The sequence below is a fragment of the Zingiber officinale genome, chromosome 11A (assembly GCF_018446385.1).
Source record: "Zingiber officinale cultivar Zhangliang chromosome 11A, Zo_v1.1, whole genome shotgun sequence".
NCBI classification, from domain to species: Eukaryota; Viridiplantae; Streptophyta; class Magnoliopsida; order Zingiberales; family Zingiberaceae; genus Zingiber; species Zingiber officinale.
In genome coordinates this window covers 45,018,321-45,090,409 of record NC_056006.1, presented here as the reverse complement: position 1 = coordinate 45,090,409, position 72,089 = coordinate 45,018,321, and the positions used below count along the sequence as shown (strand labels likewise).

General features: G+C 37.8%; 2 protein-coding genes across 2 annotated transcripts; one reads left to right on the top strand and one right to left on the bottom strand.

The window, feature by feature from the left end:
- The first annotated feature begins 18,781 nt into the window (after positions 1-18,781).
- LOC122031374 lies at positions 18,782-19,475 on the top strand. Its single transcript, XM_042590491.1, has 2 exons — positions 18,782-18,826; positions 18,945-19,475. Exons 1-2 carry the CDS (start codon positions 18,782-18,784, stop codon positions 19,473-19,475), a joined length of 576 nt encoding a protein of 191 aa, XP_042446425.1.
- Positions 19,476-37,024: 17,549 nt separating this feature from the next.
- On the bottom strand, positions 37,025-38,719 carry LOC122031371 (NAD(P)H-quinone oxidoreductase subunit S, chloroplastic-like). The gene is made up of 2 exons (XM_042590490.1): positions 38,712-38,719; positions 37,025-37,541 (listed from the first exon to the last, which is right to left on the bottom strand). Exons 1-2 carry the CDS (start codon positions 38,717-38,719, stop codon positions 37,025-37,027), a joined length of 525 nt encoding a protein of 174 aa, XP_042446424.1.
- Between the last annotated feature and the right edge of the window lie 33,370 nt (positions 38,720-72,089).

Below are 72,089 nucleotides of genomic sequence, written 5' to 3'. Positions count from 1 at the left end.
ATTAGATAAAAAAATAGAAATTAATTCCATAAGTTTGCCTAAACATAATGCTAGAGCACCGAGAAATGCACTTCCTAAATGTTGTTAAATTGTAAAATGAGTGATTTTAGCAAATAAACCTACTCCTGACAAACTATATGTATTATCACACATTTTCAGTAAAAATCTTACAACAACTAGCACATTTAATTGCTCTGCTTGCACTATTGTACAGTCACAAAGAATATTCTTCATCAGGCTGAAATCTAACTTTAGAATATCTTAATCATTTTAGTAAGGACTGAAGAGTGAAGAGCATTAGTTGATCATTAGTTGTTTTTGTTGTGTCCAAAAATAATTGGACCAATCACACTGCAAAAATTGTTGTAGAATTTAATATTCATTGGCGTGCTTAGCCATTCAAGGACTTTAATGTTCCATGTTCATACAATAAAAACTTCTGGCATGATGAAATCAAATGTAAAGCAACAATATCTTTATGCCCTTCACAAGCCTAAAGCAACAAACAAGCAAACATATCATCCTTTGGCGCATACTCCATCTTACATTTTATAAGTATAAAGTTGGCAAATTAAGATATGACATACAACGATTGTACACACCAGAAGCTCTACTGATCTGACTAATCATGTCCACTTTATCAGCATCTCTACATGATGATGCATTTAATTAAATTCCAGATTCCACCCTAGTTCAGTAAATATTCTGAAACTTCCTACGTCCACATTATAAATTTTTCTTTCAACATTATAAGAACACTTTATAAATCTGACAACAGATACTTGGAGTAACTTGCACCAAAATACCACTGATTTTGATCAACAAGAATTCTGACAATAGCAGAAGCTTCAACAAATAAATGTTTATATGAGTTAGAAAATACTAGCGCCCTGCTGGATAAAAGTTTCAACAAGGAAAAGGGACATGGAAACACTAGACAGTGGATGCTATTATAAACACAATGTTCCAGATTGGGCCAATAGAAATTATATTAAGAAGATGGCAGTAACTTACATAATGTCTGTCTTCTGAATGTTGAGAATTCAGAGGTTCACAAAACTAGTAATCGTATTAGATAGCTCTCCTTGACATGGCAATGAAATAAGGAAACATTGGTGTATCAATTTACAAGGGAATATTAATGAAGATAATCTAAAATTTCCTTCATTCACATCTAAAACTAGTCTGCTATTGTTATGAATTCAAATAGCATTAAATGTCATCACTCTGAGAGAAATAGCATAACATATCAAACCACGCAAAATTCCTTCTGTCAAACAACCAAACAATATTAAGATGCAATATTAAATGAACCAGGTTTGTACCAAATTCTAACTCAATGTATGAAATTGAACTCACAGTAACTTGCAGCTCACGACTTACCTTCATTTAATACCTGAGCTTGATAATAAATAGATTAATAGCATTCAGCTGAATACATTGCAACATATCAAGTTTCTTTCGTGGAAAATGTTGAGTAAGGATGGAATATGTTGAACTGATGCCAATTTACGAGTTATGTCCTTTTTATAAAATTAAAAAAAATGGAAAATATTCAACTGAACCTCATTGAGTTATGTCCTTTCATGAAAACATTAATTATCCACCCAAATCAAGATAAAAATCCTGTAGAAACAAGTGCAAAAATGCGAAAAGATCAAACCTTTTTGCAAATCCACGATCTGCAACATTGCGATTACAAAGTGGGCAAGTGATGCTTGATTTAAACCAGTGGCTTCCACCAGTAGTCTACGAATCCCTAACACAGAAGAAGTCAAAGAGGGATAGTAGTTCAACTTCAAAGTAAAATGTGTAGAATTCTTCTACCAATTTAATAGAGCTAGCCATAACCAAAGACTTCGTTGCCATTGTAAATAGTCTCCGACGCTGTGAAATGTATTATGTTGATTTAAATGACACCGACTGCTTGCTCCCCGTCATTCCCCGCTGTTGGAGCGACGACTTCCGCATAGTCTAGGAAGTCCGAAGTGAATCTGAAAAGATGACTGCTTTTAACAACGCTAGAATCATCAATAAGAAACAACTTAAACAAATAATCAAACTCCAGATGGTTCGGAGATGCCAATTCCATCGTAGTGAATGATTCAAAAAACCCTAACAAACGAGATTTTAACCCCAAAAACAAAGACATTAGAGAATAGGGAGAAATCAGGATCAAATGAGACATCAATCCACTGCAAGAAAAGCTTCATCCAAACCTTAAAAGTACATAATCGGGAGGAGGAACTTGATATCTCGGGCTTCCCTCTTCCTTGCTTGCTGTAGAGAGAGAAGAAACCTTACTGGTATAGAGAGGAAAGAAAGAAGGTGGTGCTGTGGAGAGGGAAGAACCCTTGCTGCCGTGGATAGGAAAGAAAGAAGGCGGCGTTATAGAGAGGGAAGATGGCTGAAAGTAGAGGCCGCGAGGAGGAGGTGGCGAGGCCGAAAGTTGAGGCGACGAAGAGGGCGGCGAGGAAGGAGGCAGCGAAGAGGGTGGTGAGGAGGGAGGAGGCGAAGAGGGCGGTGAGGAGGGAGGCGGCGAAGAAGGCGATGAAGAGGGTGGTGAGGAGGGAGGCGACGAAGAGGGCAGTGAGGAGGAGTCGGCGAAGAGTAGGGTTTTGGGAAAGAGACAAAAAAAAACAAGGCGTAAAATAGACAAATGACGAAGGAGAAAAAGTGGCGAAAGAAAAAACAATTGCATTTAACAACACTTAATAGACAACGATTTTTAAAAACCGTTGTCGTAATCCTAAAAAAGCGCACATAGACAACAGTTTTAAAAAACTGCTGTCGTACCCTTTAAAAATCATTGTTGTATCCCCAAAAAAACATAAATAGACAACAGTTTTTAAAAACCGTTGTCATAGGCCAAAAAAATTACTAAAAGACAATAGTTTTTGTTAAAACCGTTGTTAAAAGGCAAAAAGACAACGGTTTGGTATAAAACCGTTGTCGTTTGAGTGTTGTTGAATGACGTTTTTCTTGTAGTGTGTGTTTGTTATTATATTAGGATTAAGAGCACACACTTCCATAATAACTGAGATATATGTTCCTTTATAAAGTCAGTATAAAAGAAACGACCTCTAATGGTCCTACTCAATACACTCTTAGTGAACTAGTGTAATTATATAGTTAAGATAAACTAACACCTAATTACACTACGACCTTCCAATGGTTTGTTCCTTTCCATCATGGTCGTGAGCTACTGTTTATAATTTATAAGGTACTGATAACATGATCTTCTGTGTGTGACACCACACACCATGTTATCTACAATATAAATTAATTGAACAACTACATTTATCACAAATGTAGACATTTGACCATTGTGATTCTTATTTCTAGATAAATGTTTTATACCAAAAGCTAGGCTTTTAGTATACATTCTAACAATCCCCCACTTATACTAAAAGACTAAGCTGCCATATCTGCTGCCATACATCTGATTCTCATGCCTTTCAAAAAGCTTTTGCCTTAAGGACCTTAGGTTATCATCTGATGCAATCTAGGCGACAACAACTTCTCCTCGTTATACAATTTCTCGTATTGGGTAGTACTTGCGCTCTATTGTGTTTATTTGCCTTATAGACTCATGGTTTCTTCGAGTTTGCTACTGCACCATTATTATTACAATAAATTGTAATAATCTTTGGACAAACTAGAAATCATATCTAAGTGTATCTTGAGGTTATTTAAGTCATTCAGCTTTTATGGCTACCTCAGAGGCTTGCCATATACTCAGCTTCTATGGTGGAGTCCAGAAAAACACCTATGCTTATCACTCTTCCATAGTTATGACTTTTCCTCCTAAAGTAAACACAAAACCCCAAGGTCGACTTATTATTGTCCCTATCCGATTGGAAGTCAAAATCCGTGCAACCTACAGGAACCAAATTAACTGCCTTGTAAGTTAGCATATAATCTCTAGTGCCTCTAAGGTACTTTTAACATATGCTTTACTGCAGTCTAATGTCCTTGTCTAGGGTTACTTTGATATCTGCTAACTATGCCCTTGGCAAAACAGATTTCTGATCTCGTGCATAGCATATATTAGGTTGTCTAACTGCCGAAGTATAAAGAACTGCCTACATGTCCTCAATCTCCTTTGATGTCATCGGAGACATCTCTTTAGATAAAGACACTCCATTCTTAAAAGGTAAGAAACCTTTCTAGGAGTTTTGCATGCTAAAAACGAGCAAGGATTTTTCCGATGTATTAAGCTTGGGATAAGTAAAATATATATTTTTCTTGCTATCCCTTATTACTTTGATCTCAAAAATATATACATTCTCCCAATCCTTTATATCGAATTATTTGGACAACCATACCCTTACTTCTGACAACATTTTGATATTGCTTCCAACTACCAAAAATGTTATCTACGTATAGTACAAGAAATACCACCATGTTTCCATCACACCTTTTGTATACACAAGACTTATCCGTTTACTCAATAAATCCATAGGTCTAGATTACTTTGATAAACTGGATGTTCCAAGATCTTAAAGCTTTGCCTCAGTCCATAGACTGATTGAGCTTGCACACAAGATGCTCTTAGCCCTTTACAATGAACCCTTCTCGTTGCTTTATATGGATGCTTTCTTCAAGACTTCCATTAAGGAATGCTGTCTTGACATCCACTTGCCAAATAGATAAAAGAATCCGAATAGACTTAAGCACAGCTACCAGTGAAAAAGTTTCCTTTTTCATCTAGCCTTGCTTTTTAAAGTTTCTACCTTCCTGTCTATCCCTCTTTTCCTATTATAGACCTTTTTACACCCAAAGGTTTTTACACCATTTGGTGTTTCTACAAGCTTCCAGATTTTATTAGAATACATATATTCTAATTCTATTATTCATTACTCTTTGCCAAGATGTTGCATCTTTATCTTGGAGTGCTTCGTCATATGTCCGGAGATCAGGTTCATGTCCTCTAGGGATCGAGTCCAAAAACTCTCCCAAAACATGAATCCTTTTAGGTTGCCTAACAACCCTCCCACTACGACAAGGCACTTTCTGCAATTGTGTATCATTTGTGATACGTGTTGCAGTTTCCTTGTGGTATCTCATCTTGTACAGTTGGTACTAGATTAGACATGTCATTTATTATTTCGTTAAGAACAAATTTTTTTATGGGCACGTGATTTATTACATAGTCCTTTTCTAAAAATCAGTCATTGATGCTAACAATGACCTTCTGATTTTTAAGACTATAATCCTACTTTCATTTCTCTAGGATAACCCACAAACAAGAGAATTCCTGTCCAACTTATCATTATCTCTCTTCAGCATATGTGCTGGACTACCCGAATCCGAATATGCTTCAAAATAGGCTTACGCTTATTCAGCAATTCTATATGAGTAGAGAGTTCTGACTTTGGAAGGTACTATATTCACTTCCGTTTCCAGAGTATATCCTTAAAATGAATTTGGTAATAACTCATCATCAATCTACTTATTTCTATAAGAGTCCTATACCTTCCTTTTTCTACACCATTCTGTTGGGGTGTACCAGGTGCAGTTAGTTGGAATTGAATCCTTACTTCTGATAAGTGACTCCTAAATTCTCCCAAAGAGGTACTTGCCACTACGATCTCACCGTAGTGTCTTGATACTTTTACTTTGACTTTTCTCCACATCAGCCTTGTACTTTTTGAACTAATCAAAAACACTTAGTCTTGCGGCACATCAAGTAAATATATTTGTATCTTGAATAGTTGTCTATAAAATAAACGAAATATTTGATACTACCTCTTGTCTGGATAGCCATAGGATCACACAAATCAGAATGAACCAATTTCAACATATCTTTGACTCCATACCCCTTAGACTTAAAAGCTTCTTGGTTATTTTTCCTTCCACGTAAGACTCGCAGGTTGGAAAGATTTCCACTACTAATGAACCCAAAAGTTCATCAGCTACCAATGAATCCTACTCAAGTTAATATAACCTAGCCTTAGATTCCAAAGATATAATTGGTTTATTTCCGAAGGTTACTTTCTCTTAAAGTTAGAAGATGTGTTACTAATTTTCATTTGTTGCATCATGAGAGTTATTGGATTTATAAATTGCCAACCAACGTACCAGAACAGATAACTTCCCTCTTTTTCTTAATAACAATTTTGTTATTAAAAGAGACAGAATATCAAGTTCTTTGAATAGTTTAGAAACTGAAAACTAGTTCTTTCTGAACTTGGTGCGTAAAGACAATTACTCAAAAATTCATGTTTTATTCTTATCAAAAGATAAACATCTCCCACTGCAACAGCTACCATTTTTACAGTAGTGCCCATGTGGATGGTGTTTTAATTTTCATTTAGTTGTCAGGTTTCCTGGAACCCTGCAATGAATTGCGGACATGATTAATGGCATCTGTATCTACACTCCAGGTTCTGGTAGATAACACCACTAAACATGTTTCAACTAATGAATTAAATACACCTATATTGTTCTTAATTCTAAGAAGACAGTCTACCTTAATATCCAAGTCCTATTTCCAATCATTACAATTTGGACTACTAAGTCTTTTCTATAGTATGACTACTAGGGAATTGACAAACATTTTAAATCCTAAGAATCACAAAAATATTTGGTCAAGATCAACTCCTTAAAATCCCCATGAATTTTGTATGCCACGAAAGTGTGAACGTATACAAAACCGAAGAGGAGATTTTATTCATTAATTTTATTATCTCGTCAACTTTACTTTATGATGAATAAAATTAATAGTTGATCTGTCTTTGATCAAATATTTGGTCAAAACTTTTTGAATTTAAAATAACATTGATTCCTCAAACAATATTATTTAAATTCACCAACACCTCAAACACCGTGAATTTTGCATGCCACGATAGTGTGGACGTATACAAAATTAAACATTTGTAAGAGGAGGAGTTTACCCATTAATTACCTTGTCAATAAATCTTTATGACAAATAAAATTACCTCAAACACCGTGAATTTTGTAAGCCACGATAGTGTGGACGTATACAAAATCAAACATTCGTAAGAGGGGTTTTTAATTTTATTATCTTGTCAACCTATTTATTTGACAAATTAATAGTTGGTTTTCTTCGGTCACACAAATAATAGCAGTGACCCCGATGGGGAGGATACTATTAGACGTGCCTAAGTGTATACCATTACTTGACACTAAGTCCATTAATAAGATTATGCCCCTTCCGAAGGGGAAGATAACACGCTCTTAATTAACTTCCTATAGTCATCCAAAATGGAAGTTTAATCTAGTGATCTGCAAACAAGCTCATCCGATATGGAGGATGGCACTCAGAGCCAACGCGCATGCTTGTTGCATCACTTATAAACCAGTAATGGAGACCGTGAAATTTATTTAAAAATAAATCCCTCTCCCACTTAGTTATTTAAACTGAGGAATTTTGCCTATGCTAGCCTACTTAACATGCATACTAACAAGCACACACAACATAGCATAAAAAGCAATAAATAGAAAAACTAATTTTCAACTATTATGGCTTTTATCTATTGCTGTCCTCCGTGTGTCGCCAACCCAAGCTGTCGGGTCTAGTTGTTGCATCCATCTTGCTCCTTTTTCTGCTGTGCCTCTGATCCTCAAAAGGTTCCACGCCTTGCAAGATTCGATCCGCGACATAAATGGAATTTTACATTTTTCGATCCTATATTCCTCGAAGGAATGTACATGTAAACTAGATCGAACATAAAATAAAAAATTTACTGCCATCGATCCTATATTCTAAAAAAGGAATGTACATGTAATTAGATCAAAAATAAAATCCTAATAAAACTAAATACAGCTCCTGCTGTATTTTATAATACAATCATGCACACACATATAATTGCCCTTGACATGTCCAAGGGTCCAATCACACACATAAAAACTATAAGCCATAATAGTTGGATCATGCATCCACAAAGTTAGCACATCCTACTATTAACCTGCCTAAATTATGTATGACATGTGCATAATTTAAACTAATACCAAATACACAGAGGCAAAACCCTAGCTCTGATACCAATTGTTGGTTGCTACTCGGAAAACCTAGAGGTTCCACTGTACAAAAATTTTGTATAAAGGTCTGAACCTTTTCCTAGCTACCATGTGTTCTTTTAAATTAAATTTTGGATCGCCTGCGGAACTTAACACGTTTGATCCAAAACTTAATCTATTTGTTCTTTAAGGTTTTGACTTGGATCTCCTGCGGAACTTAACACGTTCGACCCAAGTCACCTTAAGTTATTAATTTCATTAAATATTAATTTCCATAATTGGTTCCCAGTACTGACGTGGCGAGGCACATGGCCTTCTTGGATATGGGAGCAACCACCACCGACTAGACAAAACCTTTTATAGAAATCTAATATTTAATTTCCTAAAATAACTTTAGGTTAACCAAAAAGAACAATCAAATCACAAGGAAAAAAAAAGAACACAACATCGAAAAACATATTAGAAATACTAGAACGTAAGCCTTTTGTATTTGGTATTATTTCCATAAATAACTAGCATGATGCGGAAAGGAAAAATTACTAGTTATACCTTCTAGAAAGACCTCTTGATCTTCTACCGTATTCCTCTTCTAACTTCGGACGTTATGTGGGCAACGATCTTCCGAGATGAGAAACCACCATCCACCTTCTTCTCCTCCTAGCTAGGTTCGACCACAACAAGGAAGCTTCACCAAGGAAGAAGATCAAAACACCAACCAAGCTCCAAGAGATGCTAGCTTTCTCTCCTTCTTCTTCTTCTTCTCCAAGTAGTATCCGACCACCACAAGAGCTCCAAGGGGAGAGAGAGGTTCGGCCACCACAAGAGGAAGAGAGGGAAAGGATGATGATGGCCGGCCACACCAAGGAACAAAAGAGGGAGAGAAATAATAGAGGTTCTTTCTCATGATGGCACCCCCACCCCTTCTTTTATATTCCTTAGCCTTGGTAAATTAGGAAATTTATTTACAATAAAATTTCCTTAATTTCCTTGACATGATTTAATTGAGAAAAATAAAATAAAATTTCCCAATTAAACTATAATGGTCGGCCACATCATGGAGGAATAAATTAGACAAGTTTTAATCAACAAATTAAAACTTCCTAATTTGTTTCCGAAATTTTTTAAAAAAAAATTCTCTTCCAAAATCTCTTCAAGGTTGATAAAAAGAAATTTCTATAATTTTAATATTTCAACATGTGAATAATTTTTTTTAAAGAGAAAATAAAATATCTCACCAATCTACAAATAAGGAAAAAGATTTAATCTCTTTCTTTAATCTTTTGTAGATCCTTTACAAGAGAGATATTTTAATTTTAATTCTCTTTAATAAATTATATCTTCCACATAATAAAAATTAAAATTAAAATTCTTTTAAATTTAATATGGCCGGCCCCCTCTAGCTTGGGTTCAAGCAAGGGCCGGCCACCTTAAACCATGCTTAGGCCGGTCCTAGCTTGATTCCAAGCAAGCTTGGCCGACCCCCTTTAGGTGGGTATAGAAGGTGGGTATAGGTGGGTATAGTACTCTATAAATAAGAGGCTACGATAGGGACCGAGAGGAGGAATTGGTTTTGGTCTCCCGATAAAATTAAGCATCGCCCCGAACACACAACTTAATTTTATCAATAATAATTCATTCCACTAGAGAACTATTATTGAACTACCGCACCAATCCCAAATTACATTTTTGGGCTCCTTCTTATTATGAGTGTGTTAGTCTCCCTGTGTTTAAGATATCGAATGTCCACTAATTAAGTGAGTTACTGACAACTCATTTAATTAATATCTTAGTCCAAGAGTAGTACCACTCAACCTTATCGTCATGTCGGACTAAGTCTACCTGCAGGGTTTAACATGACAATCCTTATGAGCTCCTCTTGGGGACATTATCAACCTAGTATCTCTAGGACACAGTTTCCTTCTATAATCAACAACAAACACTATAAGTGATATCATTTCCCAACTTATCGGGTTTATTGATTCATCGAACTAAATCTCACCCATTGATAAATTAAAGAAATAAATATCAAATATATGTGCTTGTTATTATATTAGGATTAAGAGCACACACTTTCATAATAACTGAGATATATGTTCCTTTATAAAGTCAGTATAAAAGAAACAACCTTTAATGGTCCTACTCAATACACTCTTAGTGTACTAGTGTAATTATATAGTTAAGATAAACTAACACCTAATTACACTACGACCTTCCAATGGTTTGTTCCTTTCCATCATGGTCGTGAGCTATTGTTTATAATTTATAAGGTACTGATAACATGATCTTCTGTGTGTGACACCACACACCATGTTATCTACAATATAAATTAATTGAACAACTACATTTATCGCAAATGTAGACATTTGACCAAAAGCTAGGCTTTTAGTATACATTCTAACACCTCCCACTACGACGAGGCACTGCCTGTAATTGTGTATCATTTGTGATACGTGTTGTAGTTTTTTGTGATATTTCATCTTATACAGTTGGTACTAGATTAGACATGTCCTTTATTATTTTCTTAAGAACAAATTTACGCATGGGCTTGTGGTTATAGTATAGTCCTCTTAAAATCGGGCATTGGTGCCAACAATGACCTTCCGATTTTAAGGACTAAAAACCTCTTTTCATTTTTCTAGGATAACTCACAAACTAGTGAACTCATGTTCAATATTATCAATGTCTCTCATGTGCTAGACCACCCAAATCTAAATATGCCTCAGACTAGGCTTATGCCCAATCTGTAATTCTATGGAGTAGAGAGTTCTGACTTAGAAGGTACTATGTTCACTTCCGTTTCCAGTGTATATCCTTAAAATGAAATTTGATAATTTTTTGAATAACTCATCATCGATCTAATTATTCCATATGAGCCTTATACCTTCTTTCTACTACATCATTCTGTTGGGGTGTACCAGGTGCAGTTAGTTGGGATTGAATCCTGACTTCTGATAAGTGACTCCTAAACTCTCCTAAGAGGTACTTGTTACTACGATTTCACCGTAGTATTTTGATACTTTTACTTTGACGTTACTACACATTAGCCTAGTATTCTTTGAACTAATCAAAGCACTTAAACTTGTGGTGAGTCAAGTAAATGTATCCTTATCTCGAATAGTCGTCTATAAAAGAGACGAAATATTCGAAACAACCTCTTGCCTGTATAGTCAAAGGTCTACACACATCAGAATGAACCAATTCCAACATATCTTTGGCTCTATACCCCTTTAAAAGCTTCTTGGTTATTTTTCCTTCCAAGTAAGACTCGCAGGTTGGAAAGATTTTCACTACCAATGAATCCAAGAGTTCATTGGTTATTATCCTTTGAATCCTACTCAAGTTAATATAACCTAACCTTGGATGCCAAAAATATGATTGGTTCATTTCCGAAGGTTACTTTCTCTTAAAGTTAGAAAATGTGTTATTAATTTCCATTTATTGCATCGTGGGAGTTATTGAATTATAAATTGTCAACCAACGTATCAGAACAGATAACTTCCCTATTTTTCTTGATAACAATTTTGTTATCAAAATAGAAAGAATATCTATTCTTTAATAGTTTAGAAACTGAAATCAGGTTCTTTCTAAACTTAGTACGTAAAGATAATTTCTAATAATCCATATTTTATTCCTATCAAATGATAAACATCTCCCACTGCAACAGCTGCTACTTTTACTGCAGTGCCCATGTGGACGGTGATTTATATAGTTGTCGGATTTTCTGGAACACCTGTAATGAATTGCAGACATAATTAGTGGTTCCTGTATCTACACACCAGGTACCGGTAGATAACACCACTAAATATGTTTCAACAAGTAATACACCGTTATTGTTCTCAGTTTTGAGAGGACAGTCTACCTTAATGTCCAAGTTTTTCAATCATTACAATTGGGACTACTAAGTCTATTCTATAGTATAACAACTAGGGGATTGACAAACATTTAAAATCCTAAGAATCACAAAAATATTTGGTCAAGACCAACACTTTAAAATCCCAGTAAATTTTGTATACCACGATAATGTGGATGTATACAAAAAGAGATTTTGTCTATTAATTTTATTATCTCGTCATTCTAACTTCATGACAAATAAAATTAATAGTTGGTCTATCTTTGATCAAATATTTTGGTCAAAACTTTGAATTTAAAATAACATTGATTCCTCGAACAATATTATTTAAATTTACCAACACCTAAAACACCGGGAATTTTGCATGCCACGATAGTGTGGACGTATACAAATTTGAACATTTGTAGGAGGAGGGTTTTACCCATTAATTATCTTGTCAATAAATTTTTATGACAAATAAAATTACCTCAAACACCGTGAATTTTGTATGCCACGATAGTGTGGACGTATACAAAACCAAACATTTGTAAGAGGAGTTTTTCCCATTAATTTTATTTCCTTGTCATCCTGACAAATAAAATTACCTCATACACCGTGAATTCTGTATTCCACGATAGTGTGGACGTATACAAAAACTCGACATTTGTAAGAGGGGGTTTTAATTTTATTATCTTGTCAACTTATCTTTTTGACAAATTAATAGTTGGTTTTCCTTTGGTCACACAAATAATAACAGTGACTCCGATGGGGAGGATACTATTAGACGTGCCTAAATGTATACCATTACTTGACACTAAGTCCATTAAAAAGATTGTGCCTCTTCTGATGGGGAAGATCACATGCTCTTAATTAATTTCCTATAGTCATCCTAAATGGAAGTTTGATCTAGTGATCCGCTAACAAACTCATCCGATATGGAGGAAGGTGCTCAAAGCCAACGCGCAAGTTTGTTTGCATCACTTACAAACCAGTAATGGAGACCGTGGAATTTATTAAAATAAGTCCCTCTCCCACTTAGTTATTTAAAGTGAGGAATTTTAAACTATCCTAGCATACATCACATGCATACACACACATTACAGTAAATAAAAGCAATAAATATGGAAATTATTTTCCAACTATTATGGCATTTTTCCATCACTGTCCTCCGTGTGCTCCAACCCTAGCTGCTATCATCTTTAGCCACTGCCATTGGGTCAAATCGTCGCATCCATCTTGCTTCTTATTCTGCTGCGCCTCTGGTGCTCCAAAAGTACCATGCCTCGTAAGCATCCGATCCGTGACAAAATTAGAATTTTACAAATACGATCCTATATTCCATAAATGGAATGTACATGTAATCTAGATTGAAAAATAAAATTCTAAAACCTAGGGCTAATATAGCTCCTGCTATATTAGTTACATATAATCATGCACACACAAAATAATGCCCTTCACATGTCCAAGGGTCCAATCACACACAACATCTATAAGCCATAATAGTTGGAGTCTGCAATCACAAAATTAGCACATCCTACTATTATCCTGCCTAAATTATGTATGACTTGTGCATAACCTAATTTGAAAACCAAACACACAGAGGCAAACCCTAGCTCTGATACTAATTGTTGGTTAGTCCTAAGAAAACGTACCGGTTCCACTGTACAAAATTTTTTTGTACAAGTGTCAGACCTTTCCTTAAATAACCTATTGTGTTCTTTAGAAGTTAAATTAGGAATCACACACGGAACTTGACATCATTGATACCAAATTTAACTTATCTGTTCTTAATGGTTTAGATTTGAATCGCAAGCAGAACTTAACACTATTGATTCAAATCTACCTAAGTTATTAATTCCATAAATATTAATTTTCAAAATTGACTTCCAGGACTGCATGGAGAGGCACATGGCCTTCTTGGATACGGGAGCAACCACCACCGCCTAGACAAAGCCTTTTAAGGAAAGCTAATATTTATTTCCTTAAATAACTCTAGGTTAACCAAAAAGAACAATCGAATCACAAATTTGAAAAATAAAAGAAAAGAAACACAACCTCGAAACAAATCTAAAAACTCTAGAATCATATGCCTCTTGTATTTGGTATTTCCAAAAATAACTATACAAAGAAAACTAGTATGATGCGGAAAACAATTACTAGTTATACCTTTCTTTGTAAGCAAATAACCTCTTGATCTTCTACCGTATTCTTCTTTTAACCTCGGACATTGTGTGGGCAACGATCTTCCGAGATGAGAACCACCAAGCACCTTCTTCTTCCTTCTAGGTTTCGGCCACCACAATTCTCCAAGAGAAGTAGAGGTCCAGCCACAACCACCAAGCTCCAAGGGATGCATGAAACAAAACCTCCTTTCTCTCCTTCTTCTCCTAGCTAGAACCGACCACCATCAAGAGCTCCAAGAGGGGTTGCCGCCGGCCACAAGAAGAAGAGAAGAGGAAGAAGCTAGGGCCAGCCACCAAGGAGGAAAAGAGAGGAGAAGAATAATAGAGTCGTTCTCCATGAAGGCACCTCTACCCCTTCTTTTATAATCCTTGGTCTTGGCAAATAAGGAAATTTAAATAAAAAACTTCCTTAATTCTTTTTCCATGAAAAAGGAAAATTTATTTAATTAAAAATAATTTTCTCTTATCAATATACATGGCCTAACCACTTATTTCCCCAAAACAAGGAGAGTTTTAATTAAAACTTCCTAATTTGTTTCGAGAAATTTATAAAAAATTTCTCCAATAATTTTTCCCTTCATGGTGAATTATAAAAAGGAAATTTATAAATTAAAAACATTCTTTTAAACATGTGGATAATTTCCAAAAAGGAAAGTTATCTTAAAAATTAAAATCTCCTTTTAATCTACAAATAAGGAAAGATATCAAATATTTTCTTAATCGCTTGTAGAAACTTATAAAAGAGATATTTAATTTTTAAACTCTCTTTAAAATCATGAACATGGTTAAAAAGGAAAGTTTTCTTAAAATTAAAATCTACCTTTCAATCTACAAATAAGGAAAGATTTCAAATCTTTTCTTAATCATTTTGTAGAAAGCTATAAAAGGAAAGATTTAAATTTCAAACTCTCTTTTAAAACCATGATATCCACATAAGAAATAATTTTAATAAAAATCCCTTTTAAATATGATGTGGTCGGCCACCTAAGCTTGGGCTCCAAGCTACTTCAAGCTTGGCTTGGCCGGCCCCTATTGGTTGGGTAAGAAGGTGGGTATGTGGTGGATATAAATCTCTATATACAAGAGGCTACGATAGGGACCGAGAGGAGGAATTGGTTTTGGTCTCCCGATGAAATTAAGATTCCCGTGTTCGCCTCGAATACACAACTTAATTCCATCAATAATAATTTATTCCACTAAAGAACTATTATTGAACTATTGCACCAATCCCAAATTACATTTTGGGCTCCTTCTTATTATGAGTGTGTTAGTCTCCCTATGTTTAAGATGTTGAATGCCCACTAATTAATGAGTTACTGACAACTCACTTAATTAATATCTTAGTCCAAGAGTAGTATCACTCAACCTTATCGTCATGTCGGACTAAGTTCATCTGCAGGGTTTAACATGACAATCCTTATGAGCTCCTCTTGGGGACATTATCAACCTAGATCACTAGGACACAGTTTTCTTCTATAATCAACAACACACACTATAAGTGATATCATTTCCCAACTTATCATGCTTATTGATTTATCGAACTAAACCTCACCCATTGATAAATTAAAGAAATAAATATCAAATATATGTGCTTGTTATTATATTAGGATTAAGAGCACACACTTCCATAATAACCGAGGTCTTTATTCCTTTATAAAGTCAGTATAAAAAGAAACGACCTCTAATGGTCCTACTCAATACACTCTAAGTGTACTAGTGTAGTTATATAGTTAAGATAAACTAATACCTAATTACACTACGATCTTCCAATGGTTTGTTCCTTTCCATCTTGGTTGTGAGCTACTGTTTATAATTTTTAAGGTGCTGATAACATGATCCTCTGTGTGTGACACCACACACCATGTTATCTACAATATAAATTAATTGAACAACTACATTTATCATAAATGTAGATATTTGACCAATGTGATTCTTTTTTCTAGATAAATGTTTATACCAAAAGCTAGGCTTTTAATATACACTCTAACAAAATTCAAGCCGAATTTTTATGTTATTGCAAGAGAAGATGTTAGTCTTACTGCCAGTTATCTTCCAGAGCTTATTAGCTAGAAAATTTTGCTGAAATTGTAGCAAGAAAACTGCAAAAATGCAGTAAGGGCAGCAATAAACAAATCAGAATGCAGTTTTAATTGTGTATCAAATGTGTACCAATCTTTCATCATTAGCCCTTAAGATCATTGGAAAATAAAGTGAAGCTCTTGTTCAAGCATTATTATTTGGTGTTTCTATCTCCACAATTCAATTGCTTCCAAGGAGGAATTCAAGAAGCAGAAAGTTGCTGGATTTTATTATACTACTGTATTGATGAACACGAGAGAGAGTTATAGAAAGTGTAAGAATTATCTATAAATGAAGCAGAATGTTGGAGGATGGTATAAAAGCAGTAAACAGAATTTGCAAATGCAGAAATAAAAATCTGCAGAACACAGAAATGCAGAAATAAGGAAGTTGGAACTATTTTGTATCAAATGATGTATCATAATTCAGGAACAGCCTTAAAACCAATGAGAAACTATAAGGTCTCCCTAAGCGTTGGTTAAGAAATTGACTATAGATCATAATAATACCCAATTAGGCACTCGCGAATGATGATAAAAGAAAAAAAAAGGATTTGTTTTTATAAATGTTAAATGGACTGGACTGGTATAGTCTAAGGGGTCAGAATTAAAATAACATAGGGAGAATATACAATGCTTAATTTAAGAGGAGAGTTATTAATTGTAATCACCCTAGATTAGGGTTAATAGTCAAGGGAGCATTGCAACCTAGGTATAAAGGGGTAAATGCCTAGGGTAAGGTTCGCCTCAATAATCCCTCATCGTTATCACTGTGCATCGCCGAAACTTCTCATTTCAACCTCCCGGTTCGTCTCTACGGGTTCCGATCAGACTCATCACCGAGCTGTGGGTCGCGATCTGGAGTCACACCATCTCATCGAGCTTGCAGGGATCGGCGAGCGGGCGGGGAGGTCTTTCATCCAAACCAGCGGTGACTCAGTTGCGACGGGTGAGGGCTTCATCAGAGGAGCGTGAAAGGGCAGGCAAGTGCATCTACCTGTGATAACTCGAAATCCATGTGGTATAGTGGGGTGGAAACCTATAGAAAGTGAGGATTTGGTATAGATTTCGACTGGTTTTCTTCAGGTAAAGGCTTTGATTGTTCTTTCTGGAGATGTTTTGATTTACTTCTTTTGTAGACGCTGTCGATATGTTTTTCTCTTCTGTGGATGTGTTTGATTGGTTTCTCTTTGTATACGATTCGGGTTGGATTCTTCGCGGTGGGATGTGTTCTTTTTGGAGGTTTCGGTTGAAGGTTACTGCTTGGTTTGCGTATGTTACCCAAAATTGTTTGACAGTGATTTCTGATGTGATCACAGTAGGTTTTCTTAGAGATTTTGGCTGGTGTTCGATGATTTGAGGTTGATTTGTGTTGTCTTTTCCATAATGAACAAGTTGTAGAGAGTTGCACGTTACCTGTTTGTTAGAATGGGTCACAGAGAGGTCAGAAGTGATTCGAGCTTTCCTTGAGGTTTTGGTTCCTAATTGGAGGGTTTTGGAATGATTTAGAGTCGAATTTGTGTCTTCGTGAGAAGTTGATTTGAAATCTTTGGGTAATTTCCACTCAATGAATTTTTCCCCTGCAGCATCGTTTACGGATTTCTTTTGAATTGGAAGTTTTCTTTTGTGTAGACCTTGTTGAACAGTGGGTTCATTTGATTATAACGTTGTAGAAAATCTTAGAAGCTGGATTGGTTACTGCCAAGGTAATATTTGTCATGGGTATTAATTACTACTCCTTAAGTCTTTGATTTGTATTATAAGTTTAACTGTTGTTCAATGCTTATCTGCTATTTATCAGCCTTTGTCGCAAGTTAGTATTTGTATTGGTCATAAATTTCTTGCTGATAGTCTTTTCAGTGATACGCCAGTTTGAGTACAAACGGTTATGGTAAAATGACATGCTTACAGTATACAAGGAATTGAATTATTGTTATACTTATGTTATGGGTAAAATAAGTTTTATATAGCTAGATGGTTGAATATGCGCATATGGGGTAGCAGTACGAGATGGGTGATCCGGGCTGAGCTCCGGGGAGGGCCCATCCAAATTTGACTGATACTGGAATTTATCTTAGCTTCGGCTATATGACTGCATGTTCTCTAGGAGGTACCTCTAGGATCATGGGACTGGATTGACTGGCTCTAATTGTGGTTACCGGATATGTGACATATTCATCTTATTTAGCTGTATAAGAACTTTATTTACCGCATCTTCCTTCTCTATTATACAACTTTTTTTTAAATATGTTTTTATCATTTAACTCCTATCTCTACTACTTTTTGGATATCATGTTTCATCACATGAGATTATACTTGCTGGGTTGTAGACTCATGATGCCTACATTATAGGTGATGATGTGTCTCCGGACACGGCGGAGGGTCCACGGACGGAGTAGGCGAGGAGGCGAGATGGACGCATGGCGTTGTCCGGATATTAGGAGTGCTGAGTTTAGGTGCTTCACGGGAAGGGTCTTTGCTTCGGTGAGGTCAATGGTTTTTTATCGGAATTTTATTTCTTATACTTTGTGAGAGATGTTGGTTTTTATTTTCGATAAAACAGAATGTTTGATTTGGTATCGTGTCATAAGTATACGCTTGGTTTGTGTTTGGTGGGTGATGCATTATATATATATAAAAAAAAATTTGAGGGTTGGTTACGGGATGTTTCAGTTGGTATCAGAGCCACACTCCTAAGGGACATCATGCGCCAGCCATCTCGTCAGGAACTCGACTACTTCAGCCAACAAGTTTGTAAGATCTACGTTATTTAAGTTCTGTATTTAATGTGACAACTTAGTCATACTATAATTGATATACTGATATGTAATTATGGGATATAAATGAGATTAAATCGGAAATGTACAGGGTATGGCTGGGAGAAGGAACAACAACAACGGGGAGATGGGTGGTCAGAACAACCAGTTCCTGGAAGGACTTACAACACTCCTAGATGAGCAGAACTGCATTCATGGGGAACGGATTCAACAAATACTGCAGGCTAGGGAGCAGGGGAGCACACCCAGACGTTCTGCACCTAGCACGCAACCGGTCTACAAGCAGTTTCGGGAGCTTGGACCGACGGAGTTTAAAGGCACCACAGACCCGATCGCTGCAGAGGGATGGATTCGGTCTCTAGAGATGATATTTGACTTCATGCAGCTCACAGATGTGGACAAAGTCAGGTGTGCGATATTCATGCTCCTGGATGATGCTCGAGTATGGTGGGAGGGTGCGAGGCTGACCGTAGATCTGGCTACTTTGACTTGGACTGATTTTAAGGAGGTATTCTATGGAAAGTATTTCACAGTTGACAACAGGACACGGCTGGCACGGGAATTCTTGGAGCTTCGCCAGGGAGATTTGTCAGTGGCGGAGTATGTCAGGAGGTTCGAGTGAGGACGCTATTTCGTACCTATTATTACTAGCCAACCAGTCGAGGAGCTGAAGCACTTTACAGAAGGTTTGAGGCCGGCTATTCGCCATGATGTCAGGCTGAGTCGGGTCACCACATTCCGAGAAGTCGTTGACTAGGCACTGATGTCCGAAAGAGACAGAAATGACATGACCAAGGAAGCTCAGAACAAGAGACTGAGTTATCAGGGACGGGATCAGCAGGAGCCAGGGAAGAAGAAGACAATTCCTGGTCAGAATTCAGGAAAACAGCCGTTTAAGCAAGCACAGCCGCGTCAGCAAATTCAGAAGACACAAGCAGCTGAAGGCACTGGTTTCAGGGTCGAAAACAAGGTTCGTTGTTCCGAGTGCGAGAAGATTCATGCTGGGCAGTGCTTAACAGGTACAGATGCGTGCTTTATGTGTAAGAAGTCAGGACACTTCGCGAGGGAATGCCCACTGCTCAGGGAGCCAACCAAAGGGAGAGTATTTGCGATGACTCAAGAGTAGGTGGATCTGGACACAGCTATTATCACAGGTATGATTTATGTTGCCAATATTCCAGCCCATGCATTAATAGATTCCGGAGCTACACATTCCTTTATATCTGAGACCTATCTCACAAAACTGGGCATTATACCTGAACGAATGGTTGTGGGATATAGTGTTTTATTACCATCGGGGGAGGAATTGCATAGCAACAGGATGGTAAAGAACTGTTAGATGATGATGCAAAATCATATGGTGGGCACAAGGTTCATCTTGTTGGAAATGACAGAGTTTGATGTGATCCTTGGCATGGACTGGCTGGTTCAGCATGAGGTAGTCATAGATTGCAAACAACGGACGGTTAAGTTGAAGCTACCAAATGAAAAACTCCTCATTTTTCAAGCAGCTTCACAACTAGCCATTCCCCACATGATCTCCATGTGTAAAGCTCGAAGAATGTTAAGCAAGGGATGTAAGGGTCTTTTAGTCCACATTTCGGTTAAATCGGAGGCACGACGACCGAGTTTGGAGGAAGTGGATATAGCACGAGACTTCCCAGAGGTGTTTCCAGAGGATGTTACAGGACTACCTCCGAATCGGGAGGTGGAGTTCGGAATAGAACTAGTACCGGGGACTATGCTGGTGTCAAAAGCACCATACCGATTGGCGCCTACCGAAATAAAAGAGTTGAAGGAACAGTTGCAGGAATTACTGGACAAGGGTCTCATTCGACCAAGCGTGTCACCATGAGGAGCACCGGTGTTATTCGTACGTAAGAAAGATGGGACTATGCATCTGTGCATTGATTATCGGGAGCTGAATTGAGTGACAATCAAGAACAAGTATCCATTGCCCAGGATCGATGACCTGTTTGACCAGTTACAAGGAGCAACAGTGTTTTCAAAAATTGACTTGCGATCAGGGTATCACCAGATGAAGGTAAAAGAGAAGGATGTGCACAAAACAACATTTAGAACTCGATACGGGCATTATGAGTTCCTAGTTATGCCATTTGGACTTACTAATGGCCCAGCAGCATTTATGGACTTGATGAATCGGGTATTTCACTCTTACTTGGACCAGTTTGTTATCGTCTTCATTGACGATATATTAATTTACTCTCGAAATTACCAAGAACATCGCTTGCATTTGATCACGGTGCTGTAGACATTGAAGGATCATCGGTTGTATGCCAAATTTAGCAAGTGTGACTTTTGGATGAATCAGATTCCATTTCTAGGGCACATCGTCTCAGGGGACGGGATAGAAGTGGATCCTGCCAAGGTTGAGGCAATCCGGAATTGGGATACACCAAAGACTGCTTCCGAGATACGGAGTTTCTTGGGTTTTGGCAGGTTACTATCGGAGGTTCATCCAGAACTTCTCTCGTATTGCTTTGCCGCTGACCTCGCTGACTAAGAAGGGGGTAAGATATGAATGGACAGGTCAGTGCAAGAGAAGCTTTGAGGAGTTGAAAGAAAGATTGACGACGGCACCAGTGCTTGCGTTACCGGACGATTCTGGACGGTTTGTGGTGTACACTGACGCATCCAAAACCAGACTAGGAGCTGTATTGATGCAGAATGGGAAGGTCATTGCGTATGCCTCACGTCAGTTGAAGGTGCACGAGCGAAACTTCCCACCCATGATCTAGAGCTAGCAGCAGTTATATTTGCATTAAAAATTTGGAGGCATTACCTTTATGGAGAACGCTGTGAAATTTTTACAGACCACTAGAGTTTGAAATATTTCTTCACACAGAAGGAATTGAATATGAGACAAAGGCGGTGGCTGGAGCTGGTGAAGGATTATGACTGTAGTATCAGCTATCATTCGGGCAAGGCTAATGTTGTGGCAGACGCACTGAGTCGCAAATCTGCAATGTTGTCGCAACTAACCACCCAGCAGCAATTGATATCGGAATTTCAACGGTTGAGTCTGGAAGTGGTGGCGCCGGAGGAGCACCTTAGATTGTCAGCAATGACCATAAAATCAAACTTACTGGATCAAATTCGAGAAGGACAGATGATGGATCAACAGTTAGCGGAATGGAAGCGGAGGGACGAGGAAAAGGGGCAGGCTGTTTACACAACAATGGGTGGAGTGGTGCGTTACAAGGGCCGCATTTGGGTGCGTGGAACAGGGACTCTTCGAGAGGATCTCATGAAAGAAGCGCACAATACTCCATACTCTATCCATCTCGGAAGCACAAAAATGTACAAGGACATGCAATTACTGTATTGGTGGCCGGGTATGAAAAAAGACATAGTCAATGTAGTGCACGAATGTCTCACCTGTCAGCAAGTAAAGACCGAGCATCAGAGACCGGCAGGATTGTTGGAGCCACTCCCGATCCCTATCTGGAAATGGGAAGAGGTTGCCATGGATTTTGTGGTGGGGTTACCCACCACTCCTAGAGGATCAAATGTTGTGTGGGTGATTGTGGATCGATTGACCAAGTCGGCTCACTTTTTACCAGTAAAAACCACCTTCACAATGACACAGTATGCAGAACTATATATAAGGGAGATAGTACGACTACATGGGGTCCCCGTTCAGATTATGTCAGACAGAGACCCAAAGTTTACCTTTGGATTCTGGGAAAGCTTGCATCGAGGATTGGGTACAAGACTCACTTTTAGCACCGCTTTTCATCCCCAGACAGATGGCCAGTCTGAACGGGTGATCCAAGTTTTGGAAGATCTGTTATGGGCATGTATGATGGACTTTAAAGGGAACTGGGAGGCAAAACTACCTTTAATAGAATTTACCTACAACAATAGTTATCAGGCCACGATCAGAATGGCTCCGTATGAAGCCTTATATGGAAGGAAGTGCCGAACACCCTTGCATTGGGACGAGGTCGGCGAGAGGGCAGTGCTGGGTCCGGATATAGTAAACCATACTGTGGATTTGGTGGTCAAGATCCGAGACAGAATGCAGGCAGCGCAAAGCCGTCAAAAGAGTTATGCTGACCTGAGAAGAAGAGATCTGGAATTTGCAGTGGGGGACCATGTATTTCTCAAGGTGTCTCCACTGAAGGGGGTGCTGAGGTTCGGGAAGAAGGGGAAACTCAGTCCAAGATATATTGGAACATTTGAGGTATTGGATCGGGTTGGGACCCGAGCATACCGACTCGCCCTACCACCTAACCTGTCGGGGGTTCATAATGTGTTCCATGTATCCATGCTTCGAAGGTACCTCTCTAACCCTTCTCATATAATTAGGCATGAGACAGTGCAGTGGACGCCAGATCTATCCTACGAAGAACGACCAAAACAAATCCTGGATCGGCAAGTCCGGAATCTAAGGAACAAGGAGATCAAGATGGTGAAGGTTTTATGGGGAAATCAGACGATAGAGGAGGCCACCTGGGAAACCGAACCAGATATGCGTAATCGCTACCCAGAATTATTTGGTAAGTTAAATTTCGAGGACGAAATTGTTTTATAAGGGAGGGAGAATTGTAAGGTCTCCCTAAGCGTTGGTTAAGAAATTTACTATAGATCATAATAATACCCAATTAGGCACTTGCGAATGATGATAAAAGAAAAAAAAGATTAGTTTTTATAAATATTAAATGGACTGGACTGGTATAGTCTAAGGGGTCAGAATTAAACTACCATAGGGAGAATATACAATGCTTAATTTAAGAGGAGAGTTATTAATTGTAATCACCCTAGATTAGGGTTAATAGTCAAGGGAGCATTGCAACCTAGGTATAAAGGGGTAAATGCCTAGGGTAAGGTTCGCCGCAATAATCCCTCATCGTTATCACTGTGCATCGCCGAAACTTCTCATTTCAACCTCCCGGTTCATCTCTGCGGGTTCCAATCAGACTCATCACCGAGCTGTGGGTCGCGATCTGGAGTCACACCATCTCATCGAGCTTGCAGGGATCGGCGAGCGGGCGGTGAGGTCTTTCATCCAGACCAGCGGTGACTCAGTTGCGACGGGTGAGGGCTTCATCAGAGGAGCGTGAAAGGGCAGGCAAGTGCATCTACCTGTGATAACTCGAAATCCATGAGGTATAGTGGGGTGGAAACCAATAGAAAGTGAGGATTTGGTATAGATTTCGACTGGTTTTCTTCGGGTAAAGGCTTTGATTGTTCTTTCTGGAGATGTTTTGATTTACTTCTTTTGTAGACGCTTTCGATATGTTTTCCTCTTCTGTGGATGTGTTTGATTGGTTTTTCTTTGTATACGATTCGGGTTGGATTCTTCTCGGTGGGATGTGTTCTTGTTGGAGGTTTCGGTTGAAGGTTACTGCTTGGTTTGCGTATGTTACCCAAAATTGTTTGACAGTGATTTCTGATGTGTTCACAGTAGGTTTTCCTAGAGATTTTGGCTGGTGTTCGATGATTTGAGGTTGAGTTGTGTTGTGTTTTCCATGATGAACAAGTTGTAGAGAGTTGCACGTTACCTGTTTGTTAGAATGGGTCACAGAGAGGTCAGAAGTGATTCGAGCTTTCCTTGAAGTTTTGGTTCCTAATTGGAGGGTTTCGGAATGATTTAGAGTCGAATTTGTGTCTTCGTGAGAAGTTGATTTGAAATCTTTGGGTAATTTCCACTCAATGAATTTTCCCCTGCAGCATCGTTTACGGATTTCTTTTGATTTGGTTTCTGGTTTAGCTCACTTAGAATGTGATAGCAGATCATGGTAGTATTTGTCATGGGTATTAATTATTTCTCCTAAATCTTTGTCTTGTAATGTAAGTTTACTGGTTATTTGTCTGTCTCTTGTAAATTAATGTCTAAACCTGCTCATATATTATCCTTTGATGCATTTAGTTTGAATTTGAATTGGTACATAAATTTCTTTGACATGTTTTCAGTATACGAAGAATTGAGTTATGGTAAAATGACATGCTTACAGTATACAAGGAACTGAATTATTGTTATACTTATGTTATGGGTAAAATAAGTTTTATATATCTAGATGGTTGAATATGTGCATATGGGGTAGCAGTACGGAACGGGTGACCCGGGATGAGCTCCGGGGAGGGCCCATCCAAATTTAACTGATACTGGAATTTATGTTAGCTTCGGCTATATGACTGCATGTTCTCTAAGAGGTACCTCTAGGATCATGGGACTGGATTGACTGGCTCTAATTGTGGTTACTGGATATGTGACATATTCATCTTATTTAGCTGTATAGGAACTTTATTTACCGCATCTTCCTTCTCTATTATACAACTTTTTTTTAAATATGTTTTTATCCTTTAACTCCTATCTCTACAACTTTTTGGATATCGTGTTTCATCACATGAGATTATACTTGCTGGGTTGTAGACTCATGATGCCTACATTACAGGTGAGGATGTGTCTCCGGACACGGCGGAGGGTCCACGGACGGAATAGGCGAGTAGGCGAGATGGACGCATGGCGTTGTCCGGATATTAGGAGTGCTGAGTTTAGGTGCTTCACGGGAAGGGTCTTTGCTTCGGAGAGGTCAAGGGTTTTTGACCGGAATTTTATTTGTTATACTTTGTGAGAGATGTTGGTTTTTATTTTCGATAAAACAGAATGTTTGATTTGGTATCGTGTCATAAGTATACGCTTGGTTTGTGTTTGGTGGGTGATGCATTATATATATAAAAAAATAATAATTTGAGGGTTGGTTACGGGATGTTTCAGAAACTCAAGTTAGTGTTTCTATTGTGCTGAAAGAAATGGTATTCTACCTTTTATGGCATCAACAAAATAAAAAAAGAATAAGATGAAAATCAGAAATTTTTTTCTGGACACAGAAATTCAGAAACTGGAGGTTTTTTAGTTACTGAAATTTGACTTAAATGGACCATAATTCAGAATTCAATTGGTGGGTAACATTTAATCAGCGAGCACTTGAGAATTGCATCATTTACTCTGAAAAGTTGAAGAAAAGGGCAGCATTTGACACTCCAAAATAGAGAGGTTAAAAGCTGGAAACGAAATTCAGGAAAGAAATGATATCAAGCTTGAAGTTGGAATCTCCACAAAGCAGGAATGACAGTACAATATCTGCAAATCTACATTAAATTATGGAAGATTATGGAAGTGTAGATGTCAATTCTTGAAACTACCTTGAATCAAATTCTTGAAACTGAAGCTTTGAACTGATTCTCTGAACAACTGTTTGTTTAGAATCTGATTTATGAGACTAGTTTCTGAACCTTATTTTTGAACTGATGAAATGCAAACAAGGATGTCCATCAGAGGAAGCCCTAACTAATGAAAGTATCAAGAGTGAATTTCTGAAGTTGAAGTGGCTAAGAATGGATCAGTTTTCTGAAATTCTACTGCAAGGATGAGAACTGAACTTGGAAATGCAGAAATTGTTGAAGGTTGAGTTGGTATTGCTGTCAAGGAGATCTGAGCCGTGAGTTAGCTGGAATTTGACTCTCCATTCTTATGTAAGGAGTGAATCCTAAGTTGCAATGACTTTTAAGAGAGATTTTGAAGTAAAACCAGAATCAAGCTAATACCTGAACTTAAAACTTCAATTCTGGTGCAGTTTTCTTCAAATTCAGGTTTCTGCAGTTTTCCTGCTATTTTAATTTAATGTAGAATGCAGTTGTCTTCTAAAGTTTTCTTCAGTTTGTTCTTCATTACTAGGCAAGAGCAATACTGGAAGAGATTAGAAAAGGAAAAAAAATTGTAAAAGGGTTGAGTTGAAGAGCTGTGCCAATCTGCAATTTGAATTATTTGAGCTGGAATGAACTGAATTTTAGATGTTGTTTATTGAATGCTTAATAAGATGTTGTAGGTAGATTAAAACTTCAAGGATTGGTCAGTGAATTCAAAGAAATCAGAAATGGAATGCTGAATTGTGCCAATTCTTTGTGCTGTTTCTAAATTACTGAAATTTTGGATTCAAGTTCAAAACAATTGTGTGTCAAATGAGTTCCTTACCTAGTTCCAATCCTTCTGAACCATGCCCAAATATCTCCAAATTCAGAATTCTGAAATGTGGAGACTGAAGAACAGAATGCAGAATCAGCTGCAATTCTGAAATTTCTGGGTCTGCAAATTTTGAAGAGAGTAGGATACTAGGATGTGCACAGCAGATTTTATGCTATTATGTGCTGAAATTTTAGAAATGGCTTCTGGAGTTTTGTTCAAATTAAACAGAAATCTGTTTTTGCATCTTCTTACTGTTTCATTCCTAGATATAAGCTAACTTGAGATATCTTTAACTATCAGTAATGCAGGAAGTTTTTGAGTTTAAATCTGAAATTTGAAACAACCTTTCTTGAGATCTTTTGAAGTTGATTTCTCTTTCCAAATTTCTGATAAAAGCTGTAATGTTCAGAAATGGAGAGTTAGATATCAGAATTTTAAGGATTTTGTGATCTTATCAAGTTGCTGAAACCTAGGAAAATCTAGCAAAATCTTTTAGTTGAACTCAAGTTGCTGTAATGTTCAGAAAACATTGGCTAGAATTGAAGGTCTAGAAAATTCTTACACTGGTCAGTTCTGGATTTTATGTAGAAGCTGCATTTCAGTTTTTAAATCAGTAAGTGACAATGCATTTTAAGTGGAAAACTTGTGTTGATGATGTTGATTCCAAAGGGCTATGTGAGTTGTTTCTATGTGCCAAACGTTGATGTTGTCCTTATCAGATTGGATCTGAAGTGAACGATACCCTTTGCTAAACTTAATTCTTCTTGTTTCAAGTAAAATTCCTTCAATTATGAGTATCAAATTTCTGAAACTGAAATTCTAAATTGCATTTACTATGCTAGAGCAAAACTGTTGGTGATTAGAAAAGGAAAAGAGTTGTGAATGTTCAAAAATTGTTGAACTGCTGGAATTTTGTAAAATGTGCAGCATTTAGAATGTAATGGCACATCTAGAATTTTGAAATTGGATGTGGAATGCTGGATATGGAATCAGAGCCTAGCTGTAATGATCAGGAAAAGGTGTAATGATCTAAATTCTTGCTGAATTTGAGGTTTTGAATCAAGTTTCTTGGTTATTTGAGTTCTAAAGAAAGAAAAGGGTAAAGAGAAGATAGAAACAGAGAAGAAGATGAAAGTCTGCAGCATGAAGTGGCTTCAAGAGTGTTGAGTTTTTGGATACATGTTGTGTTTAATTGCCCGAGACGGGCAATACTTTAAGTGTGGGGGAGGAAGCTCTTCTCCATGAGGTGATTTGAGATTATTTTTGAGCTTTCAAAATGCTGAAATTGAAATGAAAAAAAAAACAGTGAAGAAAAAATGTTGGCAAATCAAGAGTGTATCAAATGTGGAGATAGAGTATCAAGAATTACGGATTGCCATCAAATTGAAGGGGAGGTTATCTTGGTCTTTTGAATTGGTAATGACAAATGGTATTCATCTCTTTTCACATCAAAATGGTCAACTCAACAAGTATATTCCTCCAATACTCTCATCTTCTCATTTTCTTCATTAAATACTTTTCTTTTGCCATTTTCATTCACTTTCATTGTTCTTCTTGCTTCCATTTCAATTCTTGTTGATAAAAATCCTTTTCATTCATGTATGCTATGTTCTATGGTGGTGGAGAATTAGAAAATAAGCAAGCTTATGGTAGTGAAATGTTGTGAGTTGCATTGAGTGAGCTCCACTTATACACATGTTTGAGTGTGAGAGCTAGAATAGGTAAATACCTTGTGAGAATGCAACTTACTTAATTTTTCAATTGGATTGAAACTATCATACCTACTGATTATTGTTTGGATTATATACATGATTGTTGGTGATCTTTAGATGGTTTTAGTTAAATTCTTTTTACTATCTTCTAAGTATTGCTAGGGAAATTTTTGTGGAGATGAATTTTAGTTCTCTTCACTTTCACGGGACGTTCAAGACTAAGTGTGGGGGATTTGATAACCATGATTTTACTGTATTATTTTGATTCATATATGCATGGTTTGATGTTGATTTCATAAGTTTAAATCATGGTTACATCACATTTTGTGCATTGTATAGATATGGACTTAATTGTAAATTATTTTATTTTTATGTTATTTGATGCTACTATTTGATTCTTATTTTGTAGGCATCAAAGGATCATAGATGTGGATCTATTTGAACCTAAATTGGGCTCGAATCGGAGTTTAAACGAGAAGATCAAGTTTTGGAGCATTAGGGGTCGTTCATCAAGAATAGGACAGATCTGAACCATCCAGTGAAGATCTGGCCCATCCAACCTATTGAGGAGGAGATCTCATCCATAGATGAATATCCACAGGTTTTCATCTAGATCTGAGTTCATATAGCCATTGATCCAGTCCGAATTAATCTGGACTGTTCATCGAAGATTGGGCAGATCTGAACCATCCAGTGAAGATCTGGTCGATCCGACCTATGGGAGAGTAGATCCAGACCCTAGATGAAGATCAGTACATCCGGATCAAATTTTGGATGAATTTTCACCGTTGATCAAGAGCCAAATCAATCACAACCGTCCGTTCAGATCTGGAACAGATTCAAAACAGAAGCTACAGTAGCTTCCAAGCTTCGTCGATCCTCCACAACGCAGCTTCATCCCGGCGCGCGTCTTCTTCCAGATTTCGGCCCCTTTCCCTTCTCCAATCCATCTTTCGAGTTTCAACCTTGGTGTAGAGCTTCTCGGCGACGTCATCCCTATCATCTCGAGCCTCCGGTGGGTGTTTCCTCCGGTGGAATTTCTATTCCGGCGATTTCTATGTTCCGGCAAGATTTGGAGGTGGTCCTCCAAATCTGTGCTCCATTCCCATCAGCGACATTCAGAGGTGGTCTTCCGGTGTTCGAGAGCTTCATCTGACGATCATCCGCAATCCACAACTTCCATCCAGATTCAGAGATCTCCGGTAGCAGATTTCCAGCATTTTCGGCCATTCTTGGGGTTTTGGGTTGTTCTAGCTCGTCTGGGGTGGTCCGTCGGCGTTGTTGAGCACTCCTTGAATTGAGACGCAGCTGAGATGCTCCACTGAGGTCCAGAGTTGGATGATCTCGACTTTGGCACTTTTGTGTGACGGCAAGAGTGTGTAGCTTGTTAGATTGGTTGAGAGATTGGATTGATTAGGGTTTATTTCATTTTGTTACTGTTTTTATTATCTTAGAATAGAATCATTTGAAGTTTGTTATGGTTTAGCAAGTAGTTAGCATTTCATTACCTTGTTGAAGCTTAGTTTAAGTGTCATTTGATGTTTGGTTAATTGTTTAGTGTTTAAGTTTTAAGCTAGGGTTTGATTTCTATGTAGATCATATTTAATTGCGTTTCATTATTTCATATTTAGTTTAAGGGTGGTGATGGTTTAATTATAATGTAGGGTGACAATGCATTATGGTTTGATCATTAGCACATAGTTAGGTTTCATTTATGCATTAGATTAATTTCTTATTAGCTATGCTTTTCATTTATTCAGTTTAGATTCAAAACATCAACCCCCCATTTTTATATGCTAAAATCCCCAAAAATAGGAATAAAATACGATCATAAGATTACATCCTACCATTGTTCCTCGAGAGATCGATCCTGGGCTCGTTACTACAACGTTATTGTGAAATTAAGGGGTTCAGTGGAATATACATTGTTAATTTGATTTACGAGTGTGACAGGCTTCCTTATCAGTACTCTCCACTATGATCTGACCATAGTGTCTTGATACTTTTACCATGACATTTCTCCACATCAGCCTTGTACTCTTTGAACTTATCAAAGCATTTATACTTGCGGCATATCAAGTAAATGTACCCATATCTCGAATAATCGTCTATAAAAGAGACAAAATATTCGAAACCACATCTCGCCTGGATAGTCATAGGTCCACGCAAATCAAAATGAACCAATTCCAACACTTCTTTGGCTCTATACCCCTGTGCCTTAAAAGGTCTCTTGGTCATTTTTCCTTCCAAGCAAGATTCGCAGGTTGGAAAGTTTTCTACCACCAATGAACCCAAAGGTCCATCGGCTATTAACCTTTGAATCCTACTTAAGTTAATATGACCTAACCTTAAATGTCAAAGATATGTTTGGTTCATTTTCGAAAGCTACTTTCTCTTATTAGAATTAGAAGATGTGTTATTAATTTTCATTTGTTGCATCGTGAGAGTTATTGGATTAAGAGTGTACAAATTGTCAACCAACATACCAGAACAGATAACCTCCCTATTTTTCTTGACAACTACTTTGTCATCAAAAGAAATAGAATATCCATCCATAAATAATTTAGAAACTGAAATCAAGTTTTTTCTAAAACATGGTACGTAAAGATAATTTCTCAAAATCAATGTTATATTCCTATCAAAAGATAAACAAACATCTTCCATTGCAACAGTCGTTACTCTCGTAGCATTTCCCATGTAGACGGTGATTTTCCCTTCATGTTTCCTAGAACCCCTGCAATGAATTGTTGACATGATCTGTGGCTCCCGTATCTACACACCAGGTACTGATAGATAACACCGCTAAACATGTTTCAATATGAATGAGATATACCTTTATTGTTCTAATTCTGCGAGGACAGTCCACCTTCCAATGTCTAGACTGTTGGTTGCTACTCGGAATATCATACCGGTTCTCCTGTACAAAAATTTTGTACAAGTCCTGAACCTTTCCTAACAACCTATTGTGTTCTTTAGAAATTAAATTAGGAATCGCAAACAGAACTTAACATTATTGATTCCAAATTAAATTTATCTGTTCTTAAAGGTTTAGACTTGGATCACAAATGATGCTTAACATTATTAATCCAAATCCACCTATGTTACAAATTTGATTAAATATTTATTTTAAAAATCAGCTTCCAGGTTAAATATGGCGAGGCACTAGGCCTTCTTGGTTATGGGAGCATCCACCACTTCCTAGACAAAGCCTTTCAACGAAATTCAATATTTAATCTCCTTATATTAACCCTAGGTTTAACCATTAAGAACAATCAAATCACAAGATCGAAAAAACAAAAGAAACACAAACTCGAATCATAAATTTGAAATCTAGAAACGTTAGCCTCTTGTGTTTGGTACTTCAAGATCTAAACAAAAGAATAAACTAGTTATGATGCGGAAACTATTAACTAGTTATACCTTTTGTAGCTTATAGACCTCAAGATCTTTTGTCGTATTCCTCTTCTTATCTCAGATGTCGTGTGGGTGACGATCTACGAGAAGAGAATCCACCCAAGCTTCCTTCTTCTCCAAGCAAGTTTTGGCCACCAACAATCTTCAAGAGATGAAGAACTTTCGGCCACCACCCAAGCTCCAAGGGATGCTAAGAAACAACGCCTCCTATCTCTCCTTCTTCCTCTAACAAGATCTGGCCACCACCAAAGTCCTTGAGATGAAGATGCCGCCGGCCACACAGGGAAGAAGAATAGGAGAGGAAGAGGAAGAGAGGGTCGGCCACCACCAAGGAAAAAAGGAATAATAGAAGATATATTGTTGTGAGGTGATGCACCTCTACCCTCTCTTTTATATTCCTTGGTCTTGGCAAATAAGGAAAGTTTTAATTAAAACTTCCTTAATTTCCTTGCCATTGAAAGGAAAATTTAGTAAAAAAAATTTCCTTTTCTTCTATTAGTGTGGTCGACCACCTCAAATCCTCCAAAGACGGAAAGTTTTAAACACAAAATTAAAATTTCCTAATTTGTTTCTGAAAATTTTTAAAATAAAAATTTTTCTTTAAAAATTCCCTTCATGGTTGGTTATAAAAGGAAACTTTTATAAATTAAAATCTCTCTATTGAAACATGTGGATGATTAAAATAAGGAAAGTTTTCTCCAAAATTAAAATCTTCCTTTCAATCTACAAATAAGGGAAGATATCAAACCTTTCTCTTAATCTTTTGTAGAGACTATAAAGGACAGATTTAATTTTCAAACTCTCTTTTAAATCATGGCTTCCACATAAGAAAAGATTTAAAAAATAAAATCCTTTTAATTTTATTGTGGTCGGCCACTTAAGCTTGGGTTCAAGCTAGGCCGACCACACTTCAACCCATCCAAACCTTATCTTGGTCGGCCCTTGCTTGGGCTCCAAGCTTGGCTTGGCTGACCACCTTGGGATGGGTAAGAAGGTGGGTTTAGGTGGGTATAAAACTTTATAACTAAGAGGCTACGACAGGGACCGAGAGGAGGAATTGATTTTGGTCTCCCGATGAACTTGAGCTTCCCGTGGTCACCCCGAACATCCAACTCGAGTTCATCAATAATAACTCATACCACTATAGAGTTACTATTGAACTACCGTACCAATCTCATATTACTATATGGGCTCCTTCTTATCATGAGTGTGGTAATCTCCCTGTCCTTAACATATAGAATGTCCACTAATTAAATGAGTTACTGACAACTCACTTAATTAATATCTAGCTCCAAAAGTAGTACCACTCATCCTTATTGTCTTGTCAGACTAAGTCCACCTGCAGGGTTTACATGACAATCCTTATGAGCTCCACTTGGGGACATCATCAACCTAGATTCCTATGACACAGTTTCCTTCTATAATCAACAACACACACTATAAATAATATTATTTCCTAACTTATCAGGCCTATATTTTTATCGAACTAAATCACACTTTTTGATAAATTAAAGAAATAAATACTAAATATATGCGCTTGTTGTTATATCAGGAATAAGAGCACACACTTCCATAATAACAAAGGTCTTGTTCTTTTATGCAGTCAGTAAAAAAAAGAAACTACCTTAAATGGTCCTGCTCAATACACTCAAAGTGTACTAGTGTAATTTTATAGTCAAGATAAACTAATACCAAATTACACTACGACTATTCCAATGGTTTGTTCCTATCCATCTTAGTCGTGAGGTACTATTTATAAAATATAAGGAACCGATAACATGATCTTCTGTGTGTGACACCACACACCATGTTATCTATAATATAAATTAAATAAACAACTATACTTAGCATATAAATGTAGACATTTGACCAATGTGATTCTTTATTTCAAAATAAATGTTTACAAAAAGCTAGGCTTTTAGTATACACTCTAACAATCTCCCACTTTTACTAAAAGACTATGCTGTCATAAATGCTGCTATACATCTGGTTTCCATTCCTTCAACATGCCGATCAAAAGCTTTTGCTGGAAGGACCTTAGTGAAAGGATCTGTCAGGTTACCTGCTGATGTAATCTTGGCGACAACAACTTCTCCTCATTTTATAATGTCTCTTATCAGGTGGTACTTACGCTCTATGTGTTTACTTGCCTTATGGGCTCGTGGTTCCTTCGAGTTTGCTATTGCACCACTATTATCACAATAAATTGTGATGATTTTCGGCAAACTAGGAATCACATCTAAGTCCATTAGGAAGTTCCTAAGCCATACAGCTTCTTTGGCTGCCTCAAAGGCTGCCACATACTCAGCTTCCATGGTTGAGTCTGAAACGCATTTCTGCTTAACACTCCTCTATGAAATGGCTCCACCTCCTAAAGTAAACACATAGCCTGATGTAGACTTACTATTGTCCCTATCTGATTGGAAGTTAGAATCCGTATATCCCACAGGGAGAAAATAATCTGCTTGGTAAACTAGCATATAATCTCTAGTCATTCTCAGGTACTTTCATATATGCTTTACAGTAGTCCAATGTCCTTGTCTAGGGTTACTTTGATATCTGCTAACCATGCCCACGGCAAGACAGATATCCGATCTCGTACACAGCATAGTGTACATTAGGCTTCTGACAGCCAAAGCATAAGGAACTGGCTTCATATCCTCTATCTCCATTGATGTCTTCAAAGACATCTCTTTAGATAAAGCTACTCCATGCCTAAAAGGTAGAAAACCTTTCATGGAGTCTTGCATGCTAAAATGAGCAAGGATTGTATCGATATATGAAACTTGGGACAAGCACAGCATCCTTTTCTTGCGATCCCTTATTACTTTGATCCCAAGAATATGTGTGCATTCTCCTAAGTCCTTCATATCAAATTGCTTGGACAACCATACCCTTACTTCCGACAACACTTTGATATTGTTTCCAACTAACAAAATGCCATCTATGTATAGTACAAGAAATACCACCACATTTCCATCACTCTTCTTGTATACACAAGACTCATCCGGACACTGAATAAATCCATATGATTAGATTACTTCATTAAACCGGATGTTCCATGATCTTGAAGCTTGCTTCAGTCCATAAATCGACCGATTAAGCTTACACACTAGATGTTCTTTACCTTTTTCAATAAATCCCTCTGGTTGCTTCATATGGATGTTTTATTCAAGACTTCTATTAAGGAAAGCTATCTTGACATCCAGTTGCCAAACCTCATAATCCATATGAGCGACAATGGATAATAGTATCTGGATAGACTTAAGCATGGCCACGGGCAAAAAAGTTTCCTAATAATAGATTCCCTCTTTCTGAGTGTATCCTTTTGCAACAAGCATTGCTTTGAAGATTTCCACCTTCCCATCTATCTCTCTTTTCCTTTTGTAGATCCACTTACATCCAACGACTTTTATACCATTTGGTGGTTCTACAAGCTCTCAGACCTTATTAGAATACATAGATTGTATTTCAGAATTCATCGCTCTTTGCCAAGATGTTGCATCTATATCTTGGAGTGCTTCGTCATATGTTCGAGGATCAGGTTCATGTTTACCTGGAACCAAGTCTGACGACTCTCCCAAAAACATGAATCTTTTAGGTTGCCTAACAACCCTCCCACTACGATGAGGCACTGTATGTTGTTGTATATCATTTGTGATACGTATTGCAGTTTCTTGTGATATTTCATCTTGCACTGTTGGTACTAAAGTAGGCGTGTCCTCTCGCATTTCTTCTAGAACAATTTCACTCATGGGCTTATGGTTTATTACATAATCTTCCTCTAAAAATTGAGCATTGGTGCTAACAATGATTTTAGGATTTTTAGGATTATAAAACAAACCACCTTTCATTCTTAGGATATCCTACAAATAGACAAACTTCTGTACGTGATTCCAACTTGTCAGTATCTCCCTTTAGCACATGTGCTGGACTACCCCATATCAAAATATGACTCAGACTAGGCTTACGCCCATTCCACAATTCCATTGGAGTAGAGGGTACTGATTTAGAAGGCACCATATTCAGAATGTACATTGTTGTTTCCCGATCATATCCCCAAAATAAATTTGGTAATTCTGAATAACTCATCATTGACCTAACCATTTGCATAAGAGTTCTATTCCTTCTTTCTGCCACACCATTCTGTTGGGGTGTGCCAGGTGCAGACAATTGGAATTGAATCCCAGCCTCTGATAAGTAATTTCTAAATTCTCCAAAGAGGTATTCTCCACCACGATCAGACCATAGTATCTTGATACTTTTACCATGACATTTCTCCACATCAGCCTTATACTCTTTATCAAAGCATTCAGACTTGCGGCGCATCAGGTAAATGTATCCATATCTCGAATTGTCATCTATAAAAGAGACAAAATATTTGAAACTACCTCTTGCTTGGATAGACATAGGACCACACAAATCAGAATGAACCAGTTCCAACACATCTTTGGCTCTATACCCCTTGGCCTTAAAAGGTCACTTAGTCATTTTACCTTCCAAGCAAGATTCGTAATTTGGAAAGTTTTCCAACACTAATGAACCCAAGAGTCCATTTGATATAAGCCTTTGAATCCTACTCAAGTTAATATGACCAAGCCTTAGATGTCAAAGATATGTTTGGTTCATTTGCGAAGGTTCCTTTCTCTTATCAGAATTAGAAGATTTGTTATTACACTACAAGAAAAACCCTCATAGACATCGGTGGAACAACAACGGTTTTAAGCAAAAACCGATGTCTTTGAGTATTTTACACCGATTTTTCCAAAAACCGGTGTCTATAAGGGCTGATTTTTGCTCATAGACATCGGTTTTTAAGCCGATGTCTATGAGCACCTTTTTTTTCGTTAATAGACACCGATTTTAACAACAGTTTTTAAAATCCGGTGTCTATGATAAAATAAAATAATATAATTTTCCCACCAATACTTAGCCGAAATTTGCAATACTTCTCTCTTCCCTCTAAACCTAAATTTATATTGCGCCGTCCACCCATACTTAGCCCTAAACCTATATCACCACCATTTTCCTCAGGCCATCTCTCTCAGCCCCTCATCTCCCTCTTCTCCTTCTAGCGTACCTGCCTCTCCCGATCAAGATCAAAACCACCTGCTTCGGTCCTAAGCAAAACTGCAGCAGAAATGACCCCCTTCGAAGAGCACACCGGCCTTCTCGTTGGTGACTCTGCACGATCCCACTATACATGTGGAAAGGGTTCTTTGGGTTCTTCACAATCACGATCATCCCGAGCAGGAAAAGGGGAAGCTCGGGGAGCTTCGGCTTCGCCCGCGCCAGCAATACCGCGATGCTCTCCTCGCCGCCCGCCCTTGCCTTTGCCTCGGAAGGAGAGGGGTTCCGCTGGATGAAGTCTTTAAGGCCCTTTTCGCTGCCTGGGAAGCCTCCGGTGAGGCCGAAGAGCTCCTTTTCGAAAGTGCCTTCGTCCACGCCGACGGCAGAAGGCGGGACAGGAGCAGGTGGGGAGGCGAGAGGAGGCGAAGGTGGCTGTTCCATGGTGGTCTGCTGGAGCTTGTGGCGGATGCCTCGCTCGCCGTTGCAGAGGCCGCGACCACTAGTAAGATTAACACAAATGCATGAACATGATGTTGCTGTTTTCAGTACTCGTAAGATTAACACTAGATAAGTGAACGAGGGTTATTATTATTTTTTCATTTCCTCGGGCACGGCACCGTGACTCGTCTCCTCCCTCGCCGCAAACCCTAGCTCGTCCCGGAGGGTCAAATCTCCCCTAATTGTTATTGAATCATCTGATTTATCTCATCTCGATGTATGCTGATCAGATATCATCGGGGAGCAAGAGATCTATCAAAGAGCGTCTGCATGGCGATCTCGGGGTAGATTTCAGCCGTTCGAACGTAGTTTCGGCTAAAAGATACACTTTAAGTCTTTAACTTTCTTACGAATAACGCGCAGGTAGTCCTTTCTATCTTTTTTTCCTTTTGTTTGTGAAATATATAATCTGTAGATTGTTGCTGTGTCTATCGTCTACGAATCTGAAATTTTTGACCTTTCTCTTAAGGCTAGCTCAATTGGAATTGGGACTAAAGTTCTCAAAGTTAATATTTATTTTTGAAACTACTAGTAAAATTTCTAGATACATTCAGTATATGCCATAAAATTTGGTATGTCATAATTTAAATATTGTTTTGATTGAGTTGAATTGTTATGCTGCCATATAAGTTGTATGGCATTTTTTTTTTCCTTTGGCATGATCTGGCAACATCACGTACTCCCAACTTATTGATAAACTAATGAAGAAATGGATGATATGTGAATTTCCAAGTCTTATTTGGAGATACATACTTGGTGACCAGGTAAATACTCACAATTAGATATTGGTATGACCAGTAGTAATGAAGCATCACTTTTCTAGCTAGATTGGTTTGACCGAATTCTTTCCACGATGGCATTAGAAATTTAAGATATGCAGTTATGAGGTCAACTCAGCTTTCCTAAGCTTTTCTGAGGTTAGCTAAAGTTGCAGTACTAACAAAGCCTTGCATCTTTACTAGTGGGAAAGAAATTGCTCCACTAAGTCCTTATTGTGTGTCTGACAAGCAATTCAGATTGTTTTGACACATTTCAGAGATCTACATAAGCAATAATATTTTGTTGCAAGACATAATACCTCAAATAATGAACGATTGGTAATAGGAACACTAGTAATATTAACACAAATGCATGAACATGATGTTGCTGTTTTTAGTACTAATTGTAATACTGAGCCATCTGCAATCTTTTTTACAGAAGCAACTAGCATTTACAATTGGCCAAGTTATTTTCTCATGAGAATTTGTTAATTTCTAAATTTTATGTGTTACACGATTCTCACTTATTTAATCTATGGAATGTTGACGGTGCCACATACTTTGTTAGGTAGCGCAAACACTATAATTGCACTTGCTGGTAACAAAGCTGACCTGTTGGAATCTAGACAGGTTTCTGCTGAGGCAAGTTTATTCCATCATCACTGCTATTTCATATCATATTGTAACACATTTTGCTAATAATATGTTTTGAGGCCTTGTTCTTTGAGGCAGGCTACTGCCATCTTATCTAAAGCTGAACCTGTAGCAGTAAAGGAAATATGCTTCTGATTAGGAGGAAAGAAGTTAACCTAAAATCATATATTTGATAGTTTGTATTTTGCAACTTTAAGCTTATCTCCAGATTAATTGGTTTTTCTGTTGCTTTATATACTAAATAAATGAAGCTTGAGAGTCAAGAGTGGCTAGCAGGATTATATCAAATGATTATTCTGCTTAGATTCACTAGTTCTGTTGTTTAACTTGAAAAACCTCAAGATAGTCAAATCACCTAGGTGGTAATTCAGACCATGAATTTGTGTCATTTTCATTCAATTGCCTTCTGATCAACATAGATCGTTATTGGTCCTTTATCATCTCTTTATTTGGTCATTTATTGTTTCCAACTGTTTGAAAAAAAAAACACTCGCCTCTTGCTCATCTCTGGGCTTATAAGTTGATCTATTGAATTCTCAAGTGGCTTATGCAAAGAGGCTTCCCTATTTTATACTCGTCTGTTCCGTGATTGGCCTACATTTTTGCTACTTGTTTGTGACTAAACCAAGTTCATTTCCACCTACTCTAATTGAGGAAGTGGTCGTTATAAATGCATGGTAGACTAGTCAAAGTTGTAACTTTACTTTTTAGCCAAGAAAATGGGCATCCCATGATTTCCAAATTGACTGTTTAATATATTTTTAGTTTCGTCTGAATTTATCTTGAGTGGTGAAAATTCACAACCGACAAGAGGTTGTTATGGTGTTCATTAAATCCTAGTTTTCCCTGGCCATAATGGAGCAAGTCCACTGTTTGTCTTTTCCTACTCGTTCTTCAGACTAACACATTTTTGGTTTTAGCTAACACAGTGGATATCATTGTTCCCATGTCTTTGTGGTGTTAAAAGTATAGTAGTTGGATTTTTGTGCTTGGGTCACCTCTTTGAAAATCCTAGTTTCATCATGGAACGTCACATCAGGATTAGTATATTATCCATGTCAGTTGTTGGCTGATGATATTGAGTTTCAACAATATACGTATGTCATTAGGTAGGTGCCAAGATGGAAATATGGATATATGCATTACCATTTTGTTTTATAAGGTGCATAACTAGTAATGCATTTGTGATACTGCAGGAAGCCCAGAGCTATGCTCAGGAGAATGGTCTTTTATTCATGGAAACTTCTGCTAAAACAGCAATCAATGTCAACGATATATTCTATGAAATTGGTAAATCACTTTCCAGTTTTTCTTTAATCTAGCAAGCATGGTTCTATTTTTTCTTGGATGTGTGTTTGCATCATATTGTCAACAGTGTTTCTTATATTAGAATTTCCTTCGAGTGTCAATAATAACAATTAACAATTAACCGTGAATTGCATTGTTTTCTTCTTAAGAAAAAGAAAACACCTTTGTTCCTAGTGCCCGAGAAAAGAGGTGTTCAATCATTGCATCAAGCACAAGAAAGCTAATAGACATTGATGTTGAGTCTGTGAAGAACGCAGTGGGAATTTTTGAAGGCTCTAAAGTACTGATTAACTTTTGAACGCAGTGTCCAATCATTGTTATGTAAACCCTCATAGACATCGGTTTTCAATCATTGCCCGATGTCTTGAGGAAGAAAATGATACTTGATTCTGGTAAAGTCTGAATGCTAAATATGTTATATAGGGTGCAAGGGTTATTGCAGATATGTTGAAAGAAAATCAAACTTTACGTGTACTGGAACTTAACAATAATATGATTGAATATTCTCTATGACCTTATTCTTGGGCAATCTTTCATGTTTTTTTATGAAATTCCTAGATCTTTTACACTTTGTTTCTGGTGTCCTTACTCCTTACACCTTATTTCCATGTGAAATTTTATAGGGTTTTGCAAGTCTTGCTGGAGCACTAGTTGAGAATAATGCAATTCGATCTATACATCTCAAGCTAATAAGACTTACACACACTTAGATTTTCTATCCATGCAATTCTTTCTTGCAGATTTAATTTCTTCATCAGATCTGTTGGCTTTCCAGTATTTATTGATTGTACTACTTCTCAGGAATTATGTAAAACTATATTTCTTCTTGTTTAGGAAAAATAACACTTCTAGATATTGGCAATAATGAGATTGGTCCCAAAGGCACCTTTAGCATTGCTGAGTTTGTTAAGAAAACTAAGTCCTTGCTACGGCTGAATCTTTACATGAATGACATTGGCGATGCGGTGTGGTTATTGACTATTGTTGCTTTATGCTCTGTTGCTTCACTTCTGAAACATAAATTATCATCTAAGGTGCATATATATATCTCATTGGAAATCATATAAATGAATTGATGTTACTCATCTTTATTGCTGCTGAGGAATTTATTTACTTTCCATGTACTCTTAGTGATAAAAGTGAATTTATTATTTGCAAACTAAAAGTAAATTTATTTACTTTTCATGTACTCTTAGTGGTAAACAGTTATGCCATTTGGGCCGACTACTAATGAATTGAATTTGAAAGATTAAATTGCTGTTTATGTAGTTAGAATAAAATTTTTGGTTTGGATTATATTAAGTTCCCAGGAATGATAGATCTATCACTATATGATGTGGTTGAGATAAATGATGAATGTTTTTCTTTTTAAGCATTCCAATTAGTCATCTTGTTACCTGGTGCTCTTACTACTTTTTCAACTATGATTTTTAGTCTTGGTTTACTAATATATTATTTATGTGTTTTTACAGTTTACAAATCTCAAGTACTCCAGAGTTGAAATTGATGAAGTGCGGTTTGAGTGGGCTGAATGCATGCTAGATTACATTTGAAGTGCGGTTCTACCTTGATGTGTTATTAAAAGAATGTTCTACCTTGATTTTGATATCTATTAGCTAGCTTTTGATGTAAAAAGAATGTTTGGGTATTTTATGGATACTGTTGTAAGAAGATTATTTATATAATTTGTGAATATTTGTGTATTTTATGGATATTGTTGAATGAAGAATATTTGTATAATTTGTGAATATTTGTGTTTTTTTTTATTATTGTCGGTTTTTCATTGTTTCAAAAATCAAATTTGTGCTGTTAAAAAATATACATATTACATCGGTTTTCCACCGCTGCAAAACTGGTGTTATTAACTAATATTACATCGGTCATTTACCGCTGTCAAAACTGGTGTTATTAACATACAATATTACATTGATTTTACACCGTTGATGAAACGGTGTCGTTAAGTGATACTACACCGGTTAATAATCGATTCGAAGACCGGTGTCGTTAAGTGATACTACATCGGTTTTAACTCGATGTCTAAAATGGCAGACTTTTAACATCGGCTTCATAGACATCGGTCGAAAATGAAATAGACACCGGTGGAAAACTGATGTCTATGAGAGTTTTTGATGTAGTGTTAATTTCCATTTGTTGCTTTATGGGAGTTATTTGATTTAGAGTATACAAATTGCCTACTAATGTACCAGAACATATAATAACCCAATTCTTCTTGATAACTACTTTGTCATCAAAAGAAACAGAATATCCATCCACAAAAAGTTTAGAAACTGAAATTAAATTATTTCTAAAAGTTGGTACATAAAGACAATTTCTCAAAACTAAACTTCAATTCCTATCAAATGAGAAGTAGACGTCTCCCACTTCAACAACCGTCACTTTCGTAGAATTGCCTATGTAGACGATTATCTCTCCCTTAAATAGTCTTCAGGTTTCCTGGAACCCCTGCAATGTATTACAGACATGATCAGTGACTCCTGTATCTACACACCAGGTGTTGGTAGATAACATCGCTAAGTATGTTTCAACTACTAGAGAATAAGATATACCTTTATTGTTCTCTCTTCTATGAGGGCAGTCCACCTTCCAATGTCCAAACTGTTTGCAGATAAAGCACTTGCCCTTTGGCTTCTTCACTCCAGGTTTAGGTCCAGTACCTAGAGATCTATTCACCTTCTTTGCTGAGCAAGCCTGTTTCTTCTTCTTCTTGCCTTTCGACTTAGAAGTAGAAATATTTTCAACAAAGTGAATCTGAGAACTATGACGAAATATACCTTCTGCTGCCTGAAGTTCTATCAGAAGTTTCACCAACGTATAATCCCTTTTGTTCATGTTATAGTTCAGGCGAAACTGCTCAAAACTTCTGGGTAGCGTTTGGAGAATAATATCAATCTGGGTTCCCCATTGATTTCAGCTCCAAAGATCTGCATTTTATTCAAATAAGCCATCATCTTTAGGATATGATCCCTTACGGGTGTCCCCTCTGACATGGTGGCTATCATTAATTTTCTCATTGCCTCTTGCCTAGCAGCCCGATTTTGGTGTTTGAAGAGTTCCTTGAGATTGTTCATTATGCCATAGGCAATTGGTAAGTCATGATGCTTATGTTGCAGCACATTTGACATTAAAGCCAAAATATAACACTGCATCATCTCATCTGCCTTTAACCATTTCTTATGATACTCAATCTCCTCTTCACTAGAATCACTATTAGGCACATTAGGGCAGACCTCTAACAATACAAACTTATAGCCTTCAGCAATTAGGACAATGTCCAGGTTTCTTTTCCAATCTATGTAGTTGGGACAAAGAAGTTTGTTTTCTTTCAGTATAATAGCCAGTGAGTTGAAAGTCATCCTAAGAATCACAAAATAAACTTTTGGTCAAGACTCTAAATTTAGAATAATATTGATTCCTCCAACAATACTATTTAAATTTACCAACACCTCAAAACATCGTGAATTTTGCATGCTACGTTAGTGTGGACGTATACAAATTCAACATTTGTAAGAGGAGGTATTACCCATTAATTTTATTATCTTGTCATCCTAACTTTATGATAGATAAAATAATAGTTGATTTTCCTTTGGTCTCACAAATAGTAGCAGTGACTCCGTTGGGGAGGATACTATTAAATGCGCCTAAGTGTATACCATTACTTGATACTTAGTCCATTAAATAGGATTGTGCCCCTTCAGTTGGAGAATATCACACACTCCTAAATAATTTCCTATAACCATCCAAAAAGGAAGTTTGATCTAGTGATCCGTAAACAAACTCATCCGTTGTGGAGGGAGGCACTCAGAGCCAACACGCAAGTTTGTTGCATCACTTACAAACTAGTAATGGAGACCGTGAAATTTATTTACTAATCCCTCTCCCACTTAGTTATTTAAGTTGAGGAATTTTAACATGCACACACACATCACAGCAAATAAAGCAATAAATATGGAAAAATAATTTTCCAACTATTATGGTCTTTTCCATTGCTGTCCTCCGTGTGCTGCCTACCCTAGCTGCTGCCATCTTTAGCCACCGTAATCAGGTCTAGTCGCCGCATCTATCTTACTTCCTTTTCCGCTGCTCCTTTGGTCCACAAATAGTACCACACCTCGCAAGGATAAGATCCACGGCAAAAAATAGAATTTTACATTTATCGATCCTATATTCCACAAAGGAATGTATATGTAATCTAGATCAAAACAAAAATGTAAAATCCTAAAACTAACACAGCTCCTGCTGTATTTAATACATACAATCATGCACACACATAAAATGCCCTCGACATGTCTGAGGGTCCAATCACACACAATCACATTAGGGCCATAATAGTTGGATCTAGGATGCCTGCGACCAGAGAGTTAAATCTATTTGCACATCCTACTATTATCCTGCCTAAAATATGTATGACATGTGCATAATTAAACTGAAAACCAAACACATAGAGGCAAACCCTAGCTCTGATACCAATTGTCGGTTGCTACTCGAAATATCATACTGGTTCTCCTGTACAAAAATTTTGTACAAGTCTTGAACCTTTCCTAACAACCTATTATGTTCATTAGAAATTAAATTAGGAATCACAAACAGAACCTAACATTATTGATTCCAAATTCAATTGATTTGTTCATAAAGGTTTAGATTTGGATCGCAAATGATGTTTAACATTATTAATCCAAATCCACCTATATTAAAAATTTGATTAAATATTTATTTCAGAGATCGGCTTCCAGGTTAAACATAGCGAGGCACTAGGCCTTCTTGGTTATGGGAGCATCCACCACTTCTTATTCAAAGCTTTTCAACGAAATTCAATATTTAATCTCTTTATAGTAACCCTAGGTTTAACCATTAAGAACAATCCAATCACAAGATCGAAAAAACAAAAGAAACACAAACTTGAATCATAAATTTGAAACCAAGAAACATATGCCTCTTGTGTTTGGTACTTCAAGATCTAAACAAAAGAATAAACTAGTTATGATGCGGAAACTAATAACTATTTATACCTTTTGTAGCTTATAGACCTCATGATCTTCTGTCGTAATTCTCTTCTTATCTCGAGCGTCGTGTGGGTGATGATCTACAGAGATGAGAATCCACCCAAACTTCCTTCTTCTCCAAGCAAGTTTCGGCCACCAACAATCTTCAAGAGATGAAGAACTTTCGGCCACCAACCAAGCTCCAAGGGATGCTAAGAAATAAAGCCTCCTATCTCTCCTTCTTCCTCAAACAAGATCCGACCACCACCAAGCTCGTTGAGATGAAGATGTCGCCGGCCACACAAGGAAGAAGAATAGGAGAGGAAGAGGAAGAGAGGGTTGGCCACCACCAAGGAAGAGAGGAATAATAGAAGATATATTGTTGTGAGATGAGGCACCTCTACACTCTCTTTTATATTCCTTGGTCTTGGCAAATAAGGAAAGTTTTAATTAAAACTTCCTTAATTTCCTTGCCATTGAAAGGAAAATTTAATAAAAAAAATTCCCTTTTCTTTTATTAATGTGGTCGGCCACCTCAAATCCTCCAAACAAGGAAAGTTTTAAACACAAAATTAAAATTTCCTAATTTGTTTCCAGAAATTTTTAAAATAAAAATTTTTGTTTAAAAATTCCTATCATGATTGGTTATAAAAGGAAACTTTTATAAATTAAAATCTATCTATTGAAACATGTGGATGATTACAATAAGGAAACTTTTCTCCAAAATTAAAATCTTCCTTTCAATCTACAAATAAGGAAAGATATCAAACCTTTCTCTTAATCTTTTTGCAAAACTATAAAGGAAAGATTTAATTTTAAAACTCTCTTTTAAATCATAGCTTCCACATAGATTTAAAAAATAAAATCCTTTTAATTTTATTGTGGTCGGCCACCTAAGCTTGGGTTCAAGCTAGGCCGGCCACACTTCAATCCATCCAAGCCTTATCTTGGTCGGCCCTTGCTTGGGCGCCAAGCTTGGCTTGGCTAGTAACCTTGGGATGGCTAATAAGATGGGTTTAGGTGGGCATAAAACTTTATAACTAAGAGGCTACGATAGGGACCAAGAGGAGAAATTGGTTTTGGTCTCCCGATGAACTTGAGCTTCCCGTGTTCGCCCCGAACACCCAACTTGAGTTCATCAATAATAACTCATACCACTAAAGAATTATTATTGAACTACCGCACCAATCCCATATTATTATATGGGCTCCTTCTTATCATGAGGGTGTTAATATCCCTGTGTTTAAGATATAGAATGTCCACTAATTAAATGAGTTACTGACAACTTACTTAATTAATATCTAGCTCCAAAAGTAGTACCACTCAACCTTATCGTCTTGTCAAACTAAGTCCACCTACAGGGTTTACATGACAACCCTTATGAGCTCCTCTTTGGGACATCATCAACCTAGATTCCTAGGACACAATTCCCTTCTATAATCAACAACACACACTATAAATAATATGATTTCCTAACTTATCGGGCCTATTGATTTATTGAACTAAATCACACCCTTTGATAAATTAAAGAAATAAATAGCAAATATATGCGCTTGTTATTATATCAGGATTAAGAGCACACACTTCCTTAATAACAAAGGTCTTGCTCTTTAATGCAGTCAGTATAAAAAGAAACTACCTTAAATGGTCTTGCTCAATACACTCAGAGTGTACTAGTGTAATTTTATAGTCAAGATAAACTAATACCAAATTACATTATGACTATTCCAATGGTTTGTTCCTATCCATCATAGTCGTGAGCTACTGTTTATAAATTATAAGGAACCGATAACATGATCTTCTGTGTGTGACACTACATGCCATGTTATCTACAATATAAATTAATTGAACAACTACACTTAGCATATAAATGTATACATTTGACCAATGTGATTCTTTATTTCAAAATAAATGTTTACAAAAAGCTAGGCTTTTAGTATACACTCTAACACAGATTGCTTGCATGTGAAGCACTTGCCCTTCGACTTCTTTACACCTGCTTGCAGTCTAGTCCCTTGAGGTCGAATCACTTTCTTTGCTGAACCAACTTATTTCTTTTTCTTCTTCCTGCCTTTCGGCTTAGAAGTAGAAACATTTTTAGCAATGCGAATTTGAGAACTTTGATGAAATAGCCCTTCTGCTGCTTGAAGTTCTATCAAAATTTCCACCAACGAATAAGTCCTTTTGTTCATGTTATAGTTCAGGCGAAACTGCTCAAAACTCTTGGGTAGCGTTTGGAGAATGATATCGACCTAGGTTTCCCCATCGATTTCAACTCCAAGGATTTGTATTTCATTCAAGTGAGCCATCATTTTGAGGATATGATCCCTCATGGGTGCCCCCTCAGTCATGATGGTCGTCATCAAGTTTCTCATAGCATCCTACCTGGCAGCCCGTTCTGGTGTCCGAAGAGTTCTTTGAGATTGTACATCATGTCATAGGTAGCAGGCATGGCCTGATACTGAAGTTGCAGCACATTTGACATAGAAGCCAAAATGTAGCACCACGTCATCTCATCTATCTTGACCCATTTCCTATGTCTATCAATCTCCTCTTCACTAGAATCGCTATCAGGCACATTAGGACAGACCTCAAAAAGTATGAACTTGTATCCTTCAGCAGTTAAGACAATGTCCAAGTTTTGTTTCCAATCAATATAATTGGGACCAGTAAGTTTATTTTCTTTTAAAATAACAGCAAGAGTATTAAAAGCCATTTTGAAATCCTGAGAATCATAAAATAAAATATTTCATCAAAACTTAAGAATTTAAAATAATATTGATTCCTCGAACAATATAATTTAAATTCACCAACACCTCAAAACATAGTGAATTTTGTATGCCATGATAGTGTGGATGTATACTAATTCAAACATTTGTAAAAGTAGGTTTTACCCATTAATTTTATTATCTTGTCAACCTAACTTTATGAAATAAAATTAATAGTTGGTTTATTTTCGGTCACACAAATAATAGCAGTGACTCCGATGAGGAGGATACTATTAAATGCGCCTAAGTGTATACCATTACTTGACACTTAGTCCATTAATTAGAATTGTACCCCTTCCGATGGAGAAGATCACACAAACCTAAATAATTTTCTATAATTATCCATAGAGGAAGTTTGATCTAGTGATCCGCAAACAAACTTATCCGATATGAAGGAAGGTACTTAAAGTCAATGCACAAGTTTGTATAAATCACTTACAAACTAGTAATAGAGACCGTGGAATTTATTTAAATAACTCTCTCTCACTTAGTTATTTAAAAATGAGGAATTTTAACATGCACACACATCACACATGCACACAAGCACATAAACACAGCATATAAAAGCAATAAATATGAAAATAAATTTCCAACTATTATGGCATCATCCATCGCTGTCCTCCTTATGCCACCAACCCTAGCCACCGCCAACCCTAGCCAGGTGAGGAGGAGAAAACCTAGTCACTGGCCCTAGGGTTTATGTTGTCACGTCTATTTTGCTCCCTTCTTCGCCGTGCCTCAGGTTCTCAAGGTAGTACCACACATAGCAAGCCGCAACAATAAGAAATAAAAAATTATATTTATCGATCCTATATTTCACGAAGGAATGTACATGTAATCTAGATCAAACAAAATGTAAATTAAACTAATACAACTCTGGCTGTATTTAAAAATTACAATCATGCACACGAAAAATACCCTCAACATGCCCGAGGGTTCAAATCACATACAAACACAATAGGCCATAATAGTTGGAACTAGGATGTCTGTAACCACAGAGTTAATCTATTTTGCATATCCTAGTATTATCCTACCTAAATTATATATGAATAGTGCATAATTTAACCAAAAATCAAACACTTAGAGGAAGAAAACTTGCTCTGAAACCAATTGTTGGCGTTGGGAATTTCGTTCTGTGTAAATCCCCTGTACAAAAAATTGTACGAGCACAAAACCTTTCCTAGCAACCCACATGCTTGATCAGACATGTGTTTGATCAATCAAGCAAGTTCTTGATTGATCAAAGTGCACCTTGATCGAAGTACAAGATCACTAGCCTCTTGTGTTGGTGTTCAGGATCCATACGATGAAAAACAAACTAATTGCGCTGTGGAATAAGAATTAGTTATACCTTTCCTCGTATGCTAAGACCTCTTAATCTTCTGTTGTATTCCTCTCCTCCTCTTAGACGTCGTGTGGACGACAATCTACCAAGACAAAACCACCTGACTCCTTCTTCTTGTTTCCAATCTTTCAGCCACCAAGAGATGCTAGAATAGGATGCCTCCTTCTCTTCTTCTTCTCCTCCAAGCTACTGGCCATAAAGTAAACTCTTCTCCAAAGGGGTGCCAGCCCTAATGAAGAGGAAGGGAAAGATGCCACCGGCCCTAGGGAAATAAGCAAGGGGAAGATAAGAGAGGAGGGGCGTTGGCCACAAGAGAAAAGAAGAGGATTCTTAGGTTAGTTTTTGGGCAATGCCCTCTCTTCTTTTATAATCTTTTCTGGCAGCTAAAAAGGAAAGATTTCAATAAAATTCTATTTTAAATAAAATTTCCCTTTTATTCCTATTTTGGATGGTTACAAAAAGGGAAAGATTTTAACAAAATTAAAATCTCTCTTTTAAACTATTGTAAATAGCTATAAAAGGAAAAAAATTTACAAAATTCTGTTTTAAATAAAATCTCCCTTTTATTCCTATTGTGGCCATCCCCTTTCTTGGCCACCAATCAAGGCTTGGCCGGCCCTTATCTTGGGCACCAAGCAAGGTTTGGTCGGCCCTATGCTTAGGCAGCAAGCAAGGCTTAGCCGAGCCCTTGCTTGGTTAAGAAGCAGGGCTTTGGTGGATGTGAGGCTTTATATATAGAGGCTATAACAGGGACCGAGAGGAGGAATTGATTTTGGCCTCCTGATGGACTTGAGCTTCCTGTGTTCGACCCGAACACTCAACTCAAGTTCATCAATAATAACTCATACCACTAAAGGGTCATTATTGAACTACCACACTAATCTCATATTACAATATGGGATCCTACTTATCATGAGTACGTTAATCTCCTTGTGTTTAAGATATCGTATGTACGTTAATTAAATAAGTTACTAACAACTCATTTAATTAACGACTAATTCCAAGAGTAGTACCACCCAACTTTATTATCATGTCGGACTAAATCCACCTATGGGGTTTACATGATAATCCTTATGAGCTCCTCAAGGGGACATCATCAACCTAAATAAATAGGCCACAGTTTCTCTTAATAATCAACAACACACCATATAAATGGTACTATCTCCCAACTTATCGGGCCTATTAATTTAATGAATAAATCTCACCCATTGATAAGTTAAATAAATAAATACTAAGTATATGTATTTGTTATTATATCAGGATTAAGAGTATGTACATTCATAGTAATAGAGGTTCTATTCTTTTATATAGTAAGTATAAATCAAACAACCTCAAATGGTCCTGCTCAATACACATATAGTGTACTAGTGTAATTATATAGTCAAGATAAATTAATACCAAATTACACTACAACCATTCCAATGGTTTGTCCCTATCTATCTTGGTTGTGAGATACTATTTATAATTTATAAGGAACCAAAACATGATCTTCTGTGTGGCACCACATATCATATTATCTACAATATAAATTAAATAGACAACTGCATCGATATATATAAATATAAAATACAGACATTTGACCAAAGTGATCCTCATTTCAAAATATCTCAAAACAGATGTTCATAAAAAGGTTAGGCTTATAGTATACATCCCAACACAAATACATCAAGAGGAAGCCAAAATTAGGACTTTAAGTTAAGGTTCAATTGAACCATTTAGCTAGTTTAGAGTTTTGTATCAATCTTGAGATTTGTGATAAATATATTTTTGTATATATTTTTCCCAAGTAGACATTGATATAATAGACCTCTCTATAAAATTTGAGAATTTTTTGAGGTCTGTGGAATTTCTGGTGCATTTCTAAAGTCTATTAGAAAAGGTTAATTTTTTTAGAAATGGCGTACCAGTCGACTGGTACAGTTACCAGTCTACTGGTAACAGTGCTTTTGTGCATAGAATATCTCTGTAAGCTCATTTTGATAAGGACAGTCGACTGGTACTTCTGGCAATGGCTGATACTAGTCAGAAATTATTTTCAGCATTAGATTTTGACCAGGTCAGCTTGTATATATATATGAGATCCATGGGGAATAAATACACGAGTTTAGGGTCAATTTGATGATCAAGTTTTCAACAATTGGGATATTGTTGGAGCTTTTTGATATTACGCAAAGGGGGAGAAGTAAGATTTAGTTGGGAAAACCTTAAGTGTCTTTCCGTAGGGGGAGCCTTGTGATAGGTTCTTAAATAGCCCTATGGGAAATTCCTAGCTCAATAGGGAGCATAGGTATAGGGGGAGCCTTGGGATAGGTTCCAATGCATGGTGCATTTTTATTCGGCAGTGTAAGTTCAAGTGTGTAGCCTTGACAACGTAAGTCCATTCGGCGTTGTAAGTCCAAGTGTGTAGCCTTGGCATCGTAAGTCCATTCGGCGGTGTAAGTCCAAATGTGTAGCCTTGGAATCATAAGTCCATTATTTTTAGCATATTTATTTGCTGTTTGTTTTCCCTAACTTAAACGTATTGCCAAACATCAAAAAGGGGGAGATTGTTGGAGAATCCCAATGGTCCGTGCGACCATGTGTTTTGGTGTTTGGGTAAAGGGTTTAAGTTAGATTAACCCTTGTATATGATATGTGTATATGAGTGTGCAAGTTTGCAAGATACACATATGATTAAGCTTGATGGCTTCAGGTCCGATGAAGGATGGAGCATCCGAGGGACCGTGGACAAGGCAGCAAGGACAAGGGCCGAGGGAAACAACTTCGAGGCATACGTAAAGGATGGCATTGGGGATGAGCAGCGGGCTTAGATGCATCCGAGGGACGAGAGACAAAAGAAGTAGGATTAAAGGCTAAAGGTCAAGGCTGCAATGAAGGGTCAAGTGAGTTGTGAGGCTACGAGTGCATGAGAAATTGTACTCAGGGTAAAATCCTAAGGTTAGAGTTTTACTGTAGTAGTCACTGTAGCAGCACTGTAGCAGTTACTGTAGCAGTCGACTGATGAAAACAGCAGTCAACTGATATAATCGACTGGGCAGTCGACTGGGGGCGAATAGAATGCTTCTATTCACTCAACCAGTGTGGAGCAGTCGACTAGTATCAAGCCGTTGGGATGTAACGATCGAATTTCTACAGAGGGCAATCGACTGATGGTTTTAGCAGTCGACTGGTAGGCGGGGTTTTCCAACCCGTGGCCTATATAACCAAGGCTTGGGAGCTTGGTTATAGTTGACGAAATTAGTGGTGGTAAACCCTAATTAGTAGTCTACTAGTTCTCAAGTGCTTGTGAGTTTTATGGTGAGGTTTCTCCACCCACAAGGAGTAACTTGAGAAAGCCAGAGTTTGTCGAGGGCTAATCTACCAACGGATAGGGATCGCCCACCTCAAGGACATGTCGTGGAGTAGGAGCAAGCAATCTCCGAACCACGTTAAATGATCGTGTAGCTTGGTTTGATTTCTTGCTTGTCTTTAGCTTTCTTTGTATTCATATTAGTTTGTATTTCTGCTATGCAAACTAACAAATGTAGGAAGCGAGTATTTGGGGGTGCTGTCTATCCAACCCCCCTTTAAGCTAGCCACCGATCCCCTACATGATATAAGTAAACCTCGGGCTTCAGTGCAAGGTTTCCTTAGTCAGTTCAACTGAAGGGAGTAAACCAAGAGAAGAGGGGGCGTGATTAATATGGTGATCTCTTAATAGGTCTTCTCCCATTCTAGTCAAAACTGCTTTTGTCAGGTGAGTATTCTTGTACATAAAGGCTGGGAGGATGGCCTCAACTAAAAAACAAGAGTTATGAACTTATGTTAGAAATAATCTACAAGTGAGAATATATGCATAAGGAAAATAAACTTACCAAAGGAAACGTCTAATTCTGTGTTGGTTGGGCTAAGACTAAAAGAAAACAATAAACCTTCTGTGATTAATGTAGGTAGGTTAAACTTTGCACCCTTCAATTTTCCCATGGAATAGGTAAGAACAAGGTCTTCAAAAATATCGCCTAAGCGTGGAGGAGGGGGAAGGCTTCACTGCCAGGTTATCGGATACGACGAAGGAGAAGGAAGGTGCATGAAAAAGAACTTATCCCACCACTCTCCTTGAGGTGGAATTCTATTGAACAGAATGACCTTAGGGAGTGACTGTAATTTAAATAAGTTGTCGTCTATTTGACGGGGAACAAAGAAATAGTGGAATAGGCAAGGAGATAGAGGGAAGTCAAGTAAATGGGAAACAACAACAAAGCTAACCATAATAGAGAAAGGTAACAGTGCCCGACTACTTAGACTTAATGACAGCCAGCGACGGCCGACTGAGGCATCGAGGAAGGATTTGGCATCAGCTTGGATCACAAGGTGAAACTATTGTCACAATATCCCATCAAAGAGGGGAGGAAGGAGCCAGTCGAGCACAAGGCGCTGAAGATGAGGTCTCGGCCAGCCTACACGGTGACGGCCACATTGCATCGCCAACGACGCCGAAGATGAACAGGAACAAGAAAATAAAGAAATAGAGGAACTTAGGTTTAGAAATATTAACTTATGCTTATATAGCAATCAATCCTCATTTCAATGGGTATTTCAAAACAGACTTCTTCTTACCCATTTATATCCCTAAAAATCTAAAAGGGTTCCTTTAAAATCCAGAAAAATTTCAATAAATTCTATAAATTCATATAAACCTATTTTATGATAAATTATCCATTAAAATATATTTATTTCCCTTAAATTAATTTAATTACATTACATTTGAATTATATTTAAATCTTTATTATATTTTTGATATATTACAATGGCCTAGAAAAAGAAGATGGGGGTATTTTTTTAAACATATTTTGATTTACTTTTAATAATAAAAATATGGTTTTGTAGCACCTCAAGATCAACAAGATGTTGACAAAGAAGGATATCTATGAATGAAGAAGGAGCAATTCGACTTCATGGCTAATAGCAAGGTAGATTTCCATCTGCTGAGCACCTTACCACCATAAGAAATCAATCGGATCAAAGTCTATGAGTCAACCAAAGACCTTTGTGAAAAATTCTTGTAATTGAATGAAGGGACCTCGGAAATAAAAATAACAAGATGGGATCTACTCCAGAACCATATCAGCAACCTCCAAATAGAAGAAGGCAAAACAGTTGCACATCTACACTCGAGGATCAAAGAAATAATCATCAGACTCGTGAATCATAGTGAAAATGAAACAAATCAAGATTCGTTAAGGTATACTTTAAATGCATTTCCAAGAACACCTGAGTGGACATAGATAGTCGACTCATTCTATATCTTTAAGGACCTCGAGGTGAATATCTTAGAAAATTTGTTTTCTATGTTTGAACTTCACGAATCAAGATGTGCAGGCTTATAGAATAAAGAAGAAAAGATGGCTTAAAACATAGAATTGAAGGCTAACCTTAAAGGCAAACTAGATTCAAACACATCACTTGACTAAGATGAAGTCGCGCTTATGGTATGAAAATTTGGTAAATTTCTTAAAATTAACAAATTTAACAAGTCACGGGCTAAGAAACATTCATGAAACAAATAAAGGGTGTGATGTTATAACTTCCAAGAAAAAGGGCATATAAAGGACCACTGCACAAAATTAAAGGACAAGGAAAAGAATAAAGGACCAACCTGAATGAACCACAAAAATCTAAAGGCAACATGATATGAAACGTCGTCATCATAATCAGAAATTGAAGCCTATGTCAGACTTGCACTGATGGTAAGTCACCAATAAGATGATGAAGTAAGCTCATCTGAAATGAGTATGTAGAGCATTGATGAAGGGGGAGCCACTTTAGAAGAAAGTAGCAATACAGGGGAAGTATCGAATAACGAGATCAATAAAGTAAGTTAGGTACGATCTTTACCACTTGACAAATTATATAAGCTTATACAAATACTTTCAAAAAATTATTATTAGTTAGAAATTAAAAAGGAAAATTTTAAAAAGGAAAATATAGAATTAAAATTAACTTTAGTAAAATCTTGTTGATTAGAAGATTTTGGTAAGTTAAAAATTGAAAATGAAGTTAATGGATCAAATATAAAAACTTGAAAAGAATCAATTTCAAAATTCTATGAGTTTTCAAGGGCTAAATTGGTATTTCAAACACCACAAGGGTCAAATTAGAAAAATAATAAGAAAATTTATTTTTAGAAAATATCTCATTAATCCAGTAAATAGGAATGTATATTGAGTTCCAAAATTATACTTATGTTAAATTTTCATGCATGTGCTAATTTTAATTTGCTTTAATAGTTTATTTAGATGCTCAAAATTGTATAATTTTTTCAAATAAATTGTTTCATAATATTTTTAATTGAAATTAATTAGATCTTAACTTTTTCCATAAAAAATTATTTTATTACTTATTTGTAGGAAAAATTTTAAAATTCTTTGATCGTCAATAAATTTTCTATGAATTTTTTACTAAAATAATAATTTTTAATATTAAAATTTATCGAAAAGTCAATCTTAGAAAATTTAATTTTTCTAAAGATAAAATTTTTGTTTTAAATACTGAGAAAAAGTTGCAAGAATTTTAGAGCTCAAAATATATTTATTAATCATTTTTCTTTGCAAATACATCGCTCTATATAAAATATTTATTACTACCTATATAAATTTTATTTATTCAAGAAAATTTTATCACTATTTAAAAAAGTATGTTTAACTGTGATACAAAATTTTAGAATTTTAAAATACTAAAAAAAATTAATTTATTTTTTCAAAAATTAGTTTTTAATTCATCAAAATTTTAATTCCCATAATTTTTCTACGTGTTAGTCACTATTTGTGTAAACCATAGGATTTCTACCCTTATTTTTAATATGACCAAAGAGGAAGAATTATAGATTAAGTCTAGGGGGAGGTACACATACTAACTGTTTTAACTTTGCATATTTATTAGTTACATGGCATGTTTATTAATTATAATTATTTCTCTATTATTTTACTATTTTTTTATTTTATAACCCTAACTTTAACTTTGTTTGATGCACATCAAAAAAGGTAAGATTGTAAGTACCGCATGATAATTTTGATGTAATCAACCAAGTTAAGTTAGGCCTTGTTTGTGTTTGATGTCTTGTGTCTAAGTGTGCAGGAACTTAGAAGCACAAGAAGTTGAGCGGACAATGCAGCAGACGAGAAGGATAGCACGGGAAAGGAGCCAATGGACTCGATGCATCCGAGGGACGAGGAGCTATGTAAGAGTACACCGTTGGATGAGAAGGACGTGTATGATGTTCAAAGGACGAGAAGCCAGGATGGAAACCGACTCAAGGAGAAGGTCAGAGTTGGATTTGGAAGAAACCTCCAGATAATCAGAGCATCACCTACGTGAACAAAGATCAGCTAAAAGGCTAATCTACCTCATGGAAGGTACCTTCAATGGCTTAGAAGGTGCCTCACATGAACAGTGTCGAAGGCACCTTCCAACCTATTGAAAGTGCCTTCATTACCCGTTAGTCGAAGATAAAGTTTTATCTTCGGTGATAAAACTTGTCTCATTAAAGTTGCCTTGGACCATCTTGGAGGTACCTTCAAGCCAAGGATAAAATTTTTTAGGAGCTATAAAAGGCCCCTAGAGTTAGGAATTGAATAACAACTTCTGTATTCATTTTCTAGTATCTTTCTGAGCTATCAAATAGTGTGAGAGGTAACAACTACCTAGGTTGTAACCAAGTAAATTTTAGCCTTCTTACATATTCATTTTAAGTTGTTATTATTTTCATTAATGCTAATTATCTTTAGTTGCTTAATTTAATTGTGCATCATTACTAAGCAAAAGTAAGACATTATTTTTTTCTTAAACTCTGGTTTCAGGTAATTCCCCCCTCTTGCTGGCCTACCTGCACCAAAACTTAAACCTTAAGTCACTACAGTTCCCTATATAAGGAGTTCTGTACTTTGGTATCGACAAACATCACTTGTAACTAGGTAGACTATAAAGTCGATCATCGGATATGCAATAAGTTATGCCGAGGGATATGAGTAATATAGATTGGATCTATCCCTTCCAAATAACGGAAATGATATATATGGGTCCCTTGATTATGTAGGACACAAGAATACATGGTCATGCCCAAATAAGTTCATCTGAGATATTGAGCTTATTTGATTGAGTGAGTCTACTTAGAGATCAAGAAATGTAAGGATTGATAGGAGGATGACATGGTCTATACCTCATGGATCGATCTAGATATTGAGAATAGAAAGACCAAGTTATATAAGATAATAGACACAGAAAGGCTATGTTAGATCTCAACATTCTCGACATTTGGATAACAATGATGTATTACCAAATACCACTCATTTCTTATGTATCTAAAATATTATTTTAGAGATATTACTAACATTACAAAACCTATTGGGTCACACACATAGAGAACATGTTGATTGGTAGATAAGTTTATTTTAGTTTGATTAAAATACTATGGACCTTACGATTAGTGGGTTAATCCAAATAAACCTGGATTAGACTCAAATGAATCTGGATTTTACTCATTGGATTATTGGATTAATGGTTAATCCAATATAATAAAATCCAACCCATTAGAAGATTAATGAAGATTAATGGAGGTTAATTCATCATTAATGTAAGAATACCAAAAGGCAAACCCTTGGTATTCATTAAATGAATACAAAAGCCTTTTTAAGTGAAATTTTCATAAGAGACACTTGATTTTCTTCTTCTTCTTCTTGTTCCCTTAGCCAAGCACCTTGTAGTCATTGCTAGCACAACGAAGGTTTTTCTTCTCTAAAGGTTGAGTTCATGCAATGAATGAAGGATGTATTTATGTTGATACCGAAAAAGCGTAGCTATTCTGATAGTGCTAAACTTTGCCAAAGTAAAGTTGTTGTCGGGTTTGTTCCGTTCATGCAACAAAGGTAACAACTCGATGAAACATGTATTATGTATTCGGTTTGATCTCTAGAGAGATCAATTTTTACACTGTGTAATTTATTATTTTTCACAAAAGATCCCTACACTTCCTTTGTTAGACCACACTGGAGGGTATTCATGGCTTTATAGTTGATATGGACCTTCTTCTTCATCTCTAGATCCCAATCTTCTAGATCTAGTAGTTCTCCATTTTTTTACTTGGTAGTTTGTATCCTTTTTTGATGCTAAACCATATATCAATGTTGGACTTCAAAAAGCATTCCATCCTCCTCTTCCAGTAGCTAAAATCTTCTCCATTGAAGAGGGGTGGACGAACATTGTTATAGTCTTCTTGGTGAGAGTTTGCCATTCTAGTAAAAAAAAATGGACCATGATTTCCAAGACTTTGTCTTGGTTTTAGTAGTGTAGGATAAAGAATAACAATAAGAAAAAAATATTAGTCTAAAGAAAAGAAAATTTCCTAGAAAGATTGTTAAGTCTTTTCAAAGTAGTTTTTGCTCTGATACCAATTATTTGATCATGATAGATGAGAGAGAGAGGTAAATCTCATTCATTAAAAGTATTTTCTTTATTATTAACGTAAATCTGAATCAGAGTAAGAATTGCAATGGAAATAAAAAGAAAATAAAACTAATGACTTAGTTATTTTTACTTGGTTCGAAAGCCCAACCAACTCCTACTCCAAGGCCCTCAATCCTTGACCACTTTAATTGGGTAATACTAATTTCTTCTGAGGAAGAAAGATCATACAAGTATGATATGATGATAGTAATAGTCCTACTATCTTCAAAGAATAAGTGTAAGACAATATTAAAGTTCTCAACAACAATTAAGTAGAGATGTAGCACAGTTGTTGGAGGAGAACTTCTCAAAGCAAAGTTGTTGAAGCTTGCATGGATAGTTGCAACAAGAGCAGGGTAAATCGAATGAGAGAGATGTCTTTGGCTTGGTGCTCGAAGGCTTCTTTTATAGGCAATGATTAATCGATCATAAAAATGTTCAGTCGAATGATCCTTTAGGTCGACTGTTCCTTCTATCGGTCAACTAAACCTCGCGCCTTCCTTCTTTGCATTGATCTGAATTGGCTAATCCCATGATTTTCACTGTTCAATAGACTGATCAAGCATATTCGTTGACCAAACTTGTGAATTACCATTCCAGTGAAGATCCAATATGATCATTTATAACTTTCATTTTGAGTTTGTGCAACTAATCCCTATTATCAGTCGACCGATCCACCTATTTAACAAGTTCGTGATTTCTACCATTTTTGCTTGATTAGTCGATTGATCTTAAGTTTAGTCGACCAAACCTTGGTCAACCCAAAATTTAATTTTATCTCCAAAATAGAGTTATCACAAATACAATAATAATAGTGATCCTACATAGAAAGATATATTAATGTATGAACAAGATAGTAAGAACTGTCCAGATCTCAACTTATAAATTTTTGTCGATTTCTTCAGTTGTATCTATAAACGCCCGCCCTTACTCATACCCTTAGCCTATAGGACAAACGTTACTCTTTCCTCGTACATCCAAATTTTTGATATTCTTACCTGTTATATACTGCATAGTCCATAGATCTATTCTAACTTGTTACTACTGGTAGGACATGACTTGCAGTCACGTAGGGCCGAAGAGAGTCGGAAGCTTCTAGGGGGTTTGGGTTGTGTGGCCCTGACAGGTGTCGTACTCTCAACTGACACAGGGCACGGCCGTGTGAGGGTCACACGGTCGTGACCCTTGGGAGAGGACGGAAGGGGCATGGTCGTGTGAACTCACACAACCATGTCACTTCGGCCGAGAGAAGGAGAGGCACGGTCGTGTGGAATCACATGGTCGTGTAACAATGGCTGAGAGGAGGAGGTGCCCGGCCGTGTGATCCCACACGACCGTGTCACCTCGGCCGAGAGGAAGAACGGCAAGGTCGTGTGAAATCACACGGCCGTGTTACCTTTGGCCGAGAAGAGGAAGGGCACGACCGTGTGCTTCCACATGGCCGTGTTGCCTTGGCCGAGAGGAGACAACGCACGACCGTGCAAACCCGCACGATCGTGCCACGGGCCATGCGGAGGAGCCCATTTCTCCACCAAAACATGCTTGTTCTCCTCTTTTTCTCTTTTACTTACCATTCCAAATTCTGCCAAGCCGACAAATTCATCCTAAACCAATTAGTGCCAGTATCTTAGGTAGAGCGGAGAGAAGAAAACAAAATGAAGGTTCTATATGTTCCCCATAATAACAATTTCTCTGATCTCTTTCCATTGTTCCACCACACACACACACACCCCCAAGCACCGCTCCTGTCGCCTCCTCCCACTCGAGTTTTCTTTTACCTTTATCTGCAGTATAAGGAAATGCAAATCTATAAGCGGATGCATAGTAAGTACCATCTACTCACAAAAAGATGCATTAACAGAGGACATACTTTTTAAACTGTTTGAAGAAAAATGCAACATTTAAACGTGTTGTTGCCAGTAGATCACACTAAAATCATACTCCAGAAATATGTACATGTCATGTATTTTCAAACCAGTTTATCACACAAATCGACTACTGAAAACCATGCTAGTAATGAAATAAAAATATGCATTTTGGCATACTATTGAGTTTATCACTGTTGCACTACATAACTCAATTCTCAACTTAGGAAACTCCCACTAGACAAACCATGAAGTTTAAAACTTTATAGTACATATTAGTGAAAATAATAATAACTTTCTTGGGCCCAAGATTGTACCATTTTGCGCGCATCCATAATAAGATCCGAGGTAGCTAATCTCGAACCCATTAAGGCACCACTAGGTAGTCTAGGAGCCTAGGGCGATCTAGGAGCCCACCCAAGGACCTTGTGTCCAGTACATGCCTTTCTTAAGTAAAATACTTCCTTTTAACTATTAATTTCTTGTACTTGCACTTGCTTGGCATTTAACCAAACACCTTATGTGCGCTTAATTGTCTCATACTTATAGGGAAGCACTTTAGACACTTGATTATACTTCTTAGTCCCAAAACTTAATGGGAAGCAAACCAAGATGATCCAAGCATGCTCTTAAACCCAAAACTTTACAGGGTATCTTACATCTCATAACATCTACCTCCTTTAACATGCAACACGTTTAAAACATATTGTAACATGTATTAAGGAAGCTACTCATACTGCAGGTAAGAGGTACTTACTTTCTTTCGCTAAATCTTATGATTATAAAGTGCAAGGAAGACCCCAATATCCGCCCTCGTATACCTTAATCTCCAAGTCTCCCTTCTTTTGCGTGCTATCTCCTTGGGAGAGGCCCTCCCCTTAGATTCCCTCCTTGGAAAGCTTTAAAACTTGGAGCCCTAGGTTTCCTTGGCTGAAACCTGAAAGGAGGGAGAAGAGAATTCAACTAGAGAGGAAAGAGGAGGTGGAAGATTAGGTGTTGATCTCATCCAACCCCTTTTATACTAAGTGGAAGTTGGAGCATCTCTTCACACCTAATCCACATATAAGGAATTGTTTCATATTGCTCATGTGATGCTTTACCACCAACTAATGGCTACTTAAACAAATCTCATGCAAGAGGTCTCGGGTTCAAATCCTAGCCTGGGCCATTTATGCATATATTTTTACTTCTTTTCTCTTCTTCTATTTCATTTTGCGCTTTGGAAAAGTAAAGGAAATTTACGGGTGTTGTAACGACCACACTTCTTAACCCTAACTCAAGCCACGGACGTTACTTCTTTCCATACTACTAAGGACCTTATTGTATGTACACTGTTCGGTTCAGAGATCTGCCCCGAACTTGCTTCGACTGTTAAGTCATGTTTTGGGAGTGAAATAGAGCTAAGATGAAGTTTAAGACTGCTTGAGGATCTGGGTCATGTGGTGATGACCAACCATGTAGCCTTATTGAGCCCTAGTTTAGGCACAGCCGTGTGTGCCACACGGCCGTGTATGCTCCTCCCTGTTGGAGTAGGGCACGACCGTGTGGCTTCCACACGGTCATGTCACCTTGGCCATAACTAAGAGGGGAATGGTCGTGTGGCTCACACGCCCGTGTCACCTCGGCTGAGTCAAAGGGGTGCACGGCCATGTGAATCAACACGGCCGTGTCATTCTTCTCAAGGAGGAGATGTGCATGGCCGTGTGTGGCACATGGTCGTGCAACGTTTCCAGAGGCTAAGCCTTGCATGGCCATGTGTGGCACACGGTCGTGCGACTTTTCCAAAGACTAAACCGTGCATGGTCGTGTGTGGCACACGGCCGTGCAACCCTGGCCGAGAGGGAGAGGGTTGGGTCGTGTGACTCCACACGACCGTGTGGGGGGTCACGCCCTGCACCCAAAAAGGAGTGGTTCTCCCCCTTTATACTCCTTCTTGACTTATCATTTTCTCCTACAACCTTAGGGAGAACCTTTGACACTTCAACTATTACCAAACCACAAATTCATTGTACTCCATTCTTAACAGTACTTTTATACTAAGCAAAGATAAGAACATATGTCCATCCGCAACAAAATCTAACATGGTCAGATACTAGCAAATTCCAGGATCGCTTTCCATTGTTCCGTCACCCATACCATCAAACATTGCTCCTGCTGCCCCTTCTTACTCTAGCTTTCCCTTACCTTAATCTGCAGTATAAGGAAATGCAAACTATAAGCAAAGGCTTAGTAAGTACCATCTACTCACAAAACTACGCATTAAGAGAACATGCCTTTTTATTGTAAAACTGCTTGAGAAGAAAACAACAAACATGCACTCGAGTATAGTTCATGCTGAAACATATACTTTGTAAATATGCACATGTTATGTATTTTTAAACAGTTTTAGAAATGCTAAACACCAACTTAAACCTTGCTAGTAATGTAACGAAATAGAAATCCTGGCATATCATAGAGTTCACCAACACTACACTTTATAACTCAAGTTCTCCACTTAATGATGGTTTCACTTCAACAAACCAATGCACTTTAAAAACTTTATCATACATATTAGTGAACATAATAATCAACTTTCTTGGGCCCGACAATGTACCATTTGAGCGCATCCTTAATAAAATCCGAGGTAGCTAATCTCGAACCTATTAAGGTACTACTAGGCGTACTTATGCCTTGGGGCTCTCTAGGAGCCCATCCCAAGGACCTTGTTTCCAGTACATGTCATTTTAAAGTAAAATACTTTCTTCTACTCAGTACTTTCTTATAATTGCACTTGTTGTCATTTTGACAAACACCTTATGTGCACTTAATCCCCCACACATATAGGGAAGCATCTTAGAGAACTTGATTATACTTCTTAGTCCCAAAAACTTAATGGGAAGCAAATCAAGGTACTCACATGCTCTTAATCCCCAAAACTTAGAGGGACATCTTTTCATATCATGCATTATATCTTCTTTAACTTGCACTTTAACATGAAATTTCTTAATCATGCATACAACCATACAAACCTACCACATATAGGCTCCTTCATGCATAATCGAAACAACTTATACTGCAGGTGAGGAGTACTTACATCCTTTCACTATATCTTACTACTATACCCTTAAGGTTTAGGGCAAATGATTCCCCCCTTGTATGCCTTGGTCTCCGAAGTTCTTGTAAACCTTCCTCTTAGATCCTCCTATAGAAGAACCTAAAGCTTTGGAACCCTAGGGTTCTTGGCTGCCACTTGCAAGGAGAAAGGAAGGGAATTCGAATAGGTATTGGAGAAGGGGAAAATGAAGAGATTTAGGTTTTGACCTCATCCCTCACCTTTTATACTTAGTGGAAGTTGAAGCATCTCTTCACCCAAAATCTACTTATAAGGAATTGTTTCCTATTGCCAATGTGATGCTTTACCACCACCTTAATGGCAACTTTAACCAATCTTAAGTAAAAGGTCTTGGGTTCAATTCCTAGCCTGGGCCATTTATGCATATATTTTTATTTCTTTTCTCTTCTTCTATTTCTTTTTCCTCTTTTGGGATAGAGAAAATTTAAGGGTGTTACAATCCCCCATACCTTATAAAAAGTTCGTCCTCGAATTTAGAACAATTGTGGATACTTCTGTCTCATCTCTTCCTCGCGTTCCCATGCTGCCTCTTCATACTGTTGACTTTGCCACAGTACTTTTACTAAAGGTATCTCTATGTTCCTCAGCTTCTTAACTTTTCGATCCATTATCTGAATAGGTCAACGTTCATAGCTGAGATACTCTTGAACTTGTACCGTCTGTGGTTCAATCACTTGGTTGGCATTGGGAACACGCTTCTTCAGCATTGAGACATGAAATACATTATGAACAGTTGACATTTCTTGAGGTAGTCCTAACTCATAAGCTACCTTGCCAACCCTTTTAATGATCGGGTATGGCCCCACATATCGTGGACTCAACTTTCCTTTCTTCCCAAACCACATCACTCCCTTCATAGGAGCTACTTTGAGGAACATTGAATCCCCAATCTCGAATTCTAGTGTTCTTTGACGCACATCCGCATAGCTCTTCTGCCGGCTCTAAGCAGTTTCTATTCTCTTGCGAATATTCTGAATAGCTCTGGTGGTGTCCTTGATAAGGTCTGTCTGGAGCCCATTTCTTTCTTTTCACCACCTTCATACCAACAGATAGGAGACCTACATCTCCTCCCATATAGAGCCTCATAGTGCGCCATCCCAATAGTAGCTTAATAACTATTATTGTATGTGAATTCTGCTAAGCATAGATATTGACACCAGCTCCCTTTGAAATCTAAGGCACAAGCCCGTAGCATATCCTACAAAACTTGGTTCACCCATTCTGTTCGCCCATCAGTTTGAGGATGAAATGCAGTGCTAAATCATAGCTTAGTGCCAAGAGCTCTCTGAACACACTCCTAGAAGTGTGAAGTAAAATGACCATCTCTATCAGAAATTATGATTTTGGGAACTCCATGCAATTTGATAACCTCTTTCACATGCAATCTGATAACCTCTTTCACATACAATTGTGCTAACTGCTCAATAGCGTAAGATCTTCTGATTACTAGGAAATGAGCAGGCTTGGTCGATCTATCTACTATTACCCAGATAGCATCATAACCGTTCATAGTTCTGGGTAATCCTACTATAAAATCCATAGATATATCCTCCCATTTCCACTCTGGGATCTGGATAGGCTGCAGAACTCCGCCTGGTCTTTGGTATTCTGCTTTAACCCTTTGACACGTCAGACAGGCACTGACATATCTTGCAACATCTCTTTTCATTCCAGACCACCAGAAGTGTTCCTTTATATCTTGGTACATCTTAGTAGAACCAGAATGCATTACATAAAGTGTTCCATGGGCTTCATCCAGAATTCTCTTCCGCAGTTCTTCTTGATTAGGTACACATAGGCGATCACCATAATATAGTATCCCACGGTCTGATATTTGAAACTCTCCATTTTTTCCTTCTTATATTCCCTGCTTGACCTTCTGAATATTAGGATCATCATCCTGCCCTTTCTGTATATCTTCAAGCAGGGTTGACTCTAGTGTCAAGTTGTAGAGTTGGCTGATAATAATTTCAAGCCCAAAGTCTACTACTTCCTTCTGTAGGGGTTAGGACATGGCAGATAAGGACAATAACATTGCGCAAGACTTTCTACTTAGCGCATCTACCAACTTGTTAGCTTTCCCTAGATGGTAGAGGATTTCGCAATCATAGTCTTTGACTAGCTTAAGCCATCTCCGTTGTCTCATGTTCAGGTCTTTCTGAGTGATGAAGCACTTCAGAATCTGATGATCTGTGTAAATCTTGCACTGAGTTCCGTATAAGTAATGCCTCCAGACTTTGAGCGTGAAGACTACTGCTGCCAACTCAAGATCATGAGTGGGATAGTTCTTCTCATAATCCTTGAGTTGTCTTGAGGCATAAGTAATGACCTTGCCATTCTGCATCAGTACAGCTCTGAGTCCCAATTTAGAAGCATCGCTGTACATATCGAAACTCTCGCCATTTTCTGGAAGAGTAAGGATTGGAGTACTGGTCAGTCTCCTTTTCAGTTCAATGAAACTCTTCTCACAATCCTCTGACCACTAAATTTTCTATTCTTTCTAGTAAGTGTTGTTAATGGAGAGGCGATCTTTGAGAAGTTCTCTACAAATTTCCTGTAGTAGCCTGCTAGTCCAAGGAAGCTTCTGATTTCACTTACATTCTTGGGTCTATTCCAGTTACTCGCAGCTTCTACTTTTGTCGATCTACCATGACCCCATCTTTGGAAATAATGTGCCCTAGGAAGGACACTTGGTCGAGCCAAAACTCACACTTAGAGAACTTCGCGTACAACTGTCTCTGCTCAAGAATCTGTAATACTGTTTTCAGATGCTGAGCATGTTCTTCCTGAGTTCTGGAGTATATAAGAATATCGTCTATGAAGATGATCACAAACTTATCCAGATACTCTTTGAACACGCTATTCATCAAATCCATAAATGTAGCAGGAGCATTTGTCACTCCAAAAGGCATGACTACGAACTCGTAGTGTCCATACCTCGTTCGGAATGTCGTCTTTGGTACATCACCTGCTTTCACTTTCACTTGATGATATCCGGACCGCAAGTCTATCTTGGAAAAGATGGTGGCTCCCTTCAACTGATCAAATAGATCATCAATTCTCGACAAGGGATACCGATTCTTGATTGTTACTTTGTTTAGCGCTCGGTAGTCCAAGCACATTCGTATGGACCTATCCTTCTTCTTTACGAACAATACCGGAGCTCCCCATGGTGAGTGACTAGGATGAATAAAGCCCTTGTTGATTAGTTCCTGTAACTGTCCTTGAAGTTCTTTCAATTCTGCTGGGGCTATACGTTGGATGGGTACTAGGAATGAGTTCAATCTCAAATGCAATTTCCCTATCCGGAGCTAAGCCCGACATCTCATCTGGAAACACTTCCAAGTAGTTGCATATGACTCTAACTTCTTCTAGCTCTTGATCTCTCCCTTGTTGGGTATTAACCACATGAGCTAGAAACCCAACACATCCATCGGCTAACATCTTCTAAGCTTTCATAGCTGATAAGAACTTATGGGTTCTCCTCCTCGGTTCCCTGATGAACTCAAAATTAGACTCTGTCTCATGTCGGAATAGGACTCTTTGCTTACGACACTCGATGGAAGCACCATACTTACTCAGAAAGTCCATCCCAAAAAGAACATCATAGTCAGACATGTCCAATATTATCAGATCATAGAGCAGTTCTCTGTCTGAAATTTTGACTGGCACTGCTCGTAGCCAGTGCGTAGATGTCATTATCTCTCCTAAGGGTAGTGTCATCAAAAATTGTCCACTTAGGACCTCCGGGGGGTATACCTATACTTTCAGCAAATACTATGGAGATAAACAAATGGGTTGCCCCAGTATCAAATAGCACAGATGCATATTGATTAAAAATGCATATCTGACCTGTGACAACCATAGAGGCATTTGCTACCTCCTCTTGAGTAAGGGGGAGAAACCTCGAGCATTTGTAGTACTTGGTGGGGCCTCCAGTCTATCTTGGCTAAAATGAAAACCCTCCAACGCGGCCTACATCTGATGTAGTTGTGCCTGTTTGCCTCCATATTGCACAGGTGGTGCAGGAGATAGGGTGATCTTAGTCGGGCAATTCTTAGCCATATGCCCCTCTTGACCACATGTATAACAGCCACTCGTGCCCTTGCGGCAGACTCCAGGATGCAGCTTTCCACATGTGGAACATGTAGCATACTTAGGCTGCATCCTCACGGATCCTCCCTTCTTATTACTCCACAACTTCCTCTTGGAGCCCCCTTTCCAGGTTGATCCATGACTGGGGTTTCTGAGTGCCAAAACCCCCTTGACTTTTATTCTCAATCAGGACTGGTTTCTGCTGCTTGATACTGTTCAGGTAGTGCTCCGTGATCAGTGCACTACTAATCAACTCCTCGGCAGTTTGAGGTCTATTAATTCCGCCAGCTACATTCAGAGCTATCTCTGGCCTCAGCATCTTAAGCATTAGTCTAACCCTTTCTCGTTCTGTGCTGACCAGTTCGGGGCAGAGGCGAGCTAGCCTATTGAATTTCTTTACAGCTTCATCGACTAATAAACTTCTTTGTCAAAATTCCGTGAACTTGTCGTAATGCTTGTTCGTGACTCGCATATGGAAGAATTCTTCGAAGAACTCAGTCTCGAAGTCAGACCAGGTCATTTGATCCACTTTTTGTTTAGTCTTGACCTGTTCCCACCACATCCTTGCATCACCTGTGAGGCAGAAGGAGGCACACTTAATCTTTTCTACCTCCGACCATTCCAGTAGCTCCATTATACTCTTTAGGGTTTTGAACCATGCCTGAGCATCCCATGGTTCATTGGTGCCAGAGAAATTCTCTGGTTTCAGTCTTCGCCATTGGATGAGATATGCTTCTTGCCTCACCACCTTTGCTGGGGCTACAGGGGTAACTGATGGTGCTTCAGCTATAGTAGGTGTTACCATATTGACTTCCGGTGGAACTACAGGGGAAGCTTGCTGGTTAGCAGTTAGAGAGGCAATAACCTGCAGCTGCTCAACCACTTGTCTCTGAAGTTAAGCTACTACTTCTAAAAGGTTGGGTTGTGGTGCTGACTCATTTTCCCCTGGCTGAGGTTCATTAATGCTCGGCTATCTAGCTGTTTCTCTATCCATTCTACATATCATAAGTCAAAACTAGTGAAAACATACGTCAGTCACTCATCATCCCTACTTGCTATCATTACTACTTTCACATATGAGCATGCTAAAACTTAACAAGAATTTCTTACTAAACATAACAGTAACTAGGTACATGAAGAAAAGGTACTTTCTTACTTGGAAGCGGCAGGATCAATGCTTGACGTGTGGGTGGCGGAAGGATGGAACTTGCTTGGATACTATATTGTAACGACTACACTTCTTAACCCTAACTCAAGCCACAGACGTTACTGCTTTCCATACTACTAAGGACCTTATTGTATGTACACTATTCGGTTCAGAGATCTACCCCGAACTTGCTTTGACTATTAAGTCATGTTTTGGGAGCGAAATAGAGCTAAGATGAAGTTTAGGACTGCTTGAGGATCTGGGTCGTGTGGTGATGACTAGCCATGTAGCCTTACTAAGCCCTAGTTTAGGCACGGCCGTGTGTGCCACACGGCCGTGAAAGGTCCTCCCTGCTGGAGAAGGGCACGGCCGTGTGTGCCACACGGCCGTGTAAGGTCCTCCCTACTGGAGCAAGGTATGGCGGTGTGGCTTCCACATGGCCGTGTCACCTTGGCCGTAACGAAGAGGGGCATGGCCGTGTGGCTCACACGACCGTGTCACCTCGATTGAGTCAAAGGGGTGCACGACCGTGTGAATCCACACGGTCGTGTCATTTTTCCTGAGGAGGAGAGGTGCATGGCCGTGTGTGGCACATGGTGGCGCAACCTTTCCAGTGGCTAAGCCTTGCATGGTCGTGTGCGGCACATGACCGTGTAACTTTTCCAAAGACTAAACCTTGCAAGGCCGTGTGTGGCACACGATCGTGCAACCCTGGCCGAGATGGAGAGGGTTGGGCCCGTGTGACTCGACACGACCGTGTCACGACCGTGTGGGGAGTCACGCCCTACACCCAAAAAGGAGTGGTTCTCCCCCTTTTTATTCCTTCTTGACTTATCATTTTATCCTACAACCTTAGGGAGAACCTTTGACACTTCAACTATTACCAAATCGCAAATTCATTATACACCATTCTTAACAGTACTTTTATAATAAGAGAAGATAAGAACATATGTCCATCCGCAACAAAATCTAACATGGTCAGATACTAGCAAATTCCAGGATCGCTTCCCATTGTTCCGTCACCCATACCATCAAACATTGCTCCTGCTGCCCCTTCTTACTCCAGCTTTCCCTTACCTTTATCTGTAGTACAAGGAAATGCAAACTATAATTAAAGGCTAAGTACCATCTACTCACAAAACTACGGATTAAGAGAACATGCCTTCTTATTATAAAACTGCCTGAGAAGAAAACAACAAACATGCACTCGAGTATAGTTCACGCTAAAACATATGCTTTGCAAATATGCACATGTTATGTATTTTTAAACAGTTTTAGAAATGCTAAACACCAACTTAAACCTTGCTAGTAATGTAACGAAATAGAAATCCTGACATATCATAGAGTTCACCAACACTACACTTTATAACTCAAGTTCTTCACTTAATGATGGTTTCACTTCAACAAACCAATGCACTATGAAAACTTTATCATACATATTAGTGAACATAATAATCAACTTTCTTGGGCCCGACAATGTACCACTTGCGCGCATCTTTAATAAAATCCGAGGTAGCTAATCCCGAACCTATTAAAGTACTACTAGGTGAACTTATGCCTAGGGGCAATCTAGGAGCCCATCCCATGGACCTTGTGTCCAGTACATGCCATTTTAAAGTAAAATACTTTCTTCTACTCAGTACTTTCTTATAATTGCACTTGTTGTCATTTCGACAAACACCTTATGTGCACTTAATCCCCCACACATATAAGGAAGCATCTTAGAGAACTTGATTATACTTCTTAGTCCCAAAAACTTAATGGGAAGCAAATCAAGGTACTCACATGCTCTTAATGCCCAAAACTTAGAGGGACATCTTTTCATATCATGCATTATATCTTCTTTAACATTCACTTTAACATGAAATTTCTTAATCATGCATACAACCATACAAACCTACCACAAATAGGCTCCTTCATGCTTAATCGAAACAACTTATACTGCAGGTGAGGAGTACTTACATCCTTTCACTATATCTTACTACTATACCCGTAAGGTTTAGGGTAAATGATTCCCCCCTTATATGCCTTGGTCTCCGAAGTTCTTGTAAACCTTCCTCTTAGATCCTCCTATAGAAGAACCTAAATCTTTGGAACCCTAGGGTTCTTGGCCGCCAGTTGCAATGAGAAAGGAAGGGAATTCGGATAGGTATTGGAGAAGGGGAAAATGATGAGATTTAGGTTTTGATCTCATCCCTCAACTTTTATACTTAGTGGAAGTTGAAGCATCTCTTCACCCAAAATCTGCTTATAAGGAATTGTTTCCTATTGGCAATGTGATGCTTTACCACCACCTTAATGGCAACTTTAACCAATCTTAAGTAAAAGGTCTTGGGTTCAATTCCTAGCCTGGGTCATTTATGCATATATTTTTATTTCTTTTCTCTTATTTTATTTCTTTGTGCTCTTTTGCAATAGAGAAAATTTAAGCGTGTAGCCTAGAGGTCTAGAGTTTGAATCCTGGGGAATGCAAAAATCCACTGCCAAGGGTGGAAAGTCCTAGTGAGTAACAGCACGGCCAAGGGTCGTCGGTTGATGACATTAGAGGTCGCCAAATGGGCCAACGACATAAGGTGCCACCAGTGGGCCGCCGCAAGAGCCACCCAAGAGGCCAAAGGGTCAGGTCATTATAGGTGTTACAATTCCCCATACCTTATAAAAAGTTCATCCTCGAACTTAGAACAAGTGTGGATACTTCCGTCTCATATCATCCTCGCGTTCCCAAGTTGCCTCTGTATACTGTTTACCTTCCCACAACACTTTTACTAACGGTATCTCTTTGTTTCTCATCTTTTTAACTTCTTGATCTATTATCTGACTAGGTCAACTTTCATAACTGAGGTTCTCTTGAACTTGTACCATCTGTGGCTCAATCACTTGATTCGCATTGGGAACATGCTTCTTCAGCATTGAGACATGGAATACATTATGAATGCTTGACATTTCCGGAGGTAGTTCTAGCTCGTAAGCTACCTTGCCAATCCTTCTAGTGATCTGGTATGGCCCCACGTAACGTGGGC

What these genes read in the sequence shown, in the direction of transcription:
- LOC122031374 (XM_042590491.1), top strand. Translation starts at nt 18,782, where the DNA reads ATGCGCCAGCCATCTCGTCAGGAACTCGACTACTTCAGCCAACAA. An exon ending in TCGACTACTTCAGCCAACAA is followed by an intron (nt 18,827 to 18,944) that starts GTTTGTAAGATC and finishes GGAAATGTACAG; the next exon opens with GGTATGGCTGGGAGAAGGAA.